Source organism: Pseudopipra pipra, chromosome Z, assembly GCF_036250125.1.
Source record: "Pseudopipra pipra isolate bDixPip1 chromosome Z, bDixPip1.hap1, whole genome shotgun sequence".
NCBI lineage: Eukaryota > Metazoa > Chordata > Aves > Passeriformes > Pipridae > Pseudopipra > Pseudopipra pipra.
The window spans coordinates 4,071,230-4,143,318 of NC_087581.1; the positions used below are offsets into that span (position 1 = coordinate 4,071,230).

Genomic DNA, 72,089 nt, shown 5'->3' on the forward strand with positions numbered 1-72,089 from the left:
CAGATATTAGGAAAAGATTCTTCACTGGCGATTGTCACTGGAGCAGGTTCCCCAGGGAAGTGGTCATGGCATCAAGCCTAACAGAGCTCAGGGAGTGTCTGGGAGATGCTCTTGGTAATATGGTTTGCTTTTAGGTAGCCCTGCAAGCAGTAGTTCTGCACTGGACTCAATGATCATTATGAGTTCCTTCCAACTTGAGATATTCTATGACACTTAGGTGATTTAAGCAAACAGCTTTTCTGCAGAGGTATCCCCTGTAAGGCATTTTATTCCAACTGCATATAACATTAGTTTGTGAATTTCACCATTATCACTAATTTGTTTTAATGTCAATGTTGGAAAATAGATAATAAAACTAATTAATAAATGAAGGACTACATTACAAGCAGGAATGCTCTGTGTCTTGGCATCCAAAACAATGCTTCAAGCCGATACAGGAACTTATTCAGAAATACCCTAGGTGGACTGCAACTTTATTGCACTCTTGTGAGCAGAACTGCATAATGAATCTTTCTTCAATTAACAAAACAGGACTCTTAAACCACAATGTCCTAATTTATTTGGCACTGGAAAATTTAATGTGCTTAGTAGATAGTGGACTAATGGAGTCCTCTGTATCAAAGCATCATCAACTATACATTCTTTGTATTTATTTTCATGTATCAGCTTACGTGATATATCAAATACAAACAGGAGCATAGTGCCTGCTTTTCAATTAATTTGCTCCAGATAAATGTTTTAACATTCTCGTGTTCATCATTTAATCATTTGAAAGACAACTATTTGCCAGAAACAGGAGTAGTCAGAAAACTAGGTCAAGATCAGGCAATAGGCACGGAGCTCTGGATTATATTGACATTTATAGGTGGCCTGATACGTGTGTAGGAGACAACAGTATAGTTGTAATTTCTCCAAGTGGGTTGTTATGGTTTTAGACCACCTGTTTTTCTAAGCCATTTCTGCATACGACAAACTAATTAAGTGTAAGATGGGACTCTATACGGGGGTAATTGCATTAAGCATTTAGTTGCCAGTGACATTCAAACAATAAAATAAAGACAATTACAGTGACAGCAAACATAGAATCAAAACATAAAAAATAGCTGCTTCTTTTGGCTATCTAAGCATCTGCCAAGAATATTGAAGGTGTTAGTGATTTCTTTAAGGTCTTTTTTTTAAACACTAAATGATTAATCTTATAGAATTAGGCCATAAAATAGTGGACTTTGAAGGGATCTTTCAAAGTTATTTCCAAATACTTCACTCTCAAGACCCATTCATCCAGATGTTTGTATAACCACTTAAACCTCCTGTGTGCACTTGCCAGCTCTATAATTGGGTGACTGTGACCTTGGAGACAAATTAGAAGATTAGTTTTCAACAGAGTTCTAGTAACTTTACTTTTCAGAAGGCAACACACTTCTTTGACTCAATATATAAAGGTAAAACTGTGATGAATAATTTCCTGTAAAGTGTCAATATGGTAAAGGCAGCAGTGATTCTCACTTAAAAATGATGAAACATTAACTGACTTGAGGAAATTGTATTTTTTACATAAAGGAAAAAAAAAATTAAAGCCAATTCTGGGTATCATCAACACAAAAGGACACATAATAGAAGGTTTTAAATACAAAAAAAATGACAATTTGTAATCCTGGCCTGATTGCTATGCATAAGGGTGCAGTGAGGTCAGCATGAAGAGCGCTGAAATGTCTGTCTCTTATGAAGCAAATATTGTCTAGGGATGTCATCAGAGGGGATATGGTTGCAAAGAATAAAACAACAGTATGCAAAGAAGATCTGAAGAACTGTTATGAAATAAAAGTAGGGCATGAATGTATCCTTTTCTGTATGCTTTGCAAACTTAATTTCAAGTCCACACCATCATCCTGCCTCATCAAGCGCTCTTTTCTTCTTTGTGTCCCTTCGTGGGTACTAAAAAGTTCACTTATGATGTGGTGAATAAATCTGGTGTCAAATATATTCAAAATGACCAGATTTTAAGAACTTCAGATAGTACTCTTCTTTAGCTATGTCTATGCCTACTGCTAGAGTATTACCCAGGGTATATTAGAGGTAGGACAGAGTGGAGGAATGTGTGACTGGTACATCCAGTTCTACTTAGTCACAGGCAGGGATACTGAAGAGTGTTTTGAGAAGATTGCTTTTAAAGAAGCACAATGATTGTGGCTACAGTGAGTTAAGAAGAAGAGAATGAAAATGAACAGTGGAGAAATAAATAAGGGAAGATGGATTGTGTAGGAGAGCTTTTGCCTTCTGTCACAGCTTGAGCTGTTTCCTCCATGTCTAAACTCCAATTTTGTAACACATGTAGGGGAATATAGTCCTTTCTCTAAGAAAAAAGCATGAGTGTGCTAGTAGCTTCATTATTTTCATTGTTTTATTCTAACCAGATAACTAGTAACACAGACAGACAGCAACTGAGGTCAACTGTGAACAGAACAGAGTTTGTGTAGATAATCCCAGTAGATCAGTGATTAGATTTTAATTTGTGCAAAATATCTTGGAGGTCTGAGCTGCCCAGGTAAGCCTCTACAAGATAAGAAGCTTTCCAATCTGACTGTACTATAATGGTCATATATCTTGCACATATAACTTATTCTCCTTCAAGAGACTGAAAAAGCAGTGAACATTTCTTCTTTTCATTGAATTTATGGGGGTTTGTACTTCTTCAAGTGAACTGCTCTAAAAATACTGGCTTTTGAACTGTGCCTAACCCATACTGCTGCTTCTGCTGTTTGGTTACCAGCTGGACAATTGTTTTGTTTCAAATTTTAGCCCCTGTCATCCATCTACATTTAGCTTGTGTGCCTGCTCCATCCCGTTCTGCACTAGTGCAGGTGGTGATAATGCCATGGTGTGAGGTCTGAGTTTGTATGAGATCAGTGCTAAAAGCTTTGCAACCTTTTCCTTTTATGTTTAGCGGTTTGTGAACTTCCTCCTAGGGTTCAGCTGGAGAATTTGATTTCTCTGTTGAGCTGATGGAAGGTATTGATGGTTTGTGTGTATGCTACTCCACTGTCCCTTTGAAAGAGAACTTGAATAAAATAATCGGTGATGTTTTGTGTAACGTGAATAACTTTTGGAGATTTCTTTCTCATCTCAAAATATTAGATAGACAAATGATTACAGTAGCAGATGTGAATTCTGACATCAATACTATTTCTGGCCCACTTAATGGAGTAATCCATCAGAGGGAGAGTGTAATGACAGACAAGCGATGTATAAGCAAACAACTCTTGTGATGTCAATCCAACTTCTCTTTTCTATACCAGGTAAAGGTTACTGTGTCAATGAATAAGTCACTTCTGTTCTGTCATTAGCCTCATTCAGTAGTAAAGGCTTGTTGAGTAGCTTCAAGAGAAGTAGCTAGTCCTGGTTGTCCTCTAAGATCTTATGCTTCATGTCTATTAGAAATTTTGTGATATGTATCATGAAAGGGACCTGTACACTCCATCTGCCATTCCTCTAGAATAAGAAGTTTAAGGGTATCTTGAATGACTTATCCCTCCTGCAGTCAAGGCTTATTTTGTAGCCTAAAATGTGCCTGTAATGCTAAAACACCTTTTTTTTTTTTATTTAATTTTTGGGTGAAGTTGTTTCAGGAAACCATGTGTGGATTCATATTGTTTTTTTCTTAATCAGATGCTGTAGCAAACAGCTTTAACTTGTTTGCCTGTCACTATAGGGGATCATACTCCACACAATTACTTTTACATCAACATGATTTCTTATTTTCAGCTTCTGGTTTGTACCTCACATATGTAAGATAGGATAATTCAAGCGGCCACCACTGAACATCATTTCATTCATGCAATTCCTCCATTGTTGCAACATCATCATATCGAGGACTAATTTAAGTCTGCACAGCATACATTTGAAGCAGGGAAGTCCACTGTATGAAAGAAATGCTGGGAGCTCTTTGATGATCTCATGACACATTACACTGGTAAACCTCAGAAATTCAGGACTAGAAAACACGTAGTTTTCACCACAAAGTTCTTGATCATGTGATAACTCTCTTTAATTCCTTTAAATTAGCACAAGCATTGACATACAAGTGATGACACTCTCTGTGGATAGCTGAAATGAAGATATTCCTTTAAAGTCCCCATTTAATTATTGTTTATGAATACAGATATTTGTAGCACAGTATTCCTCTCGTTTTAAAGAAGACATTCAGGGTAAATCAGATGAGATGCCTAAAAAGTTCCCATTTATTTCCTTTGTTTATAAGGAAAAGTCCAAAGTAGACATACTTACATTACAAATGTTTCAGGTCATACAAAATGAGCCTTGTCTTTTCAGGTCATTTCCAGTCATTTGTGGTGACTAGCACCTATTCAGGGGAATCTTATGTATCTCCTTGTTGGCATCGTGGGTTAGATTTTCAGGTCCTGGTCACTCAGTCTCTCTCAGTGAAAATGGCTGGTGGTTTTGATTAGATTAGATTTTTTTATCACGGGATTTCCGTATATCTAGGTGGTTTTCTTTCATTTGAATATCTGAAGTGGGAGAATACATTGCAGCAATATGTTCAGTGTCTGAGGACCTTGACACAGTGACCTCTTTGAATGTCCCCTTTAGCAAACGAGTCTCCACCCTGCATATCTACGAGTGTCACAGTTATATATATGCAACCGAAGAGAAAAACTGGATTCCACTTGTAACTGACAGCACAAGCCTAACAAATTGACATTGTTCTGTTCTGGTTTAACGGATCTACTTTTTACTACATTTCAAATAAGAAAAAATCCCCAAACTATACTGCCACGAGTAAGCTAGAAAGGAAGAACATTTTTGTCTTACCACTGGCAATGCTTAACCATGCTGTCTGTAGCAATCATTGTAACTACTTAATATATTCAGTTTGTCAGTTTATTAATGTTTAATACATGATCCAGAACATTTCAGATTTCAAACTGGTGACCACAATCATCTCACATAACTTGAGGCACTCATCTGAGCAGTGCAAGCCATTTCCTTATATTTAGTCTGTATCCAGTTGAGAAGGAAAGAGAAAATACAGATAGAAACTTCAAGTTTATCTATAGTTATAGGTTTCCCTTATTTTCCTGCTCTATCTTGATTATAAAATACAACTGTTATTGTCAGGATTACATGTCTGACCACGAGCATAGTAAAGCATAGCAATAGTTTACAGTACATCTTCTTCTTATCTCTTATGAGAGTTTGGGTCATCTCTTCACAATAAAGTAGAAATAGTTCCAATAGTACCCATATTTGAGTTCAGCAGGAGCCTATGACTCCTAGTCTTTGGTCAAAATTGAAAGATAGAGAAAGCAAAACAATGACTTAGCAAAAGACATTTTGTTGATTTCTTACCACAGAAATTTTGAGCACTTGTCCTCAAGCATTAACAGTTGAATTCCTGGAATGTTCCACATTCATTCTTGGCATAATGAAGGAAAAACCTGGAATGCTCTGACTGCATTTCACACTTCCAGATACGAGGAAAAGGAGAACAAGAGAGGACAGGACAGGACAGGACAGGAACCTGTGGCTATAAATAACAAAAAATTACAGATTCATGCATGGAGTATTTTGTATTGATCTTTTTATTAGCCTTTTCTGGCCTCACCAGTCGATATTAAGTGCTGAAGATGGAAACTACTTTTAAGGTTCCCTGTGGGACCCAGTGACTTCGTGTTTGCTTGCCTTTAGCACAAGGAAAGCTCCTCACCACTCTTGCCTACACTGGACAAGACCTACTTGGGTGTACAGTGCTTCATTTTTGGGTACATGACATCATTTCCTTTGTAGATGGCAGTGAATGGAGAAAAGGATGCTAGGTCACATAGGTGTGTAGATAAATACTCCTAGATATTGTTTAATATGCCAGCATAGATATGTTTAGCCAATTCTGTACTCAACTAGCAGCAGATAGGAGCTCTTTCCCCATTAATGCCTGTACAACTTTCAGGACTGATTAACATACTAACATATTAATATCTTATCAGAAGATCATAACCTATTCCCTTGGTACCTCTGATTCATAAAGGGGAAATTATAATACTCCCTCTTTCTCAGATTATGCAATCATTGACCAGGGATTTGAGAGCTGTCAGGCAGGAAATTCTTGGCCCTGCTGTAGGCCTTTAGGTAATATTTATTTGTGTTATATAAATAGAGTTATTTTCCATACTCATAAAATATTCAGAGTTACAGACTCCTCTCCACCCCAAAAAACAAGTCTATGACATAAATAATTATTGGATTTAAATGTTCAAATTTACAAGAATTGAAAATCCAGAGAATATTGCAGCTTATTAAGCTTAACTTGTATGGTGCATTTAAAATCCTTAATTTATGTTTTTATTGTTTACTTCTCTATTTCTAAAGTCCAAAACTTCAATATTTATGAAAGTACTATGTGAGACATTTGAAAAGCTTTGGATTACTTTTTTTTTTTTTTTCCCAAAAGAGAACAAAAAGAGTATTTAGAATTAAATGTAACACATCTTCCTCAGATCAATTGATAGTAACAAACCTACATGGAATGCAAATGGTTTTGCTGCACTGAGTCATTTGCAAAATTTTGCAGAACATGATGAATATTCATGATAGTTAAAGTTTCTCTTTGTTTGACTTTTTGGAAAAGGAAGGGCTTGTTATTATGAAAACTTGCATTTATTTTATTTCAGTGCTTGTTTTTATTTTTATCCTTACTCTATTCATTCAGTGTCACTCCTACTAGACAGTGTGGTGAGTGGGCTCTAGTTGTCTGTGGAGAAAAGTCAACATTTCATTGAGATGGTGAGATCTTTTTGTTTAAATCTTCCTTTACCTACTCTATTACCAGTCACTACACAAGTTTAGAATAGTCACAGAACATCAGTGAAAAGGTGGTCTCAACCTCTTCTTCATTGCTCTGTTTTCCTGTCCTGTCATCCATAAGCTGCACTACCTTTTAGTGGCATGTCCCAAGTGTCCCTGTTTCTGATATTTTGTGAAATGAAAATATTACATAGGAAATATAATAACACTTCCATATTTAGAAGGGTTCTGAAAATGTCAGGAAATCGCAAGTTTCCATGTGAATAGTTGGGGGAAAAAAAACTCAAGAAAGACCTTTGCATTACATGAGCCATTCAATTATGTTGTTCATTGACTTTAAATGGATTACTGTCATGATGTGGTAAATAGAAACTGCATAAAGTATTTATATTTTATTTAAATGTCAGTTACTTAATTTATTTTCTCATTATACATTAAAGTAATGATCATCCTGTTTATTAGTGTTAAATATTTCATGGAGTTCACAAGACTGTATAACTTGCAATAAATGAATAGAGGTCATTACATTACCCATTGTGTAAGATGGTATCAACAGCAGCACACATGGAGAAAAAGCAGAAGAAAAATCATCATGGAAAAGAGAGGCCTGGATGGTATAATCTTTTTGAGGAACCACTATGTTATATCTCAGTTGCCCAATAAAAAAAAAAAAAAGCTAAAATAAAATAAGAATTGCACCATAATTATTATGACCTATATTTATAGACCATGCAGCTGAAAATATCCTAAAGCCATTTACAAATGGATTTTCAACCTATATGTAGAATGAAAAAAAAATTGCAATCACTGGCAAAATACAGATGTATGATGAAATGTAATTGCAGTTTAAACAGAAGTGACCAATGTTATGCAGCAATTTAGGAAGACACAGTGATCTATAGCATAATATCAGAGAGAAACATAGTCAGAAATTTAAAAATACAGATCAAATTTAAACTGAGATTGATAAGAAACAATGAGAAAGAAAGTTAATATAATTGATTACAGGCACAAATCACAAACCCAACTCAAAAGGAGTTCACTTACATTAAATACAATTGTCAAGACCCACAGTCTCTCCAATCAGCTCTTTCAACTAGTCCAAGATGGAAATTAAAAAAGAAACAAAAAGATCCAACCAAAAAAAAACCACACAAAACTTTTTAGAAAATTTTAGAAATTCTCTTTTTGAAAGACTAATCGAACCAAAACCCCTCCCTGCGCACAAACACCAGAGATGACCCTCCTCTGGGGACTCCCCTTTTGTCAAACCCAACTTTTGAGCACTCCTGTGAAGCACTTGTCTCTAGCATTGCTGTAATTTTGCATGCAATTGAGAACAAACAAGTCATGAATAGACATTTATATAAAATGAATTAAGAAAAGATATTTAGACATATGTATTGAACTCCTGGAAGACCTTGTCTTGCCTCAGTGCTCTAGAGGACTTCCCCATTCATTTCAATCATTTAAACTGAAAGGGATCTCATAGGTCATTGATTCTAATTTCTTATTGCTGCATGATATCCCTGTGTATGCCTTCTTTTTTTTTTTTCTGTAAGCTTGTGCCATGGCTGTTTTTTAAATAGACATGTTTTCTGAGTGATTAGTTTGGGGTTTTTGCCTCCAGCATTTAAGTCACTCATACAGGGAAGCTACTATCATGGAACATTAGGAATGAATAAAGCCTCATAGTGTCTCTGCAAGCTCCCTTCCCATAGTTGTCCACCTTTTTCAGTCTCTTAAAAAAATGAATGATAATCACTGAATTTGCTGTCTCTGTACGCTCAGTTCCACATAACCCTCATCTACATCTTCCTCTTCTCTGTCCCACTCTCAGGGAAGAATTCGAAAACTCTGGTAGCCATCAAACTGGGATTTAACAAAATCCTCTCAAATTCGTTTTGGTATGACAAACAGACCAGAAAAAGGGATATCAGAAGAATTCCTCAGCTGAGCAGTAAAAAAAAAGACAAGCAATCCAAATGAATATTAGAAATGCAAAGGAAATTTATTCCCAATTTGATTAATTGTTTTGTTTCTTCAGCATTGTACAGGTGGAGAACAGCAGTCAGCAACAGTAAAGCACCTTGGTATCACACCCCCAAACATCCATTTAACTTTGAGTGAGACCTTGGAAGAAACTTGTACACCCCACCTTGTTTCTCCTCTGTGTATCTGTAGGATATGTGGTAAAAAAATGACCAAAACAAAGTGGGTCCTCTTTCCAAGAAAGACATTGAGGTGCTGCAGAGTGTCCAGAGAAAGAGAATGGAGTTGAGGAAGGGTCTGGAGCACAGGTCTGATGAGGAGCAGCTGAAGTTGTAGGATAAAAGAATCCCAGAGACAATCCCTGGTTTGCAGCCAGTTGTGCAACCAAAAGATGTACCAGAACTCCAGACTAGGACTTCAAATTTAGGTTGTATCCAAGGCAAGCTAAGCACAGCACAGCTGCTTAGAATGTAAAAGAAATGGCTTCTAACATCTAACATGCTGTGGTAAAGATTCTCTCCATGGAAAAATATCAGAGGTGTAGCTGATGTGCCTGATAATGTAACCAAGAATTTATGTAGGCCTGCATAGGTTGTTTAGTGTGGATTATGGTGTGAAGAGTGCCATGTTTTTTGTACTCCAGGTCTTTTTCAAAGCCATTTAACCGATTAAATTTTCGGTCGTGGTCACCCTTAATATAAATCTGGTGAATGACAAGGTGAAATGACAAACACATCTTTAAAGGCTCTCTTGAATTCTCCCCAGTCCAGTGTATTCCTGCAAATTATATTTTTTCCTCATTTTTAAAATAGTTTCACAAAATACCCAAAAAACCAAAAAGCAAACTTTCTATTTGTTTCTATTTTGAGAGCAGAGTGATTGTCTTCATTACTAAACCTCAAACTGAGAACTCAGGGTTCGACCCCAAGCCTTGCCTTTGGCCTCCTGCAAGGATGTGGCAATTTTTGACTGGGATTCTCCTGGACAAAACCTATTGAGTAAACACGTGCTGAGTTTTAGATGTCATCTGTAGGAGATGAGATGAATCATACTTTGGGTTATAAAGGGAGTCTGGATTGCTGTGCCAGGCTTTGATACCTGTGCTGCTGTCACAGTTTACTCAATTTCACACACATATTTCATTTCACACACCATGGCCCCTGTGCTGCTGCACAGCCAGGGGAGCACAGACAGCTCGTTTCTGATTACTTGGAACATGAGTTTCACGGGCTGCTTGAGCTGTATTTGCTGCACAGAATTTATTCCTTGTCTGTAAAAGAGGCAGTCTCATCCCTTTAGACAGTAGCTCTTTTCCCATGTGTCAGGGTACCTTGATACTATTTTAATTGTCTACTACAGATTATGAAACACAAATAAATTCAATACAAAATAGTGTAATGGATATTTTTTATTTCGAATACTCTGGTACTCATGTCAGCTAAAGCAGATTTTTTTTATTGCAGGCACTGATAACTTCATCTATATTCTAGTTATAAAAATATATTAAATAAACTAATTAACTAAAGCAATAAACCAATAAACTATAATGGATTTTACCAGATGTCATCTTTGATAACTCTGTTTCTTGGGACAGATCTTTACCCAAGAAAAGTCTCACAGGTACTTTAAGTTATCTTTCTTTGCAATTCAGTGGCAAGTAAATTTTGCTTAGCTGGAGATGAACAATTTGAAAATGATGATAATGTCACACAAGAAAACTTTTCAGCTTGATGTTTAGGCATTATTGGACATTTCTAGCTGTTTTTGGTGGCTTTTCCACTGAGGATCAGTGCCCTGCAAAACAATCCAGTTTAACATACAGGATTAAAGCACGTGTTTTGAGGACACTGAATATTCATGGTTCTGCTTTATGCCCCTTTCCAATTTTAAGGTAATAACAAATCTGTGGAAAAAGAAAAGAAAAAGGTAAGAAAAAGGTAATAGAAATTACAAGAAGGACAAAAGGACTATTAAAGAAAAAGACATTTTATTGGGTTTAGTTATAACTGGAACAAATACAGGATAAAAATAGAATGGTATTATACTTTAACACTGGTAAGAAGCTAAACAAATCACATTGTGTTCCCCCTAATTCCAAGCATGTTGAAAGGCTAACTAAAGCAGTGACAAAATAAGCAGATTTGTTAAATACAGAAAATGGTTTGCTCTTCACTGTCATCAGCAAGCAGGCACTTGGCTTCCCCTCTCAGCCAGCATGTTCCTGCCAGGAGTTATGAACAGCTGCTTGCAACTACCTGCTGTAAACACCCTGGGACAAATTAACACTTAATCGGTTTTCACTTGCACTCTAATATTAGAAGTAATAAAAGCCCCACATTTTTTACCTGACTAGCTACCGTGTTTCTTCTTTTCAGTTTTTGTATCAGTCTGAAACCAACACTGCTACCCTAAAAGATGACATTTTCTTTTTCTGCAGTTTGCTTTGGATGTAATCATTTCCTTCCTTCTCACAGATACACAGGCATGACCAGGAAAGGCAACATTCTCTCCGCAAAATGGCCTGTTTCAGTTAGTCCTGTCTTTGCTTGCATTGTAAAGGATTCAAGGCTTCTGAGTGTGAATTTAGGAAAGAGGAGATGAATTCAACCTCACAAATATAACAAGTTCTGTCTGATCTCCTTTATCAGGAGCTTGCAATGCTGAATGTGTGCCACACACTCATGTTTGCACACCTCTGTGAAAGACAGTCCCTTTTAAATTTTCACAGGGCTTAAGAGCTGAGGCAGCTCCCTGTGGGTTAGCAGAGCCAGTTCATCCCACTGCCAGATCTCATCCGCTTGATGCTGGCCAGGTGTCTTTTCAGCGTCACCTGAAACCCCTTCTTCTCACATTTCGCAGGGTGTGTTTCAGAGTCTGGTTTGCAGCACAGAGGAGAAAGCTGGCTGTTGCAGACTGACTCCCAGGAAACAGGCTGCCTGGTCTTAAAAGGGGTGTCTGAAGGTTTTATGCACTCCGTGGTTTGTTGAATTTCACTGAAAGGGCTGGATGAGCTCCTTACTAGAGTTGGGGTCTTCTTCCTTTGGGACAAGAGGATTCTAAGCTCTTCAGAGTCATGCTGAAAAAAGAGAGACTCTTTCCTTCTGGTATTTGGGCTTTCACCCAGTGTGAGGAACCCATAGGGGGTAGTGATTTTGGAGAGGTGTGGTAAAGAGAAAGCAGCTCTTGTTGCTGGGTCACAGTGATGTGCAGCTCTCTCCAGGTCTTCCGGGAAAGCCATTTGGTCTGTAAAACACAGGGTTCCTCTTCTGTCCAGACTCTCTCCTTGGCACATTGTTTCTTTCCTGATGTAGGAATCAGATTTGCTTCTAGTTGTTCTGCGCTTCTGAACAATTTCGTCAGAGACTTCCCTCTCAGGAGAATTCTCTATGGTGTCTTCCTCTGGCTCCTGCTGGAAGGAAACATGCTCTATGTCCAGAGAAGGGATGAAAAATTTAGGGATGCGATCAGGAGTCATGACAATGTTGAAGATGTCCTTGTTTTTCTGAGCAACTTTGTCTTCAGGAGGCGGCTTACTGATTTTGAGACTCGTCCACGTTATCAAGCTTTCTATAGCATTTTTTATGGAGAGCTGGGATGTACCACCAGGCACCATTATTTCAGCCAGCAGTGCTTTCTTAAAAAACACAATGCTGTCTGCTGATTGAATTCTCACAGCACTGATTGCAGATGGGGGACTCATTCCTGCTTATAAAACAAAGCAAATGACGTAATCTGATAGCTAGATGTCATTGGCATGGTAACGAAAGATAAGAAGGCTTTTACACTCCTACTTATGTGCTTAAAGCCTGATTCATGTTGCACCATTACCTTAAATAAGCTTAAAAATTTGATTTAATTATTTTTAAATGCCACATTTGGTGATAGTGCCTTGGCTGTTTTCAGGAAAATAATAGCTACAAACATACCTGTGACTTTCAGACTATTTGGATTATGTTATCTGTGCTATTACGTGAAACATAATTAAGATATTCTTTTCTGCTGTTTTTCTGTGCATACAGGTGTAAAAGTCATAGTTCACTTACAGTTCTTCAGTTTAGCTTTCAGCAAATCTTATTGTTTGGTGCATTTTATGTTGCAGGTTGGGAGAATAAAGGGTAGGAAATGAGTTATCAATTATTGAACTATATATATATATTCATATTTATATATATATATGCTTCCCAAGGAGACTCAAATTGCTTTACCTCTCACTGGTGCTGTATGTACATAGCATGTGACAAGAAAAAAAATGGGCAGTGCTTCAGAGGATATTCTGTGCTTAAAGGACTGGGTGTCCTATTAGGTACACATAGCAGCCTGCAACTGCTGTGAGAGTTTCTCCTGATGCTTGGTTTGCTTCTTGGGCTTCTGCTGATAGCTTCCTCCTATCACATTGGTCTGCAGTCACTGATGCAATTTGCAGCCAGTTTGGAAAGCAGAAGGACAGGATTGTCCCACTTGTGAGAGGTTTCTCACCAGTATCAGATCATATATTCCTTGATCTGACTACACTGTATTATCCATTCTTGCATGCTGCTCAGCTCCTTTCCTACTTTGATCTAGGTCCCTATTTTGCCTCTACTCTGCCTCACCTGATATATATATCAGGAAAGACACGAAGAATGTAAAGAGATGTGAACATTTCTTCTTGGTTTTCATCTCTGAAGGATGAGCAGTTTCTTATGACCCTACGAACGCATCTTAGGGTTGGTGACACTGAAGGTGCCTGTGCCAGTGGGCACTTTGAAAGAACAAAACAACCTTCCCTATGTTAGAGTGTGAAGCCCACAAAGTCTGCTTTTGTATTTCATTATATTTTATTTTTGCACACTCACATACTACTCTGTTAATGTTACCACTGCACATACGTCCCTTTGGCTGTGTTTTGAGGATAGAAGTTCAGTCCTCATAATTCAACCACATAAGTAAGTTATTCAAGAATCATAGAATGTGTTGGGTTGTAAGGGACCTTAAAGATCATCTGTTCCAAATCCCCTGCCGTGGGCAGGGACCCCTTCCACTTGGTGGTTTTGACTTCTTAGAATCATGGCTTCTCTGTAGTCAGTTCTTCATTCATTTCACTCTGTCTCTGGCTACAGAATTTGGGTGCTGTTGGCTTCAGTACAGTCAGAACAGCACATATAATTCTTGCTTTCCTGAAGATGAAAAATTACACTGGAAACTTTTTATTGTCACTTTGGGAAGATACAGATTCTGTTCATCTCATTACCATAGAAGTAGCTCTTGTCTAAAGATGACAAATCTTCACACTCAGAAGCTGTCCTATGGGCACAAAATAATTTTAGATTTTGTAGAAAACAAACAAACAAACAAAAAAACAGTAATTGGTTTGAACTGGAAAAGTCAAAAATACTCATCAGAGAGGTAATACAAAAGCAAAGTGTCATGAAATTATGCATAAAATGAAGCACTTTCAATTTTGCTCTGTTTCCTTGCAGAAAAGAAAAAAAATGAGGGAAAGAACATTAATTGTTGAATAGAAAAATCCCTCAGGGCACAGTCATTTCACAAATCCTTAGTGATTTACATGGCATGGTTGCTCCTCTGGCTGGAATATCTTCTAAAAAATGCCATTCCCTCTGACTGAACCACACATTAGAGGCAGGGCAAATTCACAAATTTCTAAATCCCTTGAAAATTCTGCAGTGTGAAGATAGTTTGATATCCCCCAGAATGGAATACAGAATTTACATCACCATTATTTTAACCCTATTTGTCCCAGAATAAACCTAATTTTTATTTACAAAGCTAGTAAAAAGAAATACAGTAGAAGATGTTATTTTAACCCAAAAAGGAAGAGTGTATAATTGAATTTGTTCATGGGGAAAAATCAAAATCCTAATTCTTCCAGTTATGTTTGACTACAGCCATGCAGTTTGTCATCAAAAACCAATAGCTCTGAATAATTATTCTTATATTCAGTCAGAAGCTTTTATTATTGCTATAAAAATTAAAAGTTTTGAGAAGAGTGACTTACCTGGACTCCCCACTCTCATGGGGCTGAAACAGCTCTTCATCCAATCAGTTTGGAAGACAACAAAGCCAAAACCTTCTGGAAAACTTGATATCAGAATTAACTTTACATTATGAGGCAGAATAAGTATTAGAGACTATGTCCCTTACCTCAACATTTGTATACAGAAACAAGGAAAATTGCTTGCCAAAGACACCTACATATGTCTCTTACTTTCCTTCACATTTTTAAGGACAGCAGAATTAAAGTTTGATAGCTCAAACATACATTAATATATACATAAAAATTTACACATATATAAACCTAACACATATACATTTATACCATACATCTCATGAACAGCTATGCAACTGTACCCACATATGTACACATATACATATATTACATCTATATGTGTATTTATATATATATATATGAGTCTTATGTTGATATATGTATATATATGTGTGTATGAGCCTTATATGTGTATATATGTGTACACGGAGGTGTATATATTGATTTGTGTGCATGTATGTGCAAACTGGTGCCCCTTTCCTGATAATAAGCCAAATATTCACTCCAGAACATCTTCTGAAACAATAAATATTGGAAGATGCATTCCTAGACCATTTATTTTAAGGCTGACAGAAACACAGTTTATGGCATTACAGTACAAAATAAGTTTGATTTTATCTCCATCATTTCACACAGAAGTATAGTTTAGCATTTATTTTTAATTCTGTTACATCTCTTTGATCTGAGAAAAGTGTTCAGATGCCCTCATTTTGCTTCTGGCAAAATATAGTTTTAATCATAAGCAACTGCAATGAGCAGAACAATATAATGCCTAAACTAAAGTTTAGATCAAGACCTACTACACAAAATGAACAGTATGAAGCGAGATAAATGGCAGGATCCTGGGGGAAAATATAAGGTATAAGCATCTTAAATACTCTTTGGATTATAAACTCCAAGTAGAACATTTTCTTCCCCTCATTTCCACTATAAACTCACTGAACAACATAACTCATCTTTTCTTTCTTTTCTCCTAATGGAATCAGCAGGTTTTCAATGATTTCTTCATCCAGGCTCAAAGTGAAAATAGACATTTGGATGTCTCATACAATATTTTCTCTAAATATCTCACCTATTAAGAGGTAATTTTGTAGGCTTTCTATAGAACAAGAGTTTCACCTCTGGAAATTAGACACAGCTAGAAAACAGTACTACTTTTCATCTTTCCTGTGGAGAAGGCATATTTTTGGTGTCTATGAATACACAAATGCTTAGCACTTACACTGAGCTTTCATCTTTGACATGCACTGGGAACATTTACTAATTAATCTTCACAGCCCCCTGAGGGGTAAGTAAGCATTATCCTTGTGATGTTTGCTGTGCACACAATAAGGAGAGAAGAATGGAAATTGCTTATGCTCATGCTGGAAAAAAAAAAAAAAGGGCTGTGGAGACGAAGAACTGAATTCTGCACTTTTCCTGTGTGCAGAGTTACCTGGTTTTAAGGAACTTCTGACTCTGGCTGGCCTTTCATTTGGTTTTGGCTCATCACTGTGCTTTGTTCTGATGCTCACCTTCAAAGCAAGTCCTCCAATACAGGCATGTGGGGGTTTTCTGAGTAGGTGCAGCAGGGAAGAGGAATATGCAGGAGTCTTTGGCATTGAGTTTTTAGCAGGGTACCAGATCCAAGAGCTGTGCACAGCACAGATGCTGCTTCTCTTCTTTTAATATTAATGCTTATGTACCATCAGAAGATATCTCCATTTTTTAGAACTTTCCTGGGGTTTAGACTCTTTCAGTTGCCTACAGTTCTCTCCACACAGTTCTTCATTACAAGCACGACCCACCCTTAGTGTCCAGGTTTGTTTGCTTTGAAACTGAGCAAGTGTAACACTATTTATTGTTCTTACACCACCTCCCAAAACTTCAGTCCTTTGTCTTCAGTTAATAACAGCTCCTGTTCATTGCACGTTTTTGGCCTGGATTCACTTGCCTAGGTTTAGAAATTTAACTGAGGTTAAAGTAGATCACTGTCTTGTCATTTGGGGATTTGGCATCACCCTTCAAATAAATTATCTTCTTTTGAAAACCATAGAGAATCATATAAACATAGAATATCTCAAGTTGGAAGGGATCCATGAGATCGAGTCCAACTCCCTGAAATGTTTTCTAAACATTCTTTGTGAGATAGACCTGTAAACGTGTGTTTCTTTAACATCCTGATTACAGTGCACTTCCATGCACACACACCTCCACACTTCATTAGAAACAGGAACATAACTTTGCTTCAAAAATGTTTGCTTTGACCACCCCCAAGAGCTATTAGAAAATTCTTCTGGCCATAATATTTCCCATGAAGTTCCACTGAGAAATTAAAATATTTTGTAGTCTATATGATTGCTGTCATGTTATAGTCATGGAACCAAAAACTATCTGCTCCACTCTCCCTCCAGAATTAGTGAGAAGTGGCTATAGCAAAAAAAACCCTACTATATCCCACAGTGTGTGCATACCTAGAGAAGAAATCCAACTGGTAGCAATTTTTCAAAGTCACTTCATGCTTCCTTGAAATTGAGATTACACAAAGTACAAAAGGAAAATAATGCAAAGGAATTAGATCCTTTATTTTCGAAGAGATGAATCTGAAAACTGGGGGGGAAAACGATAACTAAATTTAGACGTTGAACTCCAGACCCGCTATAATTGAAAACCTTGGCTCCTGGCCCGTGATTTTACACCAGTGAACATCATCAACTTATCAGCTTGTATAATAAACTTTCACGTCTGTTGTTTGACAGAGGACAATTCTAATAATATGTGTAGATAAGTATCCCACCAAGTCCTCAGATTAAGTGCTAGAGAAATTGTTTTCTCCTGTTGTTAAGACAGCACACCTCAGCTCAAGCAAAGAAGCCCAAAGCTGTGCAAAGGTGCTATTTCAACAGCCTTTTCTTTGTTGCTCCCAGTTATTTTCAGTCATTTCCAATTGACTATTTAATAAGGAGACAGGAGACAGTAGCTTCCCTAAATTATTCATTTCAGCCCTGCAAAGTATCTCTCAAGATTTCAGTGCTTCTGCTTTGTGGTGTTAATAATTTAGAGCTGCTGGAGAAGCAAAGCTTGCCAGTTTAGTGCTTATCTTTTGTTTCCTTAACAATATTACGCTTCTCAGTCTTGTCCTGATAGCCCATATGATCTGAACAACAGCTTTCTCACATGCTCACCAACAGAAGTACTGAAATAGATTGCATTTGACAGAGAGGAATTTAAGTGTTCGGTTTTACCCTTTTGGATTTGGCAGCCAGAGTGTTCCACTGTTTCCAAATATCTTGGAAAATAAATAAATACTACCCTCTGGTGTTTTCCATTTGTAAATATTGTTAGGGTGTCCACCCCCATGTTTATTTGACTTCCTTTCTAAGTGTTAAAAGATTCACCTATTGTTAAAGATCACTGACTTTCATTCAGTCTTGGAATAGCTGAAAAAAACCAAAGAAATCTAAAATGGAAACATGAACTGTAGTCTACTGAATGAAAAACATCTCAAACGCAGTCACAAAAAACCCCCTACTAAATGCAATCACATTTCTAAACTCTGTTTTTAAATTTTCTGTATAAATAAGATATTAATAATCCCATATTTGAGATATACTGTGGTGTTTCCAGTGGTCACATATATTGAAGGAATATGTTACATACTCATGTTCTCTGATGTGTCATGTGCAAAATACATCAGAGTCTAATGCACTATTAAAAAGAGAAAATTTCAGCTCCCTTAGCACCACCCTACATAAATGTTGCATGAATTACTGAAAACAGTCATTCTTAACTTAAGTTGTTAACCAAGGGCTAGGTAATAAAACCTGTGTGTCAAACCACACCCTTCTAAATGTAAACAGAAAGTGTGGTGTTTCCAAAAGGTGTAGGAAGCCTGAAGCTAAATAATCTGAGTGGAAATATCTCTTGTATTCTTCTGTGAACAGATCCAGTTTTTATTTGCCATCATGAAGAGGAAGATTTTTTTTTTTCTTTTTGACTGATGTGATCTTACCCCTCCAGCTTTTGAACTTTCCCTTTGTGTGAGCATAATCATCAACAAAGACTTTGTCCTCCTGATAATCTCTTTTGTCATAGTAGATATTTAACAGAGTTAACGTGTGACTCTGATTTTTGATCATCACACTGGGCTCGCAGAGGGAGACAAATAAAATGAAGAATGTAAAATAAAGCTAATTAGAGCAGTGTCTTTCTTATTTGAGGTAGAATTTGATCAATATGTCACAAATTTATCATGTTTTTGTCCCAAAAGAAAATTTGAGCTTTATATTCCACTGATGTGGAGTTGCCATTCTTTGTCTTGTAAAATAAAAAACTTGAGCTTTATTTACACCATCTCCAACATGAAACACCAAAAATTCAGTCAAATTGTTTAAAAAGTCTTGAGATTAGTTTGGAAAACAATGAAAAAAAGTGATGCAATAACCTTAGTTGTGTTTGCTTGGCTTTCAGTTTCCAGATCCTCCAGGTCCTTTATGTTTTTCTATGGTATTGTATTTGTAAATGACATTGAAAAGAACAGTATGTTGAATCTTGATTCTCTTTTTTTTTTTTTTTTAAGAAAAAAGCCACAGAATATTATAAGATGCAAGAAAGCTACAAACATAAGAGCATTTTCCAAGCTTTCTCATTAAGGTTTGTGTTGAAGGCAGCTGGATTCATGACTTCAACCTAAAAAAAAAGAAACAGAATAAAAAGACAGAGCTTCCTTCCTCCAAACTAAATTATTTTTCCAAACTCTAATTTTAAAATTTTACATGCCTGAAACCATATGTGATGTCAGATTCAACACATATATATAGTTTTCTCACAGTTTACTTACATGCACAAAACTGTTTTCATATGGTACAGCTGAAGTATGAAATCGTTTGCAGTACTGTCACAACCAGACAGAGTCACCAAAGATAGTAATGGGGAATCATCAATTTTCCTCTCTCTTGGTGTATCTTGGTGACAATTTTAGGCTGATAAATATACTTTTGGTAGATAAAATAAGATGGATGACACTCTATGTGGCTTGCTGGAACTTGCGGCAGAGAAGGGCCTGGTGTCCCCAGCATTTTCCCTCTCATCCTGTCAGCTCACGTCCAAGCCAGTGATATCTTCTGCCTGGTAAACACTTACTGTGGAGCTGGTTGCTTAGTTAGATTTCACACAGAGCCACTTAGGGAGAATGCAAATTTTGACAAGATGAAGAAAAAAGACCCGTGGGGATCTAAAATGAGCTCCAACCTTTCAGCTACAACTGTTCAATCAATCTCATTTCAGTAGTTTTTTTCCCTTGACTGTGCATCTGGTCTGATGCCTCTGATTTGTTCTCCCTATGCTGTCCTAGCGCTTCTTGGAGTCATGGAGCACGTTCCCACCAAATTTCATCACCGGGACACTGTTGGTGTCAAGGGGGCTGTAGCACTCTGTGTCTGAGGGGGGGTTTGTTTTAATGTCAGAGTACACAACATCTAAGCAGCACACTGCAAGTGGCAGCAAATTCGTCTGTTACCTTCTTTCTCCTTTTAAAATCATCCCTCATAACTGGTTATTGCATTTTATTATATACAAGCTTGGCTGCGTCTCGAAGGCTTCAGAAATACACAGGAGGAAGAGAGTTTCCACTTCCACTCTGAATTCCTTTGCTTCCTTTGTGTTTTGCCTTTGCAGTAAAAATATTTGAGGCATATTTCCAAAGAGATTACGAGAAATGACAATCCTGAAGCTGATGGGAGTTGTGTGACTAAATCCCCAGGAGGTGTGGAAGCTGCAGTCATTAACGGTTTTCTCATTCATCGAGTTATTTGAAAATAGTACTGTTTCCTCCTGGTTTTGCTGCGGGACTATACATAGTTAGAAGAACAAGGTGGTTTAATTCTCTGCAAAGTAGGGTGGACCAAATTCTGTGTGTTCAGAACTAAAACCCACGGTATACATTTGGAGGAGGATTTTGGCCAGGACAGTATCCTTGGTTATTCAGGATGCTTAGGTGATTCAGAAGCGCAAGGTTTGACTTTGTCACAGTCCCAATATCATAATTATTAATAACATACCAGTGTCCAGCATCATTTACACCACTCCTTTCCATATAGACTTTCCAGGTATGTCACCAACATTGTTCACATTCCTTTATGACAGCTTTAGATTTGTGGATAAATTAACTAGAAGAACGTCTATAACTTCTGAGTTTCCAGCAATTCTCCAAACAAAGCACTTCCCTTGTTTTCTGCTCCAAATGAAAGTGGCCTAAAACTGTATCGCAGACTAGGTGAACATATAGCCCCATTTGCTTCCCCACACTGGAACCTATTACAAACTTCATGTGGAGAGAATTTTGTTTCCAGTCTGATAACCAAAATAAATGTCCTAAAGGTTGTATTACACTGCAGAAATCCTTCAGCCATAGATAAAAATGCTGTAAATAAGTGATTCATTAAGGTTAATAAAACAAAATTAAGTGACATGGTTATGAGATTGAAGGTAAAGAAATGAGGGGAAGTATCTGTGATTTTCTTTTGGTATCAGTTTTGGTGATGGTGAGCAAGGAATTGAAAAGCAGCCGAGCCCACTGGAATTGACTGTTCAACGCTGGCGAAGCTCCCACATTCAAGTATTGTGAGATCAAACACAAGTGAATTTTCAGCTACTGAAAAGTGGAGGTGCTGACAAGAAGGTTAATATAGAAAGAGGGGTGATAACATAAGCCAAATTATGGTTGAAACAAGAAGTATTTCACAAGTATTAGAGCATAATTGTATAATGGTGCAATTAACCTGCAGAACTCACACCAAAGAGGAGAAGTAGGATTAATTATGTCCAAATAGTAATAGCCAGCATAATTTCACAGAAGAACAAACACATAGATTAAAATCACAAATAGGTTGAAGCACTCAGTAGGCACTAGATGGGATAATGAAGGAATTTCTCTCTTACTATGACAGAACAACTGGCTAGATGTTAACATGAGAAAGGCCATTATAAAGAACTTGACAAAGAAATTAATTTGACCCTCCTTACAGAAAGATAAACTACTTCTAAACAGCTTTGTGAACCACATTGAAATGGTTGGGCTTTGCAGAAAAATTACGTTTAGGAAATTTCTATGTTGCAATCAAGGTGTTATGCTGAGATATAAAATTCACTGGAGTCAGGACTATGCTTGTTGAGTTTGAAAAGAAAAATAAAGACATGACATTTTTAATAAACTGTAACACTAGATTGTTTGTAAGACCTAGTTTTAGTTAGGAGTGCAATCTACAATGAAGTTTCAGCAATAACATAACTATGGTTATATGCTAATGAATGCTGAAAGAAGTAGAGAAAAAAGTCATTTTAATCAGTCACAATTGTATTCTAATGCATTGACCAGAGGTGTTTACAAAAGTTTTTATGTAAAGTAGGTTAAACAAGACATTCAAATTTTTAGGATTTTTCCTCATTTTGGGTAACAACTCATCCTGTCCCTACAAGTCCATGTTAAAGTAAATGTTTCTGTAACCACAGCACTACAACTTTGTCTCTTATTTCTCCTTAGTGAAGCCTAGGAATTTATCTCTTCAGTGTGAATGATCCTGCCAGGAAAGGTAAGAAATATTAATTGGGCACTATCTAATCTGCTGATCTAGAAGAGATTGTTTTAGAAAAATACCTGATTGCTGTTTAAGTACTACAAACAAAGAAATAATGATGTGAAAAATTAGGTGAGAGTCTTTGCAGGAACACCTGTGAAGGGCATGGAACAAAGTATGCGCTCTGCAGCACAGCCTGATGTCCACATCACAGAAAATTGATGTTTTCATGAAATATGGATGTTTTCATGCTATGTTTCATAATTTTGAAAAGTTTTTTTCTCATAGAAGTGCTGTGGTTTAAAAATAATAATAATAGTAATAACAATAATAATAATGGTTCTTACTTTAGAGAAAAAGTGGAACTTGAGGAATGATGGCATATCTGCCTCCCTATTTCGTTCCAAAACTACTGGCAGTAGATTCCTGAGGACACAGCAGTACAGCAGTACCAGCTTGTGTCTTTGGAGGGCAGCAGCATTCTAAGGACACGATTCATCACGAAATGCCCCGGTTCATTGCAATTTCACACTGCCCAGGTGCCACTGGCCCTGGTACCGAGCTCAAGGTTCGTGACTGATTCAGCTGACCTTTGATATTTGGGAGGCATGGCAAAAACGTGGGGACCCCGTTACATCGAACAGAGAAAGGAGCAAGGTCTTGTCCAGTTATCAATCCTATTCCCAGAGCCAGAAAAGAGTTGGATAGTGATTATCTGCAGCATCACCATGTCAAATGCATTAGGCCAAAAGCAATCAAAATATTCTTGCCACCTTCTGTTCTGCCTGCAGCATGAAATAATTTTTAATAATAAGATATAAAAAAACCCAATTTGAAGTACTGTAATATATTGTTAGGGAAACAGAAAATACTGCTAAAGTGTTACCAAAAAGATGCTTTGAACAATGTCTTTTTTTCTTCCCTTGCTCAAAAATTGTTTTTGCAGCTTCTCTCCCTCAGCTCAAATTATCATATTTCTCCCCTTCCACTTCACTTCTTACCTGGGGTGTTACAGTGGCAGAGATTTAAAAGGTCTTCAGAAAATTAATTCTGACCTGAGTCTAACAGGAAAATAATGGTAAGCTTTTAACAGGTTTCAAGCCAACCTTGAAGAGATTTGTCCACTCGTATTTGAACCCCTGGGGTTTACAAGCTAGCAGCAGATCTGATGAAAGGCTGATTGTAAAATAAGCTTTAATAAAATAGGCTTATCCCAGCAGCGACAAAAATCTCAAAGTAAAAACAAAGTTTGAAAGGTCTGTTTGCTTCAAATAAAAAAAATATATATATTTGTAATTTAACATTTAATTGGAACTTTTATGAGCAGTACGTGATAGCAAGTCCTAAAGTCTACATTTTTCAGAAGCTATTTTCTGAAGAAAGTATTTCAATGTATCATTTTTATATAGCCAGAGTGTGTTGTGTCTCGTTATGGCAGAATGGAGCTCTGCTTTCATGCATTTTTAAAAGAGCTTATAGTAAGCACAAAGAAGTTACAATAATATTTGTATTGGCTCTCTAAATCAAAAACAAGGTCCATAAAATTAACTCAGTTCTCTGCAGCCTTTGAAGCTCCTCCAGTCTCTGATCTATAGCATCATGACAAATAAGTGTGGGTGTCAAGGCACTTGAGCAATTCCAAGAGAGCAATTTATTTCAGTTTGCTTGGTTCTTCCTGCAAACAACTGCAAACACCATGTCCCACCATGGGTTGACTTGGCAAAGCAAACACAGATGCTGTAATCTCTAACAGGGCTTATTTTGTTGCTTGTAGGAACAAAATCCCAAACCCTGTGATCAAAATCCTATCCACTATGTTAATACAGATCAGAAACGAGAAGGTCAAGACTTGAGGCTTTTAATCTCCCAGCAAAGGAAACTAATATCTCACTGAAAAGCTTTCCCTCTGGCTCAGCCTAATGTCTTTTAGAAAAGATGAAACTATCAGCAAGAGGGAGACTATGAGGAAACAGACACAAATGCCATTTTGAACAGTGATGAACTATGATTGAGACACTTCTACTCACAGAGAAAAAAAGCTGGCTACAGACCTTATTGTTTTCATGTTGTAAGACAACCCTCATTTCCTCACCCTAGAGACAACAATAAGGACAATAAATACATTTATGCTTCAGACCACTGATGTACAATAACCCAGTTGCCATGGTGAGGAACAAATGACCTGACCAGATGGACAAACAGTGTCAGGCAAACAACTCTCAAGTGAAAAAGTTGAAAATTTTTAAAAGAATGCTAAAAGCATTATCAGGAACGTTTGTGTTCCAGTATAAATCACTAAATCTTAAATGATTTAATTGAAAATACTGATTCCTTTAAAGACTTTTTCAAAATCAGAATTTGAAGAAGACACTTGTTTGGCTTTTGAGCTTTGTTTTCAAGGGAACTGAGAGCCTGCCCTTTTCAGAGCTGTCTCAATGCAAAGCATGCCCATAGCTTTTACAAACTTAATCTGATCATTAAGCTGACATGTTTAAGGTATATTAGGGTAGGATTCAGAGCTAGATTAAGAGGTAAAGATAGTAATCTTCCAGAGAGACAGTATTTTAGCTCCCAATGAGTTAGTGGAGTTATTGTTAATGCACACATAAATGTGTTGTAATTCCAAGGTTAATCTCATCCACCAGAGTTTTATTGAGCAGTCTCTGCAGCTTCCAGTGTGCTTTGAGAATAAAGCAACTCAGCAGAATTCTGCAATTCCTCCTGAAGGAGATAAGTAGGTTTTTTGTTACACAACTCACTTCTATATGAATGTCTTAAACACACTGGACAATTTAAAAGACCCTTAGAAGCCTCTTCACATTCTGGTAGGTGGATACCCCACTATCTACAGGGTATGGTGCATGAGGAAGGGATGCAGATTTCATGTCTGTCTCCCAGTGTGCTGACTGCTGACTCACAGTGGAACAATCAGAATCCACCACCAGTCAGAGCCCAAGCAAGAAGATCCAGTCCAAGGTATTGGAACCTTGACTGCTTTGCCACCAGTTCTCGGTAAATCTTACAACCATTTAGGTTGGAAAAGACCTCTAAGACTGAGTCCAATCATTAACCCAGCTCTGCCAAGCCCAGCACCAAACCATTTTCTCAAGTGCCACATCTACATGTCTTTTAAATCCCTCCAGGGATGGGAACTCCGCCACTGCCCTGGACAGCCTGTGGCAGGGCTAGACAACTCTTTCAGTGTGGAAATTTTCCTAATATCCAATCTAAACCTACCCTGGCACAACTTGAGGATATTTCCTCTTGTCTATCCCTCTAAACTAGTGGTTGTCAACCTGCACATAGAGGAAAGGAAAATTATTGGTGCACATCTTTTCACACATGTACATGCACCTCTCCCTGAAAAACACACCTCATACATAATTTTCATCAGAAAACCCTTCTGGCTGAGTTTTATGGTCATAATTACAAATTTTGGGGTTCATGGTTTGTTTTGATTGTTTGGTTTCGGTGCCTTTTTTTTTTTTTTTTAAAGAGCAATTTTTTTTTGTTTCCCTTAATCTTTTATTTTTCAAAACACCATCTGAGAGGTCCAACAGCATATTAGACTGATAACAAAACAAAATGACTCAGTCTGTATAAAAGGATGTCAAATGAGTGAGGGGAACAAACTGAAGAAATAGCTTTTTGAAAATATGTTTTGTCCCTTGGGAGAAATCTATAACTGTTGCAGCTCCCTTAAGCAATGAGGCAGTATGTGGTTCAATACAGTTTTCTGTTATAGTAACATTTACCATGCACTGATATTTAGTGTATTTTTTCCCCTAGAGAAAAAATATTATTAATATGACAACATTCATGTAAATTAAAAAAAAATCTCCTGCTTTCAAAAGGTTTCTCAAAAAAAATGTTTAACTTACACACATCCATTTTACAGCATAACCTACACAGTCATTTAACAAGTGAGGGTTAAGGTAAAGTCTAATGAGATGATGATATTTCTGTGCTATGTAAGTGCAAATGTGAACTATTTATTTGAGGAGATCAAATTATATCCTTAATAGTTCATAACATTCTGTAACTTAAACATACCTAGAAACATCCTGATGTTGGAAGCATATAATATTCAGGATTACCCACGTTTCAATTTAAATGTAAATAGCAACCCTTTTCCTTGCTGAACTCTGCCACAAGAGGGAGAGATGAACACAAAATAAACCATTCAATCAATTCTACAAATTCGAGGTCTCTAAAATAAGTGTTGTGATAGATTTAATTACAGGACACCATTCTGTTTTGAAAGACTGAACTTTAAAAAAAAAAAAAAAAAAACAACAAAAAAACAAAACACCCCCAAACAAACAAAAAACCAAAAAAACCACCACAGCATTTGGGCTCTGCAATGTGATATTTAACGAGCCCATGAGAAGGATATTATATTAAACATCATCCAAACTTGCTGTGTCCCTCTAAAAAAATCAAGTGCTTTTTCTCAGGGCATGATAATTGCACATTCACAGGGTGTAGGATTTATCTTGACATTCTACCAGCACTGTTTTGGATTATGCTGCAGGAAACACATATAGATTTCTTCTTCTCTCTCTTCCTCTGGAAAATAAAGAAGTGACAGCACAACAGTTAAAGGGAGGGAGCAAAAACTGAACTGACTGCATCTTGGAAAGCAGAAGGGATTTGCTTTTGGTTAAATATATGTACATTTATGTCACCAGGTTCTGTCAGTAGACAGAATTTGAAATAAAACACTGTAGAACAGTAGGGTTTCAGACTTTTTGAGGTGAGGGCCTAGATACTGTGAAAGAAATTATTACTTTTGCCCCAAAAAAATGAAAGAATAAGAAGAATTTGTGGGAAATGCAGCACTTTGTCCTCACCCTCACAGATTCATTTCATATTGGGTTTCTTGCTAAGACCCTCACTGGAACTCGGTGACCAAAAGTGGACAAAGTAGACTGCTCCAGAGGGAAAGATTGATCTTTCAGAAAGGGTTAAAATTGACTCAGGACAGTGAGAAATTATCTGATAGAGAAAACAGGACAATTTGCCAGAGCAGTTTGCCAGGGATGGCCATGGTTTATGATGAAGGCCCATAATTCTTGTCCATTGTAAAACACTTCTATTCACGTTTATTCAGCCATCTCCCTGCAACATGATTCCTGTTCTACCTGTCTAAATCAAAGTTAATCTTTTCTTCAGCTTTAGAGGACACAGGATTCAGGACCAAAAGCTGGATACCAACTGTTATTCTTTGTTATTATTTCTGCATGTTAACAGCACTCAAAAGACATCCTGTTTCAGGCTAAGGACACTGCAAATAAAGAAAGGGAACACTTGCCAGTTTTTTTCTGAGGTCCAATCAGTCATATAACCTGTGCAGAAAAAATTCCATGCCCTCCAATGCTCACTCTTTGACTGCAATTATTGGTGAGCACTTTGATGCCTGCAGCAGCAATGGCCTAATGAGACAAACACTGAGTTTAAAAGCAAAAACAGCTTCAAGTGTTCTCTTTCTAGCAAATTATGTAGCCCTGCTTTTCAGGCATGGCAGGAGAGGTCTGGACTAATTTCTGTCATCACCTCTGAAACCACAGCTCTCCATGGGTGAACTAAAGCATGACAGCAGCAAGGATGTTGTCCTGCTGTACTGGTTCAGCTGTGGCAGAGTAAACTGGGAGATGGACACAAAAATGTTGTGATTTAGCCTCTCCTTCATCAGCTACCATCAGAAGTTCCATATTCTGGAAGAAGAAGATTTTTTTTTCCTAGTTTCCTAATATCCTAATACAATGATGAACACTTGATCCACCAAAGGTTCTCCCTTCATGTTTTCTAGTCACAACAACCATGGACACTGTTGCCTCTTTAAAGAATCAGTCTCCACAATTACTGTAATTTAAAAGAGCATTTTTTCCTACTGAAGAACTTTTAAATGGTGCTCTGCTAAACTATTAGTGTTTGGGCTTTTTTTGAAAGCAAACCCTTGAGTAACTCGTACACACATTGTCAAATTCTTGACTACTGCTCTCTGGTTGTATTTTTTCATCATCTTCAAATACACATCCTGTCATTTACAGATTTCCTCACATCCTTTCATACTGACATCAAGCCGAGACTTTGTTTCCCTCCCTATAATGTTTGTTTCTCTAGTGGGAATTTTCCCTAATTGGAACAATGCTTCAATAGTCATCAACTAGAAGCCTTTTGCATGATTTTAAATAATCCCTCAGTTTGCTATAGTACGCATTTGTTTAAATGGACTCAGCAAACAATACATAATGGGAACTGTTATTGTCAAAATCAGAATCACTTGAAACGCCACATGCTTTTATGTCTGTTCACAGCAGCTACTCAGTCAGTCCAAGACCTTCAGTCACTTCAAATTATACTGATAATTTCTGTTCTGCACCTAATTTTAAATGTCTATGCGCCATCTATACTAATAATGGAAGAGTTTTGTTGAATTCAGGTGAACCAGGATGCAAAAACTGACTAAATGTATTGAATTATTCCAAAGCTCTCTTGAGGTGGTCAAATACATTGCCTACTAGGAAAGTATATAGGTTTTATCATAATGCAGAATCATAGAATCATAGAATATACTGAGTTGAATGGGACCCCCAAGGATTCTTGGTTTTGTTCTTTCACTGGAGCTTATTTCTTATGAAATGTAATTTGGGATATTTCTGTGTTATACCTTGTCTTAAATCAATATTTATTACTAATATTTCTGCTCTGATGCAGACTATATAAAGACATACATGAAACAAACAGAAAACTACCTAATACAGCTGTTGGTATTAGACCTTATAGAGCTAAATACATTTTGTGTTACTGTTTACCCATGCTATTGATCTAAGCAGATGAGAAATTACCTTTTTTTTTTTTTTAAATATGTAAAGGACTGTGTTTTCTATGTGTGTGTTTACGTTTAGTTTAAACTATACTGAGGTATTTTATAGTTATAGGAAGATATTTTAATAAGTAGCTAATACAAAAATGTTAAATTAAGTAAAAGTAAAGTAAAATACATCAAATAACTTCTCCTTGGTAAAAATGAAGGCAAAAAGGGAACATCTATGAGTTTTGGGTTGGTTTGGGGGATTTTTTTTTTTTTTGGTGAAGAAAATATAATTTTAGGAAATTTTTCATTTTAATTCAATGAATCAAATTCTGCAGAAATTTCCTGTGCAGTGAGGTAAAGACATAGAAATGCATAAAGTAGGAGGGACAATATGAAATTAACTTAATATCCTGCAAAATTTCCTATGATAGTACCATTTGCTTTAGTTGCCAGGGATGGTGATAGAGGAACTTAGAATTTGGCCCATATCTGTGGCCAAGCAGATTCTGCTTTCCCTGAAAATGGAGAAGTTGAAGAGCTGTGCCCTATAGTATCTTACCACAGAGTTTACTCACCGGTCCAAGGTCTCCCCCCAAAAAAACCTTGTTCTGTTGGTAATTTAGACACCCTGACTTAGATCACATGCAGTTTCCTTGAGCAGCAGAAATAATATGAAAAATACACAAAAGCAGCATCGAGCTGCAAAGCATTGGCTTTGAAGCAATGTGTCTTATCTCTGCCAAATCTAAAGGTCTAACTTCAAAAAGGCAAAGTAGAGGTAAAGGGCAGCAGGGAGGGAGAAAATGTTTCTTTAGAAGAATAACACTGCATTGAAGGAAATTAAATGGATGATGGAATGTCGTGAGGTAGGGTGGCCCTGGAGGAGTTTGTAGATCGATATTTCCAGATGTAAATCAAAAAGTTTGTTCCCAGTATGTATGCATATTCAGCTACAGTTTTGAGAATTGTTCTTTATTACTTTTTTTTAAAATATCTGAGCAATTGTATGTAAAGTATGCCATGCTTTGAAATAACATCCCTATATAAAGTAAATTTCAGCTTTTTATTTGCATAATGGTTACTTTAAATATATTAATACACCATAGAAATCAAACTGTCAAGTGAGAGAAGAAAATAGCATACAGGTGACATAAAACAGTGAACACAGAGAGAAGAGGAAAGTAAATATAATGAGCTTTTCCCAAAAAATTAATATTTAATAAGCTACTTACATCGATTATGAATGAGCTGCAAAGTTTGCAATTTGCAAACTTACTTTTGTTTTGTAAATTAGGAAAGAAAAAATTAAAGTGTTCATTGTGTGGTGACACAATGACATGGAAGAAAAAGAAGTAGCTTAATAAAGATAAAGATAATATCTATATCTTCAGCTTGCTAGTTTTTGACAAAATTCTCATATTCCTGTATTTTCTTTGTTATGGATTATGTGGAAGTCTTCAGGAAATCCTTTCTGAAAGAGAAGTATGATTGTAATTGCTGTATCTGGGCCTATCACGTTTGTTACAAGAGCTTTGAAAGGCTCACATAATTACTGTTAGTAAATCATGTTGGTATAATCAGAGTGCAGCTACAGAATTGCAAAGTGTTATTCTTATTGTTAATATTATTATTACCATCACATCAACACATCCATTAAAGGCATACAAGATCCCACTGTAATTCAATATGAATCTTTTTGACATACAAGCAAACCAATTCAGCTTTTGCTCTTGCAGTTGATGATGATACCAGAGATGGACATGAAATGGCAGGTGGAACATGATGTTGCATATTATTACAGAATTACTAATTACACTGAGTGGAATTAGTGGTTACAGTTCATTCATGTGCCTTACTGACAGAAAAAAATGGGTTCAGCATCCCGGGTTTTTATTACCAACACCTATTTTATACAGACAAAAGCACAACTACCATCTTACCTTCCTCACTTTATTTGTCTACATCACGTTATGTAGACTATTTAATTGTGGATAACTATATATAACTTTTTAAGAATGTAGAAGTTTGATGTGAGAGTCAAATCACAAGAAAGAGGAAATAAAACATTTTTCTCCAGAACCTGGGTCTAATTCTGCATTTTTCGGTCCTTGATCTGGAAATAATGATCTTGAAAGAATGATCTCTTTTTAAGAGATCATGTCTTTGGCCAGGTTAGACTAACTGCAACAACAATACTTCAGCACATCCCTATTTGTGGTCACCAGGGGTAAGAGTCAAACACAATGAGATGTACATGCATCAGTGCTCAAGGCATGGAATTGATTGGTATCATAACTGTCTTTGGTGTATTCTCCTTCCCTAAGGCAAAATCAGCCATTTCTGTGTCATTTCTGATGGATGTTTGTCCAATTTATTCTTAAAGACCTTTGATGTTTCAAGAACCACAACCACCTTCTATAAATGCAGACTATTCATGATTGTGCTCAAGATCTACTTGATGATGATCTCACTAATTAAAAAAATTATACTTAATATTGAAGCAGAGTTATCTTTGTTGTAATGTAAGGCTGCTATTACTTCTGTCCACTAAGATTCTTCTAAAATCTAGAGCACTGTCTACAGAACTGGTATTTTGGACAATCATGATCAGTCTAGTGCATGTAGCATCTTCTTCCCACCACCCTTTATTCAATGGCATAGTGTTTTCTTGCATCAGTTTGATAGCTGAGTTCCATGCTCTTTTCTGACATACTAACTTTTTAGCTCAGTGTGGTCATTACTTTTACTATGCAAACTCTGTCAGAGCCATCAAACATTTAGGATTTCTGGACCCAAGAGAGCCTTGAACAAATTCTCAGAAGCAACATATATTGGTTTGACTTGTTTGTTTTCAACAAATTTGTGATGGATGCTGATCATCTCCTTATTCCTTTATGGTTTTATATGTCAGTGTTTATGTGCTCCATCATTTTTCTCAGAACTTAAATTACAGTGACTGACAATGCCCAGTTTACCCATTTTTTTCTTACATATACAAGAAAAAATATATTCTTAAATAAATAGAGACATATGTATTTATATTTCCAGACATTCTCGAACCTGATGACAGAAAGTTTTCTTACATACTAGCTTAAATACATTTGACTTGATTGAGTAATTTAACATTTCCTGTCTCTTGGATATTTTTGCATTGCTGTTCATGAAATATAAGAGTTTCCTACCATTTAATCAAATAAGTGAAAAAATTTTTCATAGAATCCCAGGAACACAGAATCTCAATGTTGGAAAAGATCATCAAGTTCAACCTTTGACCAATCATCACCTTGTTAAATAGACCACAGCACTAATTGCCACATCTAGTTTCTCCTGGAACACCTCCGGAGATAGTGACTCAACCATCTCCCTGGGCGGCTTGTTCCAATGCTTAACAATCATTTCTGTGAAGAAATTTCTCCTGATGTCCAACCTGAACTTCCTCTGGTGCAACTTCATGCCATTTCCTCTCACCCTGTCACCTTTTCCCTGGGAACAGAGCCCGTGTGGCCCCCCCCTCCTGTCAGGGAGTTGCAGAACCAGAAGGTTCCCCCTGAGCCTCCTTTTCTCCAGGATGAGCCCCCCCAGCTCCCTCAGACGCTCCTGCTGCTCCAGACCCTTCCCCAGCTCCGTTCCCTTCCCTGCACACGCTCCAGCCCCTCAATGTCTCTCTTGTCTGAGGGCCCAGAACTGCCCCAGCACTGGAGGTGCCTCAGCAGTGCCAGCACAGGGAGGGCACTGCCCTGGCCCTGCTGCCACACCACGGCTGGGACAGCCCAGGGGCCATTGGCCTCTTGCCCCCCTGGGCACACCTGGGTTTGTGTCCAGCCACTGCCATCAGCACCCACAGGGCCCTTCCCAATGGGCAGCTTTGCAGGTACTCTGTCTCAGTTTGTAGCACTGCCCGGGGTTGTTGTGGCCTAAGCCCAGGACCCAGCACTTGGTGCCACTGAACCTTGTACCACTGGCCTCAGCTCATCGATCCAGCCTGTCCAGGTCCCTCTGCAGAGTCTTCCTGCCCTCCAGCAGATTCCCCTTCATCCCCCAACTTTGTGTCATCTGTAAACTCACTTAGGGTGCACTCGATCCCCTTTCCAAGTTCACTTGGATGTTCAAGACATCAAACAGGACTGAGCGTTGTGGGGGCCTCGCTGTGACTGTCCACCAGTGGGATGTGGCTCCATTCCCCACCACGCTCTGGGCCCGGCCATGAACCACTTCTTAACCCAGCCAAGAGTGCACCTATGCAAGGCCTGGGCTGTGGCTTCTCCAGGAGAATGTCGTGGGAGAAAGTATCAAAGACTTAACTAAAGTCCAGGTAGACACATCCACAGCCTCTTCCTCATCCACTTGCTGGGTCAGCTGGTCATGAAAGGAAATCGGGTTGGTCAAGTGGGAACTGCCTTTCCTAGACTCATGTGAAAATTGTCAGTGAAGCTTTTTTCGAGAATGGAATTATATATCCTGGTTGTCTTTATCTGTCAATAATTTCTTTCCCTCTTCGACAGAAGACTTCTACTTGGTATATTGTTTTTAGTTCAATAATAAATTAATTTATATTGCTTTCATGTTTGAGCTTTGTTGGTGTTTATCTCCACACAGTCATGAAATATTTTCATATTTTTCTCAACTTTGTTTCCATTTTATACATATTTTGTTTATTCTTATGTTTTAGATTACTGATAAGCCAAATGCAGTTTCAATTTTTCAATTAGTCCTCAATTTCACAATAATTTCTGTGTGCATCTTTATTATTCTTTACAGAATTATTACCTTGCTTTAACATATTTTTTCACATTTTCTCAACCTTTACATAACCTTATTTAGCAAAGTCTTGCCTTTAAAAAAAAAATCAATTTACTGTTATTTGTATTTCCTATTCTACCTCATGTCCAGTTGCAATCTTTCCCAATTGGTCTAAATGTTTTACATCTCCTATTACCACTACATTTTTGGATGTTTATGTCATTTAGTTATAAAAGCAACTATGGATTTTCCTCTCTTCCTAATCAAATGGTGCTCAACAAGAATATCTGTATTCTCTCCTTCAGTCACTAGCAATAAACCTTCAACAAACCATCACTGTCTGTAGATGAACCTTGGAAAAAGACATCTGTTACCCATAGATTAAACAATAGTTTTAGTGAAATGATCAAGGGAGTGTACCTGGTGGGTCAGCTCTCTTAAAGATGAGCATGTCAAAAAGTTTCTGAATGTTTAAATCTAAGTTTTAGTGTGATAAATCAGAGAGACAAATTTAAAATAGGAAAACTCAAATGTGTTTTGTAAGGCAAAATAAAAAAGGAAATCCTCAGCCTCCCTCTTGCTGATTTGGATATTGCCCCCACTTTGGGAGAAACCCTCAAGGCCATACAGCAGGTGAAAACTGGCAAGGCAGCTGGGGTTGATGGAATTCCACCTGAAATCTGGAAACATGGGGGCCTTACTCTCCATGCTAAATTTCATGAGTTTGCGGTGCGCTGTTGGGAGCTCGGTGAACTCCCATCAGACCTTCGAGGTGCAGTCATCATCACTTTGTATAAGAAAAAAGGAGTTAAATCAGACTGTTCAAATTACTGTGGTATTACTCTGCTCTCCATTGCTGGCAAAATCCTGGCAAGAATACTTTTGAACAGATTAATACCCACTATAGCAGAAGGAATTCTACCTGAAAACCAATGTGGTTTCAGAGCCAACAGGAGTACCACAGACATGGTATTTGTTCTCAGACAACTGCAAGAGAAGTGTAGGGAACAGAATAAAGCTTTGTTGATCTCACCAAGGCTTTCAACACTGTGAGCAGAAAAGGTCTGTGGCAGATTTTGGAACGTTTAGGTTGTCCCCCCAAGTTCCTTAAAGTGATCATCTCACTTCATGAGGATCAGCGCTGCCAAGTCAGATATGGCAATGCACTTTCTGAGCCCTTTTTAATTAAGAATGGTGTGAAACAAGGCTGCGTTCTCGCACCAACCCTATTCACAGTCTTTTTCAGCATGATGCTCCAAAGGGCCACAGCAGACCTCGATGATCAGGATGGTATCCACATTCGATCCTGTGCTGATGGAAGCCTTTTCAACCTAAGGCGACTGAAGGTCCACACCAAGACCTTAAACCATCTTGTCCAGGAACTGCTTTATTCTGATGACGCCGCCCTTGTCGCCCACACAGAAGCAGCTCTGCAGCATTTAACATCCTGCTTTGCAGACGCTGCTGAGCTCTTTGGGCTGGAAGTCAGCTTAAAGACAGAATTCTCTATCAACCGGCACCTCAGGAAATCCCCCATCATCCCCATATCACCATTGGCCAATCAGAACTCAGATCAGTCCAGCAGTTTAATTACCTAGGTAGCCTCATCTCCTCGGATGGTGAGATTGACGGAGAGATAGACAACAGGTTAGCAAAGGCAAATAGTGCTTTCAGAAAGCTTCATAAAAGAGTTTGGCAAAATAAACACCTGAAGAAAAGTACCAAGATCAGTGTTTACAAAGCCATAGTGCTGTCTACTCTCTTATATGGTTCAGAATCATGGGTCATCTACCACCACCACCTGCGTCTCCTAGAACGCTTCCATCAACGCTGCCTCCATACAATCCTAAACATCCACTGGTCAGATTATGTGACCAATACATCTGTTCTAGAACAAGCAGCAGTCACAAGTATTGAGGCCATGTTACTGCTGTGTTGGGCAGGGCACGTCTCCAGGATGAAGGACCACCGCTTCCCTAAGATCCTGCTTTATGGTGAACTTACCACTGGCTGCCACAAGAGAGGAGCCCCGAAGAAAAAATACAAGGACTCCCTGAAACAACATCTCAGCCTTGGCCATATTGATCACCATAACTGGTCCACTCTGGCCTCCAATCGGGAGGCCTGGAGACACACCATCTATAACGCAGCTGTCTCCTTTGAGAACACACGCAGGATCACTCTCGAGGAGAAAAGACAATGCAGAAAGAACCGTGTCTTGCAGAATATACCATCTAAGGAGTCTTTCTGCTGTACCTTTTGCAATCGGACATGTCTGTCGCATATTGGTCTTTTTAGCCACCAGCATGCCTGTAACAAATGTGGATAGAGCCCTTCCCAAATCTTCGTTTGTGAAGCCTAGCCATGATGATGATGATGGTGATGATGATGATGATGCAAGATGACCCAAAAGTTAAATCCAAAAAAGGACAAGTCCAGAGAAGGTCAACAAAGGTGATGAAGGGTCTAGAGGGTAAGTCCTATGAGGAGTGGCTTAGGGAGATGGGGTTGTTCAACCTGGAGAAAAGGAGGCTCAGGGGTGACCTTGTTGCTCTTTACAACTCCCTGACAGGAGGTTGTAGCCAGGTGAGGGTTGTGCTCTCCTCCAAGGCAACCAGTGATAGAACCAGAGGACACAGCCTGAAGCTGTGCAAGAGGAGGTTCAGGTTGGACATAAGGAGGAATTTTTCGACAGAAAGATTTGTTAAACATTGGAAGAAACTGCCCAAGGAGGTGGTGGGTTCCCCATCTCTGGAGACATCCAAGAAATGACTGCACATGGTACTCAGTGCTCTAGGCTGGCTGATAAAGTGGGGATTGGTCACAGGCTGGATTCAATGGGCTGGGGGGGCTTTTCCAACCTAATTAATTCTGTGATTCTGTGAAACAGCACTATTATCAGACAGTCTAATTTTAAGTAAATCGGACATAACTTTATGGTGAAATAATGAGCCCCTTTACAGGTAAGTGATAGTCCCTGTTAGTGGTTAAATTGCTGAAATACACTAATGACTAAACATTTAAGGCAAAATAGTTGTTCATTTTCCCTTCTCCACAAAATCATGTTCCTATGAATTTAATAAGGACAAAATTCAAAGACAATGAAAATATTGCTGATATAGTCATTGATGCAGACACATAAAATTGGACAAGATAATACAGAATGGAAAGAACAATTTGCTTATTAGTTTCTGCATCAACTATAACCACTGAGAAAAAAAAATAAAAAATACCATCCACCAAACCTCCTGACCTCACAGCACATAGTTCCTAAAAACATTTGTATCAATGTGGACTTGTCTTTCTTATTTTTAAAGAACATATTAAAAAACCCTGCAAAATAGCACAACAAAACCAAACAAAAAAAACCCTCAAATGGTAAGTTGTATAAGGAATGAGATAAAAAAAAACCCTGAAATTTATATACAGTAATTGTATAAATGGGTGGTACATCAGTGGGCAAAATAACATGTTAAATTTTAAAATCTATATAGAATGTAAATATCTGCAAGTTTGTGTATACCACTAAGACATTTTAAGTGAGAAAGGAACCATAATATAAAATATTACAAAGACTACTAATACACAATACACTGGAGTGTTAAACCTGTTTCCTTTAACAAAACCAAGAGTTTTTCAATAAAGGCTGATCTTTAAACCTAGTTCAAAACTGATTTTTCAGTATTTTTAGTGATGTGTTTATCATCTCAACGTGCAGCTTCGCAGCATTTAGCTCTACTGGAGATGAAGCCAAGGGATTTTAAAACACTATCAAGGAAACTGGTGCAGTAGAGAAGCACATTTTAAATTGCAACTAACTTACAAGGGTCACCTTCAGAGAAGTTAATGGTTTAGATGAGCACCAGGTTTGATCTAGTAGAAGCATTTTTCACTCCTTAGGAAACCTGGATCTATGACTAAAGACCAAAATAAACACCTAGGAATACGTTTGGTTCTTAACTCAACCACGTCTTTCCAATACACTTTAGAAGTTGAACTGCCAGATACATTTTGGGCAAAGGTAAGAGTAAAATAGAGTGATAATTTGTTCACTAGGAAATATGAAGACCAAAGGTTTTTTATTTGCAAGATAATTAAAAATGTTTCAATAAAGTAATAATTGAAATAAGACTATCATGTTAAATAGAATGCTGTAATAATGTTTTATTTATTCTTAATCACTTTTCCAGTGTTGTGCATGGAAATATTAAATAAATTAAATTGTTGAGGTTTTTTTTTTCCAAAATTCATTAAATAAATAAAGGAAGAAAGGAGAATTGAACCTCAAAAGACCTCAGAATTACAAAAGGCCATGCAAAAATCAAATACGTTGAAGTAATTTTTACATTAATATTGTTAAGTTAGCATCAACCCATGCTCAGTTTTGTTATTTGATTTAAAAGTAATTTGTTTTGTTAATCTCTTACTTAATTGAATAGAGAAACAAGTAAAAAACTGGTTCTGCTAAAAGAATGGAAGAGTTTGTATCAATATAGTTACATTGGCTTGTAGAATCATAGAATCAGACTGGTTTGTGTTGGAAGGGACCTTAAAGATCCACCCCCCTTGCTGTGTGCAGGGACACCTTCCACTATCCCAGGTTACTCCAATCCCCTTCCAACCTGGCCTTGGACACTTCCAGGGATGGAGCAGCCACAGCTTCTTTGGGCAACCTGCGCCAGAGCCTCACCACCCTCAACCCAGACCCTAAATTGCATTGGACAAGATTTCCTGTGTAAACGAGCTCTTTTTCCAGGTTTGTGGCAGTACGAGTTGCAGGCTGCAGTAGTTCTGCTGTCATGATATGAGGTCTTTTAAAAATCTGATTTATGTCTGCCTCTAAAGATTAGCGACCTGCCAAAATTATCTCGGCAAAGCACTCAGGGCTTTTCAAAAAACTGGTGATTACTAGGAACCTTCTAACACCACAAACTCCCTCCTCTGATTTCCAATAGAATGAAAAGGAACTTCTATTTATAGGACAGCACCAAGTCTAGTAGTAGGCATATGTCTTAGAAAAAATGCCCTGGTTTTATCAAAAGGTGTAATACAAACTGACCACATTTATTACTTATCTTATAAACACAATATCTAAAGAAGAGATATTGTTCCTGAAGCACTTCAGCTGATTTTTGAAGTACAGCTTCATGACTGTTTCAGTTTTATTATATTTTGTAACAAGTCTGATATTTTTATTGCAAGAAGTGAACTTAACACTTATGAAAGGTACTGGAAAAGAAAATCTTTCAATTTAATCCAGAGAAGAGCTGGAGTGAAGAAAGAGGTAGAGGGACATATCTCTGCTTCTGGATGGAGCACTTCAGCCTCCTCTGTACTGCTTTGCAGTGACCACGGTCATGAATTACTTTGGATTTTGCACCTATGAGAAGAACTCGGTTTCTCGTCTCTCCCTAAATATGAGCAGGCATTTAGTTACATAAAGAGAGAAGTACTTATGAAGTACTTATGGTAGAAGAACGTAAAAGAAGTAAGAAGAGAGAAGAGAAAGTACATCATCAGAAGTCTCATAATCTAATTTTAGTTATTTCTTCACTCTCCATCTTAAATTAGCAACTTTGTCTAGGAATACAAATATCATTTTAGGCTAAACTCAGAAGTGATATTTAAGGGTGTTAGGCTTTAACAAACTCTTTTTCAGAGTACAACCAACACTGGAAAAGGTAGCAATGGTGTGACTCACAATAAAATTTACTTTCAATATCCTATGGTATTGGTAAGTGTCTGAGTCAGAATGTACAGACTTTAGTTGATTAATATCAGGCTGACAACCTAAAAGGTGGTACAAGTAATATCACCTTTCCCATTTATTTAGACTGCTGTTTCACTTTGTTGCAATAATATAATAAATAAGTTTTCTGTGTGATGATGAATGTAGTTATGAGAAACAGAACTGTGTCAAGAAATCAACATTGACATAAAAGTTAGAAACTTCCTCTTCTAAAAACAATCTTAAGAATCTCTTCACTAATTCTTTTCTTGTTTCATAGAAATTGTATTTCTGGAAACACCCATATAGGCTGGGAGCAGCTAGGCTAGTGACTGTGTTGGGAGCTGGAGTTGAAATTCACAGAATCATAGAATGGCCTTGGTTGGAAAGGGATCTTAAAGACCATCTTGTTCCACCTCCTGACACGGGCAGGGACATCTTCCACTATCCCAGGCTGTTCAGAACCCCATCCAACCTGGCCTTGAACACTCCTAGGGATGGGGCAGCCACAGCTTCTCTGGGCAACCTGTGCCAGTGTCTCATCACTCTCACAGACAAGAATTTTTTTCTAATATCTAATCTAAACCTACTCTCTTTCAGTTGGAAGCCATCCCCCCTTGTCCTGTCACACCAGGCCCTTGTAAATAGTCACTCCAGCTCTCTTGAAGGCTCCCTTCAGGTACTGCGTTCATACATTGTGGAGAAATTTTGATCCATGTCTTCAACATCTTCCTCTAATTTCTGTTCTTCTGCCAAAGACTGGAGGAGCTGATCACATTCCAATACGTATATTTGAAAATAAAGAGAGGACAATCACTGTTGAAGGGGAAAACAGAACAGTTTGTTACGTGATCTCCTGACTCAGTGATCCCCAAGGCCTTTTCCATCCATGTGATCCTATGATTGTATGAAACATGGCTACATCCATATGAATTTAGCCCTGGAGCCTGCAGAGTTCATAAATTCCTCAGGGTTGGAGCGTCAGGAAGCATCAATGTTTCTGGTGTTGAGCCAACAAGCGTTCCTCCCATCAGCTCACAAAGTGCAGAACATTCACAGGAAAGACCCTTACTAAACTTTGCAAAACTGGTATTGAGAGCTGGGCAATTATGGGATGCTTGTTGTCCTTGAGTACTGACTTCAGTTCTCCTTTGGGCACCGTTGAGCAGTGACATCCTCAGCCTGACAGGACAGACGAATGTTCTCTTGCAGATGGAGCTCTTGGGAATGCCCTGCTGGAAGAAAAAATTTCCATGGTGCCACATGCTTTGCAGTGTAAGCAGACTGGGAATCAATTATGAGGGGCTGCAAATCACCTGTGTTCTTTGGCATATATACAAGTTTTATTTTCAGGAGGCTTTATATTGCCTCCCATATTATATATTTGCATCAGTAAATATGACACCAACAAAAAAACTTCTTTTTTATTAATCTGTCTGTAAAGGAAACATAGCAGGCGGTAGAGATGGAGAGAGAAATCTCAGTTGCTTAAAAAGAAAAAAGTCAATATAGAGGAACTAAATTTAAATAAATAAAACATCATGTAAAGACTCTATTGTGACTAGTTCACATATTTCTGTGCTTTAGTCTGTGTACTGCAATATTCTTTTTGTTTCTTTTTCAGTATTTTTTTTCCCCTCAGATATTTAAATTACACCTGATTCTTTTTATACTGGGGCCTCAAAGCATAAATGTAAGATCACGCCACCTCTGCTGTTCACAAGGAAGTATCAATCACAACAATTTTGTCAGAAGCTAAGAAGAAGCAGAGCCTTCTTAGGAATTATCCAAGGACTTCTAGCAAATTAATTAAATTTTTACTAGGTTAATAATTGTTCCTTGCCACAGCAACAATTCCTATTAATCCAATAGTCTGAAGAAGAAGGTATCCACTGATGGTGCCAGAAAAACTGTGCCACCTCTAAGTTGTGACAATGTTTCAATAAATCACCAGAAGCACGCTTGATTGTAGAATGTAGGAATCTCTTTGTATGAAGAGATAGCCACACATAATGGATAATTTAATTTATATATGTATATGTATTTATTTTCATATATACTTATGTATATTTATTTTTATATATTTATACATTTATGTATTTACACTTCTTTATATATATATAAAAAGAAAAATTTAAAATAAGGAATAAAAATTTGGACAAGCTCTGTGGAGTGAAAGTTCGAAGTTGTTTTGGAATGAAACAGCAAAAATCTCACTGTAGTGAGAAGTCATGTTCTAATTAGAAGTTACCTTCTAATTCACACTACATTGTCTGGTTCTAACAATTCAATTTCAATTATTTTTGATACTTTATTTTCTTATTAAATTCTATATTGTGCTTTAAGTGAGACCTGAAGGGAGGGTGACAGACAAGAGCCTTGAAATAGCCATATGTAAATATATATATACTCATTTGCAGATAAAGGTACAAGATGATACAAACTATTTGAAGCTCAAGAACAAATAGGAGTCTGGGGATCAAAGCAGCCCAGGTACCTGATATCACACAGTGAGTGTTTCTGTTCCTTACAGTGGAGCTATAGTTGAAACAGAATTGTTCAAAAGAGAGAGACCGTGATATCAGATTTGTGAGGAGCAGAAAAACAGCAGTCCAGATCTGTGGTAATGAATTAATACCCTTCTCAGGTATAGGAGAAAATGGCATGGGGCTGATTCAGGGAGGTTTAGGCTGGATATTAGGAAAAGGTTCTTCTCCCAAAGGGTGGTTGGGCACTGGAACAGGCTCCCCAGGGAAGTGGTGACAGCACCAAGCCTGACAGAGCTAGAGGAAAGTTTGGATGGTACTCTTAGGCACGTGGTGTGACTCTTGGGTTGTCCTGTGCAGCATCAAGAGTTTGACCTGGTGGTCCTTGTAGGTTTCTTCCAACTCAGGTTATTCTATGAGTTTATGAAATAGAAGCTGGTGATGCATATTCACAGAATACATCTCTTAATGATGGTTGACAAAGTAGGTAAAAGACAAAGAAAGTGTAATCCTAGTCTTTCTTTTCAGTTTAACCTTTTTTTTTTAATTTATTTATTTTGGTTGTTGACTACTTCATATTTATTGCAGTGGTTTTCTGTATGGTGATCATGGAATGGTGCAATTATACAAAGATTCTAAAATGCAGTATTTAAATCACTGCCCCTGTAAGACCAGCTTCCAAAGGCAACTCTAAATCAACCACTCCTACATTACTGGAGCAGCAGGAGATGCAATCTCAGACATGTTTTTAGCATTTTCTCTCAAGAAGCTAAGGGACCTTGCTGTCTGAGCATTATTTTTGTGTGCAATGCATGTCACAGCTCAATTAAAGTTCCCTGTTTGCCAAACCCTACACAGAAACAAATTGACCACGTATAGCTGACATATTTCATTGTAGTTCCTTCAATAAAAGAAGCCACATCTCTTTTAACTTATCTGAAGATCAGGTTTATCCTGATGATATAATAATGGCCAGTCTTCGCAAGCGAAGATTTGGGAAAGGTCATAAACCCTTCGAGCCTGCGCAGTGGATTTTTTTAGGTGAGACACAGCGTGCGCTGAACTGAGCCCACCCTTTAATCCTGAGGTTCATCTGCCGGGGCCGAGCAAAGCTTGGACAGTGGCAGTGAGGTCCCCAGGACGTAGCTGGATTGCCATACAAGGCTGACTCTATAGATAATCTACCTTCAGTCTTAGTTAAATACAAACCCTACTAGAGAGCAGAACAAAGTTTATTCATAACCCCTTTGGAGCTTCAGAGGCTATAATCTTGACTAAAGCTAAACATCAGTGTGATTTTTATCTCCCACATTCATTTAATTAAACATGGCTCATAAACTGCCATCATTAATACTAAATCACCATGAAAAATCTCTGTAACATTAAATTAACCTTTGATTCTACATTTTTCCTTTTATGTCATATTTGATAAATCTTCCAAGGGGACTAATGGATATGATTTAACCAGAGACAAACAGCTATATGCAAAGTACAACAGGAAGCTGTAAGATTCAGAAAACATTATTACAAACAAAAAGGCAGTTGCAATCAGGAATATGATATTAAGATGCTTATTGAGCTTCTTATAGCATGCTGTTTTGTGATGTTCAAATAATGGAATGCTGTGACAAAATCTAGTTCAAATCAAGTGAATCTCTCAATATTTAGCTATGGATCATTTAATTTGACTTTCTGTGTATCTCTGACATTTTACGTCAATCATGTTGTCTTTCATCATTGATTGCTAATGATTGCTGATCATCATTACCCTTCAAGATGGAAATTGGTCTCAATTTTTAAAGTGAAATTCCTCACCATTTTTTTCTAGTCACTATTTCTTGTCATGGCTCTGACTAAACAAAAAAGTCTCCTGTTACGCATTATGCTCTCTTGTCAAGCTTACAAAATTGTGGATGTCATTTTTATCAATCTTCTTTTGATTAAGTGGTTCACCTAGGCTCTAATATTTCCACTGTGAGATGCATTTGGTAGATGCCAAATTACTTCACTCCTTTTTTATTTCATCGTCAGTTTATAAGTTCCTCTGTAAGGTACAAGCACAAGAACTCCATGCAATATTCTATTTCCTGTTTCAATACTGCCACACATAGTCATAAAAATTCCACTTCTCTACTTATTGCTTCATTACTGCTAGCAATTTTTGCCACAAGCTGGCAGATTAAGTAAGAGAGAGAATTTTCTTTTTTTGTCTCTAGCTAGTAGTATCTAATGCAAATGCATCTCACTAATTAATTGTCCGTGATCACTCTTCTAGATAGCCAGGCCCTTTTCATAGAATCATAGAATCATAGAATCATAGAATCACAGAATCATAGAATCATAGAATCATAGAATCATAAAATCATAGAATCATAGAATATTTCGGGTTGGAAAAGACCTTTAAGGTCATAAATTCCAACCATTACCCCAGAACTGCTAACTCCACTGCCAGACCACACCCCTAAGTATCACATTTACACACCTTTTAAATATCTCTGTGTATGGTGACTCCACTACTGCCCTGGACAGCCTGCTCCAAACCCTGACCCTTTGGCTAGAGAAATTTTCCCTAATATCCAGACTAAACGTCCCCTGAAACAACTTGAGGTCATCTCCTCTCACTCTACCCCTTGTTACCTTGTACTTCCCTTCACTTCAGCCTCCTATCAGGAAGTTGTAGAGAGCAAGGTCACCCCTCTTTATGTGCCATCCCATCTTTACTAGGAGGTGGTTTTTTTTCTGCAGTAATTCCCTTTTGAAGCAATAAACATGAAATAGGTATAACGAATGTTAGTGTATCCAGTGATTATTTTCCATTAACAAACACTTAAAAGGTTTCCATTAGCAAATTCAGAACCCATTTAATATGACCTACAGATAGTTGTAAATTTTTTTTTAATCACCTCCTCATCTGATACAAGTCAAATACCACACTAAAGTCTACATGTATTACATATACAGAGCTACCTTTATCAACCAAATTTGTGGTCTTATCAAATAATGAAATCTAAGCTTTTTGACAAAACCCATTTTCCATGTAACCGCATCGACTGAAGTGAATTACAGGCCCTCTTTCTGATTCTTTATTAATGGGAAATCATATTGACTTTTCCATTATATTGTCTGAGTTTGATGCCTGGGTAACTGGCCTATAATTACTAAGTCTTTTCAGCTCATCCTTTATGAATATAAGTTCTACCGTAACATATTTTCAGAACTATAGGTTTACCTAGAATTTTATTTTTTTCTTAAAAGTGACTATTTATTTATTCATTATTTATTTCAGTCATCCACTCAAATGTTCCTGGATGCAATTTATCTTAGTATGTGGAGTTTATGCTTTTATTTCAGATACATTATGAAGCTGGTAATTAGCCTCATGTGATGCAAGCATGTCATTCTCTGCAGTGATGATGTTGGACAAACGAGTGCTGATTTTGTAATTTCTTTGTAGTTGTTATATTTATTTCATGGTCTTACCTTCTGTTTCCCACCATCACTGAATCAAGATGGCCATGCACTGAGTGCTATCCTTTGTTTTCATAACGAACTTTACATTTCCTAAATATAATTTTAATTAATACTTTTCTTTCTATACCTTTTCGTGTCATCAATTTCATATGGAACCTTCATGTTTCTTTTTTGTGTGTGTTCATTCAATTGTAAATAACATATTAATGACAAGTTTTGGTTGTCCAGTGGAATATTCTAATTTCCGGATATTTTTGCCAAGTCTTGTAAATGCTAAACAAGGAACTGATATTTTTGTGATCAGCTTGGGACCACAATTTTTTATTTTCGTCATTGGTCTGTGGTACTTCTTCAAGAGGAGAAAAACTATTTGTAGGAGTAATCAGGAAGTAATAATAAACAACCTGATGATATCAGACCTAGTAAGGACATGTGATGAGATTTGCGAGTGTTTTACCCCTTTCTACATAATTTCAATCAGGGAATTTGTTCAAATTGTGATGAGGGAATACAGATGTAAAACTCTAATACATTAGATCGCATCTAAACTCAGAAAGTATAAATGCACAGTTCATCTCTGAAAGCTCTTGTAATTGTCTCCTCCTTTTCTTGAGAGAAGAATAATTTATCTCACGTTTGTTAAATGGAAACACTGTGTAAGTATGCAGTTACTATAACAACAACTACATCATAATTTCAAACCCTGATTTTCCCTTAGTAGGGTGCTTACTAGCCATTTTTTGTTACAGTAGACTGGAGATTATTAATGTATTTTCAAATGCCTGGAATGTGTAACTACTGCCAGACCATGCATGAGGCTATGCAAGGACACAGTTCCAACATGTGAAAGAAAATAAATAAGACTCTTTCTCGGCTCTCCTTCACTGTTTCCTGCAAAGAGATCTTCCTGCCTCACCATGTGCCCTTTTTAAAGCCATGGATCCCTTGCCATGTCAGAATCCATTAACAAAAATGTCTTTCCACTGTATTTGGTAGCTGGTTCGTTACACTCACATACCACTTGCTCTGCTTTTGTGCATGGACTACTCACAAGCTCTCAGTGCTTCTTCAACACCTGCACAGCTGGGCTGTAGGGTTTTGTTTTACTCAGGCCATCCTGATTTCACCCTTCTCCTGGCTGCATATTGTCATCTTCATGATTCTGCTGTGTCCATTTTTCCCTCTCAGACCAACTTTCCAAGGTCTTTCATGGACCTGCTTTTCCATAATTGTAAGATAAAGAAGAGCTGACTGGTGCAGAGGGAAGGAATTTGTTCTGTCAAGGAGAAGACTTCAGACAAAGGAGGCTATCACAATTCACCACAAAATATCCTGCCTTAGGCACTTGCAGCTTAAGGAGTAGCAGCTCTGGTCTTTTCCAGTGTGAGTCTGTTCTAGATGCATCCTACATTTGTGGATGACAGATCAGGTTCAGCTTCTGTATCTGATACATGAAGTGCCCCATGTGCAGGAGGCAAGGCTTCTTGTGAAATATCCTAAGGTAGGAATGATATCTAAACATGGGAACAGTTAGTTCTCCATTTTATCATCTCATCTAGACAATATTTTTTGGAAGCTTTTATTTTTTGAAGATTTGTGTTAAGTTGTTGGGTTTTATGAGTACAGGGAGAAAAATTTAGTCTTATTATTTCCAAAAAAGACTTGGATCAGCAGGGTAGTAGATACAGTAACTGAGATACTCTAAAGAGAAATAAATGCTCTTCACTCTAGATCCAAGTACGCTGAGCAAAGAAAAGAATGTGCCCTGCAAAATTCTGTTTTCACTCAATCTGTCATCCACACTGAAATGCCATTCCCAGGGTCCAGCCTTGCTTCTCACTTCCTTGTATTTATCCTCCCACACACGCCACGATGCTCCTTCCCCTCTGACACAGTGTTTGTCACTTCACAGTCCACCCTCTCATTTTCTGCTGTTTGGTCTCCCACCCTTTTCTCAGGAGTTATATGAATTGATTTTTGTGTTTTAATACTCCAATTGTGCTGTTTTCCTCGTGTGCTCAGATTACAGTTCCCCAAAATAGAAGTCCTCTTCCTCCGACACAGGTGAATTTGCAGTGTGTCACAAACAAGCCTTTCAAGACCCAAACATGACCTGCCTTCAGCTAAGCACTGAAGGCTGAGAGGTAACACATAAACCTTCTCCAGTCTGACTTTGAAAGAAACTCATGCCCTCAGAAAGTCTTTACCTACACACTCTTTGTGAACAACCCAACTCCTTATTTTCAGTTTTATTTCCCCCCAAAGGATAGGAAATACACAAATCAGATGTAATAGTAATATTCAACAGTAATAATGAGGATAACTATTTGAAGTATGAATCACGAGCAGTATAACAATTTGAAGTGTGAGTCAGATCTGGGCAAAGAGAATTAACTTGTCAGCTCTTCTAGACTTTCAAGCAGAGGATAAAATCTTGGATTCTGGAGTATTATCCATGTGTGTTTCCCCTTTCTACAACAATTCAAACAATGATTTTGATTTTGATGTATTTAATGGAAAAAAAAGTTCTCAGTTTCCACTGTAGTTAAAGGTTAAAACTACATATACCTAAGATCACTGGTCATGTGACCACCACAACTTTTGGGGGCAGGAATTATTTCAGCAGAGGTGAAAAGCAGAAAAACTACCTGTCATTTTTAAAAATTCTGAAGTTGTTACAATATGGATTAGATCACTTACCAAATCTCACACGGTGTTCTAATGTTGCAGAGTGGCTGCAATCAGCATGGTGAACTTCCCCTTAATAATTGATATCAGGCTGCAATAAATGAAGAATTGTTCAACTTTTATTGGAATTATAGTCTCTTACATATGAATCTCATAGTATCTTATATATAAATATGTAGGGTTCCTCAACTCTGTCAGTTGAAACGGATAAGATTCTTCCCCACAATCCTTTCCACTGGTGTTGCCGCTGTTTCTGGTGTCCTTGCTCATTAACTGTGTCAATACCAGGAAAAAAAAGAAATGAACCAAGGACTTTATGGAGGGACACAGATTGCATTCATGTGTCTAAGCGCCCTATCCAGCTGCCCTGTCCCCAAAAAAATCTTCATCCATGATAATGGCTGAGAAAAATCCCTGTCCCTTCCTGTTTTGCAAACTGTTTGAACACTGGCTATAAAAGCACTAACTGGAACAGATTAAAACCATGCTGGTGTAGTGATTATTTTTAGGTTATATCCCTGAAGCATAAACACAGGGATTTTCACTGGTAGATCCAAGGGTACAGAACCATTAATTTGGAAAACATGGCATTAAAGTGATTTTGCTGGAAAAAATTAGTAGATGTCTCATCTGTCAGTCTAGTCTCAGTCAGGGTCAATGACCTTACTTGCTATCAGTGGGGCTTCATGGGTTTTAAAGATGTTTAGCATTTTCAAATAATGTTAGCCAGACATGGGTGAACCCCTCATCCCCCTTCATCCTACTATTAACATGTTTAATCATGCAGTTTATACTTTTAAATAGCCTTTATCTTACAATAAGGGTAATTTTCTTTCTCCCTGTTTAATTTGAGCATCCTTGAAAGGTGGTTTAAAAAGTTGTTTAAATACCTTCAGGGTTGTGGAGAGTTCATGCTTTCCAGTTTCCCTAGGTACTTGAGCTCCAGCAAATCCCATAGTTGTGGTCATTTATCCATTTTTCTTAGCCTGCTTTTACATTTTCAGATCCTTTCATGTTGCCATGGTTTGACAATAGGCAATTATTTTATTTGCTTTCCATGCATATTAACCTGCAGGCAGCAGCTTTGCATCTAATAAATGATTCTGTCAAAGAGAGACTTGGACAAAACAGACTTTTCTGGTAATATTCATTGCCTACAAAAAAGAATTACACAACAAACAGACATTTATTCCAGATCTAACTGCCTATTCATAGAGTTCAACAGACTGTCAGATTAACTGTAATGCTGCCTTCTGGTGACTTTGAATAATACAACACTGTGTGCCCTCACAGAATCTTTGTTTTTCTTTAAATGGCTAAAAAGTGTCTATGTTCAGGTTTTGGAAGCCCAGGGTTGAAGGATTGGACCCTGTTATAAGACTTTGAGGTTTCTCCCTACTTAAATCTATTTTAATTGGCAATAAAGTATGAAGCTGCAAGGGCTTTATTAGTATCTAAAACACATCAATTAAATTTCCCCAGGTAGAGTTCTGTTTTGTCTGCGACGGTAAGTGGTAAGTAGTCTCACCACCTTTATAAGAAGATGTTTTGCCAATGAGTCCTAGTAGCTGGGCAAAGTCTGTTTTGGTGTTTAGAGATATTGCCAGACTGAATCACCTCACTTGTAACAACAATTTGGACACAGGTGGGCTGTCCACCTTCATTTAACCAGGAAAAAGGACTTAGACTCTTCATCTATAGGTCTAATAAATGACCCACGAGCTTTTTAACTCTGCTTTCCCCCCTAACACAGAGCAGAGGGAGTGAGTGAACAGCTGGATGAGCAGTGGTGTTAAGATATAGCATCTAGAAACAGAACTGTTGCCATTTTTTGATACAGAGATGTAAATTTAGTAAATTCAGTTTAGATTTAAGTTGCTCAAAGTAAACTTTGAGACTCCCTGAAACTCACATTCCCTGATTATTCAAGTGAAAAAACAAGGAAAGAAGTACTTTGTTTAAAGGTACACATAGCTGTACACCATATACACACTTGAATATTATATGTGCACTTTATATATGATGATTTTTAAGTGCAAGAGAATTTACCTCATGATTTTTAGACAGAAGAGAATCTTAACTCTGCCATTAAGCGATTTAAAAGCAAAAAGTAACAGTCTACACAGGCAAAGGAAATTCCACACAGCCCTTTATTGAATCATGGAATCATAAAATCAAAGAATTGTTATGGTTGGAACTTTTAACCCAGCACCATGTTCAACACTAAACCATGTCATCAGGTACCATATCCACATGTGTTTTGAACACTTCCAGGGTTGGTGGCTCCACCATTGCCCTGGCAGTCTGCTCCAATGTTTTACAACCCTTTCTATTTAGAAATTTTTCCTAATATCTGATCTAAACATCCCCTGGTACAACCTGAGGCTGTTTCCTCTAATCCTGTCCTTGTTCCCTGGGAGCAGAACCCGACCCGCCCTGGCTCCCCCCTCCTGTCAGGGAGTTGCAGAGAGTGAGAAGGTCCCCCCTGAGCCTCCTTTTCCCCAGGCTGAGCCCACTCAGCTCCCTCAGCTGCTCCTGCTGCTCCAGACCCTTCCCCAGCTCCGTTCCCTTCCCTGGACCAGCACCTCAAGGTGTTTCCTGTACAGAATAAGAGGAAAGAAAAAAAGCAACCAAGTGACAACAAATCAAACCAACCCAACTGTTCCCTGACCTGTTCCACTGTGAGCAACTTGCCCCTCAGCTTCTAAAGATTACATTCCATATAATTTGTCAAGTGGTGTTTTCTTCTTCATTTGGAAGGCAGAGAAAGCCCATGCAAAGCCCTACACACCACACAATCCCTCAGAGTAAGTGGTTAACAGTGCAGGGGAAATCTTCAGTGCATAATAAAAATGAGATTATATTATTAGTTTGACAGGGTACAAGTTTCAGGAGAACACAAACAGCTTGGTTGAAGTTCCTATAGGCTCTAAATGAGATTTAATTTTTAAGTAAAGCTGTGTCTTGTTTATCAGTTGAAACATGTCTTATCAACCTGTACATTCAGATTAACTTAAACAATTTGTGAATTCAAGACAGTTTCAGCTAATAGCCTGAATCAGAGAGAGACAAAAAAAAAAGAAATAGAATAGTTCCTTACTGCTGTTTCTCAGTAGAAGCACAGTAATCTTTTTCAACCTAAAATACCGTATAATTACTAAAGCACCTAAGAATAAGAAAATTCTCTAATACTTCTAGGGCAGTTTTCCTACTAATTTCCCTATGATTTATGCTGTTGTTTATTGGCTTTTTACACTTGCATTCTCTTTCTAACTGAGGACTGGGGCAAAACTGGCATTTTTCTGGATCTTTTGTTTCCTTTCACGTTATCAGTGTGAACATATATAGAGTAACACAAATGCCATTTTAGTCTTACCTAATGCAAAATTGACACAATTTTCTGGTTTGAATCCTACTGTACTTTTTATTTTCACCTAGTGCTCAATTAGAAGTAAAAATATTTAGTTCAATTAAAAGTCAGCCATCTCATCTTTTCTTCTGGAATTAAATTGTTGGGAACATTTATTCCAGTGGTGTAAATCAACATTGTCTTATTGATATCAGTGGAGTTCTACTGATTTCAATAGAATAGTGCTGATTAACTGCAAGGAAGACTCCATCCTTTGGTTCCCAAATCCAAGAGTGATAATTTTTTATAGGAAAAGAGAGTTTCCCTGCCTGCTGCAGGTATGGAGTCTTATACATACATAAAACATAAAAACACACACCAGTGTGCCAACAGGTTTTTAATTATTTATCACACTCAGAACACAGTGTGATAACATTCCTGAAGTTGCTTTTTTGTTTGTTATAGTGGGTTTGTTAATGAATGCTCAGCATTTGTTTGCTAAGCATGAATGTAAAATGGAACAAAATAAGATCCTTGTCAAGGACCATTTAAATGGTAATACCAGTGTTGCAAAAGGTGATAGTCTGTGTCCCTTATAAAGGATTTATTCCAACTACCCCTGCATAGCCTGCTTGCAAAGCTAACTGATATACCACCTGCTAGTTTGGACTAAAATTTTTCTAAATGCTTGTATATTTTAATAGATCTACCAATCTATTAAGTGTGTGCTTGCATCAGGCTGTGCATGCAAAGAGGGTGTCTTCTATAATTTAGGAGCTGCGTGGTGTTTTGTTTCCTCCCTTTCAGAGAAGATGACTTCAGTAATTTTACTTTTACTTATCTCTGTGGTACAGGACTCCGAGTTTTCAAATCCAAGATATCTCACGTGACACTCAGAAAAATGCTTCTTTTTGGCACTGAGTGTCGGTGCCATCACCCAAAGTTACAGGCCTCTTCTGAAAATTAGATACACAAAATTTTCTTGTTCGATAGAGATACAAAATGAGATCTAAAAATGCATGTGTGTTTGTTGCCTACTTAGACTACAGAAGCAGATCTACAAGGAGTTAATAATTTAGCTACATTTTAGGTGTCTAGATATAAAAATTACCTTATTAAACTCACATTTGGTTGAAATCCCAGAGTACCCAAGGGTAATCCCTTTTCCAATGCCCCTCAGCCATAGGTCCCTTAGCTGTTGTGCACAGATGCACCAACTGCAATGGTTATTGGGGAGTTTATATCAACTGGATCTTGAAATGATAAGGGATGTTGGGATATGAAATATGAACCTCTTTTATGAGGTTGGGATATGAAATAATACTTTGTATGTAGTGACTGTCACTTAAACAAGAAAGCTTATCATGAAATTGCATCCTGACCAGCAATTAACACATCTCCTTGGATTTCTGTTACCATTTTCCAGTATGCTACTACTACTCCAAGCAGTTTTTAGTTATTCTCCTCCAATAAAAACATTTTTGACCTTTCTCTTGTGGGAAAAGACCTTTCTTTGTGACAGAGTAACAGACTTTGTAACCAGATCTCCATATCAGACCTTGCAGTCAACTATTTTGCTGTCTCTTTGTCACTGCTGTTAGACTTTTCAAGTCTTCCAGTTCTTTAAGAGGTTAAATAATTTGATTTAGACTCTATCAGATGTTACCTTCTTTTACCTAACTTCAGATTACAAAGTTAGGTGAAGTCATCCTTTAACTTCAGTGCCTGTTTAATACTCTGATACCTTTCTGCATCAAAAGGTACTAACACCCGAATCCAAACACACCTGTGACTGACAAAAAGCTTTTGGCTTTTCAAACCGGCCGTCTCAGCTTCATTCCTGTTGGTCAGAAATTTTTCACTTATGTTTAGTTGTTAGTTTGTCCTCTGGCCTTTTTGCAGCTGCTCAGAGTTCTTCCCGCACTTCCATATCAGCCAACTGGATGGCTCAATGTCCTTTGAATAAAGTTTTGAGCCTGTTCTCTGTAGGTGTAAGGTGCAACATGGAGCTTGCATCCAGAACTCCCAACCAGATGTTTTCAAAGAAGAGTTTTTCTCAAGGGGCGCAAAGGTTTTCACAGGAAAGCATCCTACCATTATAAAAAGGAAGCACAAAAATTCTGTTATACTGATAGACAGATGCACCTACTCCAGGATTATTTTTTGATTATGGAGAGAATGCTTGCATTCAGCATTCCATCTTGGGATAACGCTGGTTCTCAGTTTAGTTACCGCTTTATTTCCTTGCAGTTGCCCTTTTCCCCCTTACACTCAGTAAGTTTTCCTTCAGTGAATATACTGGGAATATTTTAGCTCTGTATTTCAAAATCAATCTCAAACTTATGGCTGTCTTAAGTACAGATAAGGTGACTGAATCCAACATCTAATCACAAGGTGACCAGAACCACTACAGTTTATTGTCTATAGTTGCTGTTCCCCATGAGTTCTGTTTTCAAGGTAAGCCTACTCCTGCATTCAGCCTTCTCTCTAGAGGTTAATCTTCATGAAGTGTATTCTGATTTGTTTGAATGCTAAAAAAAGAGTCCATGAATGCTTCTTTCTGCTCTCTGTCATTGAGGATATTCGGGGTCTGTCTGTATCAAATGAAAAGCTCAGCAGTACCAGATCTCGCACTGATATGCAGGACTGCCATTCAAAGCACAAGAAATAAAAACTAGGAACAGCACAGTGTTTCCCACATTTTGCATTTCTAGTATTGCTGTTTGACAGCAGCTATAACACAGTTAGCTGTAACACAGTTACTGCAGCTGGCAGCACAATTCATGTGGGGAGAAAAAGTGTGTTGGCCCCATAAAGGGCATGAAAATTGCTGAGTAACTGGTGGCTTTCTTTTGTACATGGAGCATGTGGAGAAAATCGGGATCTACCAAGATCATGCTGCAGTTGTCCTTCCTTCACGTTTCTGGCAGTTGACTATAGGATATACTTTTGCCACTTTTTGCAGGACTCGAGAAGCATTGTCCATAACAGCAGTTCCCAAATTTCCCCTCTCACCACATTTTGTAGTAATTCTTTTTCCTACCTTGTAGCTTTAAATTTGGAAATGTATAAACTGTACGTATTTTTAGCATCCATTTCCCTTCTGATTTTATGCAACCTTTCACTTTACTGTGATGTTTGCTTTTCTATCTCTGCCCTATAAATGTAAAGGAGAGAAGGAACAGATCTTAATTTATTATCTAGTTCATCAATTTTACACAAGTAAGATTATGTGTTCTGTTGCTTTTTGTGTAATCTATTTCCAGAGCTCTAGTCAGGAAGGTATCACTTATTCCTAGATAATCTTTGGCAAAATTTCACAAAAAATTGCCTTACTATGATCTCTGACACCTGAATAAATAATTTTTTTTCATTTTTGCAGCACTCTATGTAGTTGATAATTGCTACCAGCTCACTCTGCTGTTACTCTTCCAGCAAAGCAACTACAAGCTGTTCAGTCTCCTAGCAAATGTTTTCTGAAATTTTTGTTGGTTTTTTTTTGACTCCCTTCAGCTGTTCAACATTTTGTTTGAATTTCAGTGCCTCAAAGTGAAGATAATTGCCCTTCCTTCTTAACTTCTCTGCTTTGTTCCCAAAACAAGAGATATCTCCAAACAAGAGATGATGCTGAAGCAAACTAACCCTCTTCAGGCTGAGGCTGAAAAGCTGTTTTGTATTTCAAAAATTGGTATTTGCATTGGTAAAGGCTGGGTTCTGGTTCAGATTTACAGCTACTTGTGTAAGAAGTTCCTAAGATAACTTTGTCCTTTACGAATATAGCATTTCTTCTTATCTTAGCAAGTTGTAATTTTTTTTTTTCTAATTACCTTTGAGCTTAAAACAATGATCTCATTGTTTTCCATACTCAACCTTTAACCAACCCATAGTGGTAGAAACAAGTATTTATTTCTGGAGGGAGCCTTGAAAATACTGCTCAGAAAAAAAGCTGGGGGCTTTATGATAGGTTTGTCTCAGATATTCAATATACTGAACAGATTGAAGTTCCCCAAAGCAGAATTTCTGGCTAAGAAACAGTTTAAACTTGAGATTTCTGCATGAAGAGACCTAGTTTGGACTTTTATTATTCCTGTAGGGTCATGGGTGATAATTTCAATGTCTACTTTTAGCATAATTGCTGGAGGAATGACTTATTTGTGTGATTGATTCTGGATAGCATGTGTGTGTGGCGAGAATATATTAGGAGTACTGCAGATAGTTCTGCAGAAACTCAGCATAGAAATGTGCTGGGTGAGTTGGATTAAAAGAGAATAAAGTATTTGGGAAAAACAAAAGGATTTATGGCCTCACTGGAGGAGGCAGTATGGACAGGAAAAAGAAAAAGAGGGGCAGTGTGATAGTGAGCTCTAAATTAAGCATTTTAGGAGCATCAATATGAATCTGTAACTGTATGCACTGCCCTTGGTGCTTTCAACTCTTCCATGAACCATAAATTTGGGAATTCCTCTCTTTCTGAAGACATCTAATTTCCCTAGTTTTTTGCTTTCCCACAGTACCAAATTCCAACTGGCTTTGGGACATCTTTCACCTCTGAAAGGGGCCTGAGTCTTCTTGTTTTCTCCATATGCAGCTCTCCCAGGTAGAGGAGAAAACCCACTACTCTGTACTGAAACCATCCATGAAAGACCAGAAATTGAGACTGGGGCAGAGTGAAGAGGACAGATGCAGGGTGCACATCCCTGGAACAGAAGCATTGGTGCTTCTGAGGCAGCAGTAATAGAACCAGATCAGGTGACTGAAGCAGTTCAAACACTTAAAAGCTGCTGTTTCAGACTAAATTCATCTCCATGCCATTTTCTCATTCAGCTGGGAACATTTCATGGAGACGAATTGGTCACTTCACACTTCTGTGATCCTCCTAAACTACAGATGGATGTGGAGAGCCCTTTGCTTTCATCCTTCTTTTTAAAAGTCCCTTTTTCAATACTGGCAATGTCACTATGGAAAAAGTAGTGTTTTGTGCTTCATTTTATGTAGTAGTACAGTGGAAAATAGACTTCCAAAAGTTAGATGAAAGAATTTCTGTCTTCTGGGAGCTTTGGAACTATTTTACAGTCTGGGTGACTGGCAGGATTGTTTTAAAACTTGTTTCCTTCAGTAATGATGCAAGAAAAGTTAAGATTTTAGGATAAAGCTTCCTGTAGCAAAGTCCTCCCATAGTCAGAGATTTATGCTCCATAGTATATATGTATATATGTATATATGTATACCTATATAAATTGTCTATGCATTTATACATATGAATGTATATATATACATGTGCATCAATATATATAATATAGAATTTTAATATGTGTGCCCCTGTCTATATAAAATAGTGAATAAAATCTGATGTTTCAACTATTTTTAACTGTCCTGTGGTTCTTTCTGCTTCCTTGCCAATGCATCACAGTTTGTACAGTCCTTCAGAGAGACAGTTTGGAAACATATTTTAAAAACTCTTTTCACTAAAAGCTTATTATTACTATGTGTGGGAAGAAGAAGTCAGTTCTGCTGTGTTCCAGGTAGTTTAATAAGACATGTGATTTGTTCTTTACTGCAGGCAGGCAGGCAGCAAGCACGTGTTTTTGCTCTACATATTTCACACCTCTTTAAGGAAAGAGAAAAAATATTGTGAGAAAACAACTATTTGTACATTGCTAAAATCCATTCTGCATTTTATTTCTGGAAAATGCAGTAGGGAACAAACGTAGGAAAGAAAGCAGAGGAAGCAAAAAATTTGGTACAAAAGATTGATTTGACAAGGAAGAGGGAAGCAGTCAAGGCCTACATTAATGTATTTGTGGTTTACAGGAATGGCACCAAGTAGAAATGGATGTGAAGGCAGAGGAGATGTAAAGGTGCCAAGTGAGAAAAAGTGGAATAGGTAAGACTAGTTAGTCATGGAAGAGAGATAACAGATTACCTGTCATGGATCATAGAAAGAGAGGGAAGCTTCCCAGCAGCACTTCCCTTTCACTTTTTGGGACCTTCAGCAATGTAAGAATGAAGCACAGCTGGATAGGGAAAACAACTAGAACTGTAGAAGGCATTCCAAAAGTCCAAGGGCACATCACAGATCTTTAGATCATCAAGCAGTAGAGACTCAGAGTTTGGGCCAAGGGTGACTTTTGAGTGGGGGGGAAGATCCCAAGAAAACCAGCTGTTGAGCAGGCAGGTACAGAAAAAATCATCCTCGTGAACTCAAAAAGCAAAGCTAAAATGTTTCAGTGAAGAACTTGAATGTCTCCTGTGTCACAGCTCAAGGCAAAAAGCCAGTCCTGAACACACGGATGCTGCTTGGCTGGGAATATTTTTTCAACTGAAGACACAGTATTTGCTTATATTGTAATAGCAGGAGGAGATGATTTTAATTATTTAGAGCAGTGTAAATTTGCCACAGTGAAAATTATACGAACAGAAGGATTATTAAATAAAGTAACAATTTAATAAAGTGTGTTGTAGTAATTATATAAATCATTTTATCTTGTGCTTCTTCTGAAAAGTGAATTTTTCAAATCAAGGCATTTAGTAGCCTTCAGAAAGTAGCCTATCCACTCTAGAAAAAAAAAAGATTTATTGTATGAGGAAGTAGTATGAGTACAGATTCAAATTTTAATTAGTTGCTTAAAAAGTAAGAAAGTGTTTATCATTGAATGTAACATAAGAGATCCAATAGTTTATCCATAGTACTGTAGGAAATAGCATAATATGAGAATATTCACTAATGACACCTTGCAGAGAAGAACCTGGAGTTCTACTAATGTTTTAACTAAACTTTTATTTTCTTTTTTTTTTTTAATGTGTTTGTTGTTCTTTGATACATTTCTTTAAAAATGGCACAAGATCTAAAATGTGCAGAATATTGGAATTCACTTGTCTTACACATTATATACAAAAGAAGAGTCGCACAAACTACATTTACCAGGGTGCATTTCTCCAGCTTTCAATTCTGTTCACACAAATTTTTTTTGTTTTTTCTCCTCTCAAACCTGAAATATCACCACTTTTGTCCCTACATCTCTCCCTAGGCTATTTATGTGAGATAACCCTTCTTGGCCCCCTCCAGCCCTCACACACATGCACAAGAGAGAGCAGTGTAAAGCATAGGATTGCTCAGTGAGGGAATTGTCTTACATTTTAGAGAAGTAGCATTGTTCTATAGTTATAAGTTTATAGTATGCAATTTTTCATTACTAGATATTGAAAAAAGCATATTATATCAAATGTTCACCTGTCTGCCATAATTTCTTTTGCTTCTTTTAATGTCTATGCATCTTTAACATCCTGAAGGCACCCATTTATCGATTTTTCTGAACTATGTCTTTATCTGTCACAGCACTGCTTTACCACCTAAATCAGCAAAGTTGTATCTCTTTGTCTTGACTGATGAATGTTCTTTTCCTTTTTCTCTTCCTCCTACAAGCCATTAAAACATGAGGCAAATTTTGTTCTTGTTTAAACTCTGTACAAAAGCTCAGGACACCTCAGTTTTGTGGTGGTGACAACACACAGTGACACTGAGAATTGTCTCCATTCTACGGGGAGAGGAATCTCCCTTACTCATGTGGTTACCATCACATAAACAGACCCTTTAGACTGTGTAGTTTTAATTCTGATGATGCTGTAAGGATAACTTCAACTTCTCTCTCCATTCTCATCCCCAAGGGAGTGAAAAGCATTGCTTTCAGAACAAGAGTAGTTGTTTCATTCATATTTCTTTTGGTGAAGCAGAACAACCTTGGTTTCAGCAGGAAAAATACATATTTCATAGAATCGTAAAATTATTTGGGTTGGAAGGGACAATAAAGCTCATCCTGTTCCAACTCCCTGCCATGGACAGCAACAGCTTCTACTATGCCAGGTTGCTCCAAGCCCCGTCCAACCCAGCCTTGGACACTTCCAGGGCTGGGGCAGCCATAGTTTCTCTGGGTAACCTGTGCCAGGGCCTCCCTACCCTCACAGGGAACAATTTCTTCTTAGTATCTAATTTAAACACATCCTCTGTCAGTTTAGAGTCATCACCCCTCATCCTATCACTATATTCCCTTGCAAAAAGTACCTCTCCATCTTTTTTGTATTCCTTTTAGGTACTGGAAGACCTCTCTGGAACCTACTCTTCTTTGGGGTGAACAGCTCCTACTTTTTCAGTCTGTCTTTATAGAAGAGCTCATCCAGCCCTCTGATCATCTTTTTGGTGCCACATTAATATTTTTATTTTTTGAGTCAGACTAATATTTTTTCTTTGCTCTGACTGCAAGTCAGTGCCAGTGTACAAGTCATGACTCCTTACCTGTTTGCTTCTTGTTGATTGGGGAAAATAACCCTATGCTGTTCCTTGCTTTCTGTGCAGTCTTAGTGAAAATAATAGTCTCTGTTCTTCCTTTCTACCTGCTTGCCTACGAAGCAATGTAGAATAACAACTTCTCAAAGCCTGATCTCTAAGGCCATGTTCAAGGAGATTAAGCAGAATGATTAATAAAACCAGCACAAGTGACAGTATGTCTCAATGTGTATGAAAGAGAAGAAATTCCCTTGTCTAAGCTCCATCCCTGGGTTTTGATGAGATTTAACAGCCACTTCAAACCCTTTCTAGACTCTCAAGATAACTCCGGTGTGATGAAAATTCTTACATGATGAGTGTTTCTCTATAGTGCAGACTCGTTACGGTGGGAAGCTAGACTCTCCTTGAAAGACACAGCAGATTTTTATCAAGAATTTCTCTGGTAGGTTGACCCTGGACGGACACCAGGTGCCCAGCAAGCCACTCCATCACTCCCCTCCTGAGCTGGATAGAGGGGGAGAAAATTTGTTGTAAAAAAATATGAGTCTAGATAAAGGCAGTTTAATAAACCAAAAGCCACAGGTGAGAGCAAAGGAAAACAAAAGATTTGCTTCTTGTTGGCAGGCAATGAATACTCAGGGTGTATTTCTATGAGCTGCTCAAAAGTTAGAAAGAACAGACTTTTTATTCACTGTCAAGAGGTCTATACCTCCTTAAGAATATCTTGAGGATTGACAAACCTTCACAAAATTTGATAGCCACTTCTTCAGTTTATTAGATTCTAGCCAATATTGATGAATTATATCTGTATTTAATGATTTGAAACTTTCCGGTTTCATGACATTTTCAAAAAATGTGGTATTTTTTCAGGTTATTCGCTGGTGAGAGGCAGTGTAACCATTTCCAGTGAATCACAGAAAACATAACTGCAATGCAAGTTCTTTATTTGTGGAGTTTCTTTATGTTTCAGCACGTACAGATCAAACTCTTCTCTCTTAGTAACTTTGTTTGAAGTATTTGTCAATCCGCACTTAAAATTTCACATTTGCCATTTACTAGAACAGTTTCTGTTTAATTCCCTGACTTTGAGACTCAAATTCCAATACATAATTCAGGTTTTAGCATTCACAGGGCAGCATAAATGAAAACTGAGAAGCAGTTAAGTATAATTTTCAGATTCTGATTACATTAAGAAACCTGACCAACCATACCCCTGTGCCACATCTGTTCCACACACAGATGTATAAATCTAGCAGGACTTCTAAAATGAGAGACAGGTTCCAAGGGGTTGTTTAGAAACCACAATCTGAATTCATACATTTCAAGGAATCAATCAGTGATGCATTTGCTTTGGTTCCAAAGGAGACTCTAGATATGGGCTAGGCAGTGATATTATGCCTGTCACCAGATGCTGTTTGTCTGCTTCTGTGCTCTAATTGCTATCAATAATTAAACACAGGTCTCTGATTCATATGCACAGAGGCAGAGATTCTTAAATTAAACATTTTAAAGTCATTATAGTACATTTTATATGTTCAGCTAAACACTGCACTCAGGCTGATTATGATTAAATACACTGATACCAAATTACATATTGATTCCATAAATATCAACAGATACCCAGAACAAATAAGAAGATTCCTAGTAAATAGAAGGAGCATTTTAATTTCAGATGACTAGTGGAAAGCAGCTTATATTTATTCATATATGTTATATTATGTTGCACATTGTGCAAAAAGATGGCATCTCCCAGTTGACCTGCAGAAAACACAAAATAATTTCCATCCTTTTGGAAAACAACAAGCGCAGACGATGTGGTACTCCCAAGTTTGTGTGACAGCCGCTTGAAGAGCCAAGCTTGAATGCAAATGAAGCTTGCACTTGTTAATCAGTGTATGACAGGCGTGATCTTTTCCAAAACTACGTCCCCAAAGTTGTTCTCCCTCTCTTTAAATAGAATGTAGTCTGCAGTATGTCTGGAGGGGGAAAAAAATGGCACTCTTTGAAACTGTGTTTACCCTTTGGCAGGTTGTACAATGTGATGGCATACTTTCTTATGATGATTGCTATTAGTCATACTAGTGTCCTGCACAAAGGCTTGGCAGACTTTCAAACGGAGGTATGATGATGAGCCATCTCTGGTGATTCACTCTTTCCACTCCAACCGCAGAGGTCACAGCAGTGTGACCCCTAATATCACTTTTGCAAAGCACAGGTTGTTCAGACATTATTCATCTTCTTGTCCCAGACTGTTGGGACTGTTGTCCTCTGTTTCCTGAATGCCATGACTTTCTATGACTTGTGTTTCGCATGAGAAGAGTTCAAATCACTCAAATACCTCTTGACGAAAGGTGGATTTCAAATGCAAACCACTATCCAAGACAAGTTCTCATTTGAAATCTGAATCTAAAAGTGAGTCCTACTCACTGTCTTTTTTTCCTTTGATAAGTTGCCACTAAATAGCTCTGAGAAAGTACAAATCAAGTGAAGAGAGTCTTGTTGAACAGAGGTTTCAACAGAGGTTACAGACAATGATTTTAGTTAGACTTTGAAAGGCCCCATTCTATTTGCAAAATAGCTCACAAAACTAGTTTATCTGTTGTTAATAGAGTCCCATAAGTGTTAAGTCCAGTGAAATATTTGGAAAAATAATGTGTCCAAAGCATAGTGTGTGTCATGGCATTTTATAGAGGTTTCACCACTGTACATGGTGAGGTGGAGATCAGTAGGTGACTTCATTCTGACACACTGGCAAAAAATCATTATAAAAATTGCATCATTTAAATTTCTCTACTTCAACACACTTCCAGTCACTTAGGCTATCTTCCACAGGTTTTGTTATCAGAAGGAAATATCCTGTCTTCCAAAAAATAGTTCAAATCCTAAGACCACGATTGCAAATCACCAGCTGTTTCTAGAGTTAACTGCACTTCAGAAAGGAGCTATTGTTCCTCAGGATATGAGATAATTTAACTTTTTTGCTTGACATGATATCGGTACTTAAACATAATTGTCTAATTTCATTTGTCATTTTAGATGCACTAGGGGTTTAGGTATATGCCTCCAGCTCCACTCCAAAAAACATAGGTCTCTCATAGGTCCTGTGTCATACTGACACATCCAGCAGAATGTCTCTGATTTCTGGGATGTTGAAAATGACATTTATGTTGAAACAAGCTGACTCATTGACACATCACTTCAAGTTCATCTGTTGCTCATCGAGTCCTACTAAGTGTTAATGTTCATGGAGTACTTGGAGCAGGACAGCACCCAAAGTGTAGCATGGGTCTTGACACAGTTAATAAAACTAGAAATCTTCAACTAGCTTTTGTGCTTTATTTGTATTGTAGTTACAGGCACTTTTCTTTAGTTAGACACTCAAGAGAAAAACCAAGCAAAATTGCAATTTAATACAGATAAAATCCTTACAAAGCCACAATAACCTTTCTTGAATGACTTTGAAGATGCAAACTTCAAAGTACTATATATTCCCTTAAATTTAAGATGTGTTAAATGTTGGAATGTTTTCTGATGGCAAACCCAGTACTCTATTGCTTTGCAATAGTTCTACCATACAAAAAATCTGCCAAAAGAAATTTGCCCCCAAAAATATTGTCAGGTTTTCTAACAAGCTAATGTTACTGGTCAGAACAGCTTAGTTGCCTGCTAAAAATTCACTTGACGTTACTCATTTTAAGACCTTATTTACAGCTGCTCACAACTTTACAAGCCCATAATTCTGTGAACTAAAATATTTTATGCACATATGGTGCTTTGTGTATGGACTGTACACAGAGCCAGACCATACTAATGTTGAAATATTTTGGTCAAAAGCTCAAATATCTCCTATTATAGGCAAGCTAGAGAAATAATATTCCGTTTTGTTCCCAGAAAACCCATAATTAAAATCATAATAATGCAAGCATTTTCTTTTCACAGATGTGTGTTGTAATCCAGGACGTGCATTTGACAAGGATATGGCCTTAGCAAACCACCCGAGTCACTTTTATTCAGTCCCTCCCTGGGAATTACTTAATGATGGAATTACATACATGGGTTCACTATCTGTTCCAGAAAACTGATGTATCCTGTGGATCAGGGTCATGCAATACTCCAGACTGCTGTTTGCAAGATTCTGTCTCAAAAGGTGAATAGTAAACAAAGCTGGAAAATGGAAAGAAAAAATATAATTTGATAACTTAATGAAGTCTTTTGTGCAGTGGACTTATGATTAGTGAGCTTGTAAACAGAATTAATTGAAGGTTATAAAGTGAACTCACTCCCCTGTGGACCTGCACAAAAATAGAGAAGGAAGAGATACCATGAAGGTTGAGATGAGCAGATTTCAAACATATTGAACATACTCTTAATTGTCAAAAATCCACTTGGGGACAGCTGTGTTTGAGGTGAAAATTCCCTAATGTGCAATGAAACATAAAATCTGTTCCCTTCCTCCTCCTGTTCTTAGGACATCTGTGGCGAGAGTAGACAGGTGACTTTTGTGATTTCTGAAAACAGGTGAGTTTACCATCCAGCTTTTTTCTTCACTGAGATCTTCCACCTGTCCTATTGCCTCTGTCTGACCACTCACTATAGAATTACATTCTTATGAGTTAAAAGATGCGACAAGCTAATAAAGATTTCTCCTCAATAAGCTGAGGCAGAACTTTCCTCTGCTCCTCCACAAGATCTTCCTGGTTTCTGCCCTATGCTTCTTACTTGCCAAAAGCCACCTACTGCCTTTCCAAACCCTTCCCTAGAACTTTCCATGTTCCTATTTCATTTTGACCTGTCTGTGAGACGAGAGATACTACAGGTAGTGCTGTGAATGAGGTGACTGGTCATCTGCCTCTCAGCAGCTGAACTGGCCAGGCAGAACGTGCTATTTTCAGCAGCCACATGTAATCCTTAGGCTGTATTTTTGTACATCTCAGTCATGAGTACTTTAATATCTTTCAGATTTCTGCTCCTCTGTCCAGTTTGGCTGATATTAGCCAAAGGGTTCTAAAGTTATTGTGAGAAAGAGGACTGACAGAATCAGTCACAGAGATAGAAGTGATGCCATCACATCAGGTTTGTCCCCTTAGGAAATCAGACTAAAATGTTGGACACTTTTAGTATTAAGAAATTTGATTGCTGCCCCAGAGAATTTCATCAGTGAGTCTGCCACAGGCTTCTTATATGATGGTGGGCACATCACTTCAATCATCTAAGTATGATTTCAAATATGAAATGCAGTGGAGCTGAGCTGTGGCAACCAGGCTGCAGCAACTGGGGCTTGTGCTTTAAAAACACATAAACTGCTATACAGTACTAAGAACTCTGAAAATATGAGTCCTGTGAGACTGGTGCAAAATCACCGAATTAGGGCAGACTCATGGTCTGAATTTTTCTTGCAGGCATTTAAGAAAACATTTGGGTTCTTGGAGTGACATTTGGGTGAAATTTAGAAGATGAGGTTTAGGAAGACAGTTCTGAAAAACTGCATTTACCTATTAATACTTGCCATTTGAACGAAAGAGGGGTCCTTAGTAAAGTATTAAAAATTTGTGGATTCTGATCATGTGTTTTGCTTTTTTAATTTCCAGTGATTTCTTAAAGCAAAACACACAATCAATCCTTAATAAAACCATTCCATAGAACCAGGGTTCTCCAGCACAGTTTGGTGGTGGGACTGGAAGTGGAGGCAGTAGTATGGTCAGCCACAGGAGGTTGTGACTATCTGCTGGCCTAAAACTCACAATTATATCCTTTCAGTTCTTACCACAGTCTACAGAAAAATTCTAAACACAGCCCCAGTCCTCTGTCTCCCTCATGCTCCTTGTCATGCTTTTCACTCCCGTGATCTCTCATAAAGTTAATTCTGTCCTGTTACTATTTATATCAGCTGACTAGGAGCAACATGCTTAGATTATTCTAAGAATACTTTCTTTTGCAAGTTTCCTGTAGGTGCTTAAACAGTACATGCTGTTATCAAATCCCTCTTTGTAAATAGATTTTACGTTAGACGACTGTGTTGTCATTTTTCATTTATTTAACTTTTCTTGGTTGCTGTTGGAAAGAGGAGATAGCTAAGGGAAAGACATCTATTATGAGCAATGGGAAATAGATTTTTTTGTGTCACCTTGTTTTTCAGAAAGATGGAGACTATTCAGCTTCTTCTGAATTTCTTTGAGGAAACCATGCCAAGCTGAATTCATACGCATATGGCTAATTAGGCAGAGAACATACTTCCATTACTTTAATTGGAAAGTGAAGCTTTCCATAAAAGAGGCAGGCAAATGAGATGAGGCTGGAGGGCCCAGGTAGATCGGTACTGACACATAATCCTCACTATGTGTCATATAGTTAACTACAGCTTTTGATGATTGTACTATGTATCATCTTATTTTGTGATTGTAATAAAAATGTTTGTTGTGTTTTCTCAGATAAGTCATTCCCACTGAAATATTGCTCTTTTCTTAAAGAGTCAGTTTGTGGTCTCTCTGCAACACCCATCAGATCATGGTGGAAACTATTAGCCAAAACACACTTGCCATTTTAGGGCATGAGAGCATAATAAAGATCAAAAGCATATGAAATTAATATTTAAATTCAGATCTGATTCTGCTTCCAGAAATAGGTGATAATCCGAAACCTTGCCCACTTTTAATGTTGACCAATTTGGTTGTACAATTGCATCTGTGTTGAGAAATCACTGAACAGAAAAATCTTGAGAATCACTGAACAGATCATCTTAACATGCAAGTCCTTCCACTAAGTACCTCTGCAAAGTCCCCCAATGCCTCTCCTTTGCATCTGAAGACCTGAGGAGGTCTATCTAAGAGCAGTATTTGACTTGAATAAAATATATTGTTCCCTTTTTCTAGCAATATGTCTCCACACCTGAGGTAATTATCCTCTTAAGCCAAAATCTTGTGAGAGAATACAGAAAAAAACTTTGCTTATCCTTTCAGCAACCCACACACAGTCTATATTTCAACATAAAAGATCTGGACTGTTACTTTCCTATTTTTTTCTGTCTTTTTGTTGTTGCTATGTTTTGTTTTTTTTTTTTTAATATTGCAGCAATTGGCTCCTTTAAACTTGTCTGCATGAAGTAAAAGCTGTATCCAGCATTCTTCACATTCTCAAGAATCTCTGACAAAAACAGCTCTCAAGATGTGATGCATACCATATTAAGCAGAAATTCAGTGGAGCAGAACTGTAGTTGTAGTTTCCCCTTTTGGCATGCCAGCCACTTGCATCACTACATTATTAATTTTTTCATCCTTCCTGTCCTACAGAGCTGAACAAACTCTTTTTTTTTTCCTTTACTTCTTTCATTCTCTCTCACATCTTGTGCTCTGCTTTTGAATTAGTTTGCAATAAAATTTGCCCAAATTCAGGCTTTAGATTTTATCCAAATAATATTTTAGAAAATTTAATGGACATAATGAAGAGTAAATCCTCATTTCTATGTATTACTGGTTAGTAGGTAAATCATTTGGATCCATCGATGTGCAGGATGTATAGTGGGAAGAAATAACCATAGAAATAAGGGAGGAAGGTACCCACTGTCTTACAGCACTGAAGAATTGAACTCTTCACCATTTGGCAGATTCATATGGATGAAAAACAAAGAGCTCCAGGCTGACCATTTAAACTCGTACACTTCACTCGTCATAGCACTGATGTAGAAATAATTTGGCTCAGAAAACCAAATGCTATATTTAGTTAAATGAAAGCACTTCTCATAAATGCTTTCATCTGGATGGCACACTTGGTTTTCACCTATAATTTCCATTTACTTCTGCAGTGGTTCCAGAAGCTCCACCCCACCTAAAAAAATTTAGATTTTACTGACACTGTATTTCAATTTTTCACTTGATGTGTTTCTTTTCCCCAAAGAGCACACAGTGTGTTGGAGAAACATCACTTGGAATAGAGAGCAATGTGTAAGAGTACGATATCAGATTTTCAATTAATTTTGGGAGTACTTGATCTTTAAAAACTAAGCTACACACATTGTAATATTAATTTCCATGCTTACATTGATGCATGTTAGCCTTAAGAACTTCAATCGGGGCTTTCTGATGAAGACAGACACTAATTGGACAATATTTGGGATCAAATATTTACTTATAGATATGGATTTTTACAGGTTTTTTGTTCTCAAAGAAACCTCTCTTTCTCCTTCCCCTCCTCTCTTATTTACTGTTACACCAGTTTCCTGTGTCTTAAGCATGACTTATGTGTGCATAACAGTAAATATTGCAGCATTCATACAACTAAACTCTATAAATGTCAACAGTAATAGCTTTACTTAATTGTAGCATGCAATCCTTGAAGTCCAGACAAAGAGCAGTCAAAAAGAAAATGCATTAGTTGCCTTTGCTAAATCCCTCTATAGTGCAGAGCCTTTAGTCTGACTTTCAGAGAATTTCTCCAATGTTTGAGCCTCTAAACGTTGAACCTCCTGCTGGAGTGAAGCACTGGTACATGTAATATTCAGCTGCCATAGATACTAAACTGAAGTACGGCTTGGAAGGAAGATGAGAAAGCACATCTCCATCCTTTGTGGATTGCTTTAGGGACTTCTTTCAGGTTGCATATTTATTTTCTGACTTAGTACATTATTACATTGGATAATTATCAATAGGTCCATTTCTTCCTTTAAATGATGTTGTTCAGGATGTTCCCACAAGAAGTAAGAGCACAGGAAAGACTTGAACTCAGTTATGAACTGTCTTGTGGGATGCTCTAAAGCAGTAAGATTTTCTAGATGTTTTTGACTGGTGCACAGTTTTGAATGGATACAAAACAGGTGAGCAAGACAAAGAAATGAATCAGGTACTTGACCTTTTCCTATACCAGGGTAAGTATTCTTGAGTATGGCCAGAAAACAAAACATTTTGCAGGAGGTCCTTCTTATTGTTGTAAGGTTTCTTAAGAGGTTCCCAGACTTAAACATAAGTTCATTAGGGATTTCGAGGTTTGAATTTGAGATTAAAGCTCATAAAACTGGAGTTAAGTGTGACTTAAGCACTTAAATCCCTAAATTTGCATAGTTGTCAGTCCTTATATTTATTAATTAAATAAAAACATAAAAGGCCTGTCTGTTAATTAAGCTGAGATTTCTAAAGAAGTTTGAATGAATTAGATATGAAATTAAAATTAATTTGAGTTTTCTAATGCTGTCATATTCTCAAAAATCTCATCCTGTCCTTCCCCAGTGGTTTTTTTCCCCTTATTTGAGTTATACTTCAACTGCTAATGCTAAGTAACAGCAAAAGAGATTCCTAACATAAACAAGATTCTGATTCTTTCTCCTATTTTCAGGATTGTTGGTAACAAAACTTTTAGTTGAAGAGGAAATGAAATTTTCTTTTCTTTAATGGGCAGAGGCTACTAAGATGGAAGAGTATTCTATCTCCTGAGGTATCTATAGATCTGGCTCAAAGTGTGAGAGTTGTTCTGACTCACATGGATTGCAAAACCTGTGAAACATACACAGGTACAGCAATTTTACCAGCTCACACCCACTTTTATTGGCTCACACACACTTCATAAACCTTAGCACATGTCATGGTTTGAGAGCCCCAAAATCCAATTCCCTAGTCCAAACCCCCTCTCACATCTCAGCCCAATGTGAGATTTGTTTTTCCAGACACCACAAGAGACTCAAAATGGGGGAAAGGGATTATATTACAATGAGTGTACAAATAAATACTACAATACCTTATATACAATCTTAACTATTTCTACCATGACATAAAAGTATTTACAATGGATCAAATCTCTTCTCCCCTCCAAATAAAAGTCCAGGAGGGAAGAAGGAAGAGATCCTTTTCCACTCTCAGAGCAGCAATGTCTCATAGGCAGCAGGTTCTCTTCTTCCATGCAGCAGCTGTAGCTGGATCTCTGCCAGTACACACGAGGGGGTATCCAAGCCCTCGTGGTCCTTCGCCTCCAAGCGAGGGTCTTCTCTTCCGTGGGCTGCGTTTCCCAGGACCACCACGTCATATCATGAAGTGCAGGGGTCTTCGTGACGGTCCTTATCTTCAGAGGATTCAAGTCCCTTTGCAGAGCTCTGTGCTCTGTCTCAAGCAGCAGGGGGGCCAAGGTCACCCCCTCCACATTCCTTCTCGGAGCTTTTCAGCTCCTTTCTGCAGTGCATGTTGCACTTCACCCCTCCCTTCTAGGAGCTGAGGGGTCTCCAAGGAGTTTGGGGTCTTTTGGCTTCAATTGTTACCCAAACTTTCTCTGTAGAACTCAGTTCTCTCTCTGCTGCCGGCTCTCTCTCTTGGGTCTCTCAGACAACTCTGTGTCTTCCTTGGCTGCATGCTGTTTGCTGCTTCTTCAGTTCTTGTCTGTTGGCTCTTTGCCACTGTCCTCGGTCAGTGTTGTTTTTGTCGCTGCTTCTGCTGCCCACAGTGGAGGAAAAAAACTTCCAGCTTCTCAGTCACAGACCTCAGTCCAGTTTAACACTGTTCCAAGTCCCTGTAGCCCCCAGCTGGGGCTGGGGGGCCTAGCCCCCAGTGGGGCTGCTGCTGCTTCTCCTCGTGGCTTTCACAACATGGCTACCTCTTCTACAACAACTACAACTACCTTCTCTTCCATTCTGCTTGTGATATGTTTATATTTGGCAGAAGCGCTCATTGGGTAAAACCTCAAAACTTCCAGGGTCACCACCCCCTGGGGTTTTACTATTTTATAACTGGAGGGGGAAAACTGTTTCCCACCACCACAGCACATTAAAACCAGTAGAATCTAGCTGTCACCAAAATACAATTGTCAACTGAAGTGATACACTGTCTGAAAAAAATTATCTTAAAAATAGAGAAATAAGGTCAGAAATGTCATAGGAATTATTAGTAGCTGCTGCCTCCAAAACCAAAGATTGCTTCTTGACATTTTGTTACACAAATGTGCCTGTAATCCCAAGAGATCTGATTTGAAGGGACTTTGGAAAGATTGTGATTGCAGTACATGCACAGTCTTTCAATCCATGTACAAGTGGACTGAAATCACTCTGGAGACTTTGATGAGAAAAAAATAATTGGAACAGGGAGAGCTTTTCTTTTTTCCTCTCTTCATCCACCATGTGGAACTGCAGAGAGATTTTACAATTAAAAAAGGAAAACAAAATAAATATCGTTGTGCACCTAGTAAATCATTGTGCAAGCTGCCCCAGTTCTGAAGGGATGGTGATATTGCTTATTCTTGGAAGAACCTTGTCATCAGTCAAAAAACCAATGATTCCTCCTCTATAGAAAAATCTCTGTTAAATGACTGAAATTATATCCTTCACTAAATCTTACCTCAAGACATGGATCTACATAGTCCCGTTAGAGGGGAGAAAAATACTTGGTTTGTGGTTTGTTTTTTTTTTTTTCCTAATGAATAAATGCAACAGTAACTTTAGACTCTTACATAGTCTTAGGAATGGATTCAGCTCTAGAATTACTGTGCCAAACTTCAGCCAACCTGGCCTGAAGAATTCCAGGGGTGTGGCATCCACAGCTTCTCCGGACAGCCTGTTCCAATAATCCCAGGGGTATGACCCAATTTCATGCTGAAAGCATTTATTTAGACTTTACTGACTGTGATGGGGGAAAACAGTTTTCCCCCTGAAGCTATAAAATGGCAAATCCCCAGGGGGTGGTGACCCTTGTGGTTTGAACCAATGAGCGCTTCTGCAAAATATAAACATATCACAAGCAGACCAGAAGAGAAGGTGATGTTGTAGTTGTTGTAGTGGTTGTTGAAGAAGTAGACATGTTGTGAAGTCACGAGCTGAGGGGTCCACAGCCCCACTGGGGGCTAAGCCCCCCCCGACCCCCAGCTGGGGGGCTACAGGGACTTGGAACAGTGGGACAGAGACTGGGCTAAGTATCTGTAGCTAATGAGCCGGGGGAAGTTTCTCCACCATGAGCAACAGCAGCAGCAGCAGCGGCAGACCAGCACTGACTGGAGAAACGGTGGCAGAGAGCCAGAAAGAGATAAGAACTGAAGAAGCAGCAAACAAACATGCAGCTGAGCAGGAAGACACAGAGTTGTCTGAGAGAGAGAGACAGCAGCAGAGAGAGAGTAGAACTAAGCTCTACGGACAGAGTTTTGGGGTAAGAACT

The 72,089-nt window shown here is 37.9% G+C and overlaps 1 protein-coding gene and 1 long non-coding RNA gene across 2 annotated transcripts; both read right to left on the minus strand.

The window, feature by feature from the left end:
* Positions 1 to 10,781: 10,781 nt before the first annotated feature.
* On the minus strand, positions 10,782 to 21,903 carry LOC135406575 (uncharacterized). The gene is made up of 2 exons (XM_064640890.1): positions 14,810 to 21,903; positions 10,782 to 14,094 (listed from the first exon to the last, which is right to left on the minus strand). Exon 2 carries the CDS (start codon positions 12,509 to 12,511, stop codon positions 11,570 to 11,572), a length of 942 nt encoding a protein of 313 aa, XP_064496960.1. The 5' UTR covers positions 12,512 to 14,094; positions 14,810 to 21,903; the 3' UTR covers positions 10,782 to 11,569.
* A 2,138-nt stretch (positions 21,904 to 24,041) lies between these two features.
* LOC135406576 (uncharacterized) lies at positions 24,042 to 49,419 on the minus strand. The gene is made up of 4 exons (XR_010426349.1): positions 49,237 to 49,419; positions 48,359 to 48,437; positions 27,728 to 27,848; positions 24,042 to 26,982 (listed from the first exon to the last, which is right to left on the minus strand). It is a non-coding gene; the product is annotated as an uncharacterized LOC135406576 (long non-coding RNA).
* Positions 49,420 to 72,089: the final 22,670 nt, after the last annotated feature.

Coding starts and splice junctions, on each gene's coding strand:
- LOC135406575 (XM_064640890.1), bottom strand. CDS start 12,511: ATGAGTCCCCCATCTGCAATCAGTGCTGTGAGAATTCAATCAGCAGAC.